This window comes from Amborella trichopoda, chromosome 1, assembly GCF_054954075.1.
Source record: "Amborella trichopoda isolate Santa Cruz 75 chromosome 1, AtrichopodaSantaCruz75HAP2 v2.0, whole genome shotgun sequence".
Lineage (NCBI taxonomy): Eukaryota > Viridiplantae > Streptophyta > Magnoliopsida > Amborellales > Amborellaceae > Amborella > Amborella trichopoda.
In genome coordinates this window covers 1,653,618-1,725,706 of record NC_142336.1, presented here as the reverse complement: position 1 = coordinate 1,725,706, position 72,089 = coordinate 1,653,618, and the positions used below count along the sequence as shown (strand labels likewise).

The window sequence follows — 72,089 nt, the reverse complement described above, 5'->3', positions numbered from 1 at the left end:
ATGTCCTTTCCCTTTAAAATATATACCGAATTAAGTATAAATACGTATATTTGATTTAGCAAAACATAAATCAATTTTATGAATCCAGATTGCAAAAAATGAAACATGGCAAAAGTTTTAAGGCTGATCCCCTGATCTTCGAGTTACGTTGCGAATCGATGCCTCCAAACCTAGTGAGAGCTTCATCAGGCAAGCAATTTGGTTTCGAGATTTTCGGATGAATACTAAATCTAAATGACGAATAATAAATCTAAATTTCAGATCTGTCAAGTCCTTTTTTTATGTGTGCGATCAATCCTATGCTTGGTTGCATCAAGAACACCAAACTAAGCTTAGTGATCAAAATTCATTGAAGATTGAACATCAATTGCAAATAAATTGCAATCATTCAAAATTGTGCAAAAACTTGACTCATTTTTTTGATCTCAAGAATTTGTTAAATCTAGTTTTTTATTCTCAAATCTAAGGCTTCTAAAAGATATATCTGGTCAAAATCTAACTGAAGAATGAATTTCGGCGTAAATACTAAGGTCGAAGGCTCCAATTAAAAATACAAAGGAAAAATATGGGTGAATTACCCCCTCCCCCTACTTTTCTTTTGTTACGTGACTTGTATAATACTTGGGCAAGTACTGTACCGAGTCACTGTATTTGGGTGGATCTATACTATTAGCCTGAGATTGGACTCGGCATCTTACCGAGTCCAAGTCAAGTTTGATGAGTTTTATAACACTATCTCAAAGAATGATTCTAAGACCAGATTGAGCTGGCCGGTTCGGAAAAACCAGTGACATGTTGGCTCGTAAGGTCTTGACTACCCAGTAGGTCCAGTGAACTGGTACTGAACGGGTTGACCGTCCGAACCGGCATCTAGATTGACCGGTTCACTGGTCCCGGAGAGAATTAGGTCGTCCTAATGGGATTAAAAATACTAAAAATAAAGGTAAACCAAGATATGTGCTTTTTGTGGGTTTCTTCATCCTTTAAAGTAGTCTTGGCTTATTTTGGTGTCTTTTATTGGCAAAGGTTTTGGTTTAAAAAGGAGGATTTCAAATTTAAGAGAAAAGGAGCTACTTTGGGGATACTTACTCTCTCTCCCTCCCTCTCTCTCTCTATTTACCCAAAAACAGTAATTTATTGTGCAAAAATCTGGTTAGTTTTGTGGGGAATTTTGGCTATCAGTCCCCCCTTCTTCAAGCCCAATCTACGTTTCTCATTTTTTTAATTGTTTTTATATTTGGAAAAATAGAAAATTTTAAAAATTGTGGGGTCTTACAAGAAATGATTTTTTTTTTTTCAAAACAATGCAACTGATTGTTTCTTGTATTCGTGGCTGCTTTTGTTTTAATAAGTTTAATGTTGATTTTGGTAGTTTTTATGCATTCTTTTCTATAAAAAAAAGTAGGTTTTTGATACTATTTTCGGTTAACACATCATCAATTTAACCAAGGAAAATATTGAAGGACAAAAATTGTTCCATATCATAGATGTTGGGTATTCTTTTTAATGAAAAATTGACTTAATTTATACCTTTTTTTGTTTCTCTAATGTTCAAATGCAAGTAGGCAATAAATGATTTTAAATAATTATGATTATGTTAATAGATGATTTTTTTCTTGGTAATTTAATACCTTTAATCACTATTCATACTCATTAAATGGTTTTGGAGAATACTAGGGGGTTTTTCAAATGTTTTTTTATTTTATTATTCTTTATGGGCTTTTGTTTGTGTGTTTCCTTCTTGATGTAGAACACATGAGGGAGAACTTAGGTGTGGTTCCAATATGTGATACGATGAGAGAAAGTAGATTTAGGTGGGCTGGCCATGTGCAGCCAAACCTAGTGTAACACATGTTAGGTGTGAGTTGGTTTAAGTGGAAGGCTAAAAAAAGGTAAGGTGTAAGTTAAAAAGGATTGGAAGTAGTGAGAAAAAATATGGGGACACATGGCCTCACTGAGGGTATGGTCCTTGATAAAGCTGAATAACCAACCAAGATTCATATAGTCGACCCCAAATAACTGGAAAAAGGCTCTGATGATGATGATGATGATGACGATGTTTCCTATTGATGTGGGGTTGAGAAATTGTCATTCTTGTGAAGTGTGCTTGGTGATTGGGTGCAGGATTTGTCAAGGTTTCATAAAACGCTAGGCGGCCCTTAGGTGGCTTGCCTAGCGCCCAACGCCTAGCGCTTAGGCGGGCACCCAGAACTTCGAGCGCCTGATGGCACAAATTCTTAGGACCACTTTAGAGATTGAGTGTTTCTGCTTTGTTTTCGTTGTGTGGGTTCAAAAATAAAGCCCATAATATTTTTATACAAACTTGGGGGTCAAAGTGATCCTCATTACTATTTTGGGGGAATTTAAAAATGGAAATATACCTTATATCCCTGGGCACCCGCCTTTGCGCCCACTCAAGTACAACCGCCCGTGTAGGGCAGCTAGGGTTGAGGCGCATGGTTTTTTTTTATTCCGGCCACCTAAGCGGACGCTTAGGCGTTGGACGGACCATTTTTTGAAACCTTGGGAGGAGTATTGTGTAGGATATTTGTAATAATTTTTAATTTTCTTTTTTCATAAGTTTCTCTATTTTTTCTTCTTTTTTTCCTCTTATTTTTCCAAATTTTCCATTTTTTAATTTATTCAATTGATCTGACCGGTGTTCCCATCCAGCCTGACCGGTTAGCCCGGATCGGTGAGGATACCGGTTTGGCGACTGTTTGGTCTTAACAACATTGGTTTGAATAAAGTAGTCCATACCCTTCCTCCAATATTCCGTCGGTAATGTTCTTGAGATATTTCTAATATTCTCAACTGGTACGTGGACTATGCTTCATTGTGTATCATGTTGTTGTGTTCTTGCAACTATGTTGGTTGATAACAAATTCTATACTTCAATGCTTCTGTCCTCTTCATTTTTGCGCAGGATGGTATTATGCTGTTTACCAGTTCAACTGCTGAATTCATCAGGGTCAGAAATTTCTTGAGATCACAAAATTCTTCATTCTGTTTGCTTGGAGAGTAAGTTTCTTTTCCTTTGTACGAATATTTCTCGTCTTTCGAACTTGAGCTCAAAATATGGTTTGAAGTATGATTTCACTGAGAATGAACTCAGCTCTTGTTCATGGAGAGGTGGTCTGTTTTCCTCATGTGGCTTTTCACTTGGAACTGCTATGATGAATTGGCCTGCTATGAAATGAGAACGTCTAATTATTTATACCAGTACAAATAGAGAGGGGTATGGTTTGAATTTCCATCTGGGATAATTTTTTATTTTTATTTTTTCATATTTTTAGTTCAAAATATTACCTTTTCCCATGCTCCAGTGTGAGTGGTACCTGCGCTTAGTTGAATAAAATTAGAGTGACTTTCTTCAGTGCCATAGATTGGAGAGAAGGAAATGGAAATGGTGCGGATTACTATCTTTGGTTCTACTGGGAAGAGCAGTCATGACTCTTTTAAGTTGTAAAAGAGTCATGACTACTTTTACCAGTAGAACCAAGATTTTTGGAGGTTCATGATAGCTCTACAATCTTTTTGTCTTTAAATCTTGGGGTGTTATTTTATCTTCCTTTTTTTGTTTAGACTCCATCCTCAAAAGGCAAAATTTGGGTCCTAAAAACTGCTATAGATTTTTATCAGTGATGGTATTCTTCGAGTCGAGAGCATATATAGTCTTTTGATTTTTTAAACACGGAATTATAAGTTGTATATTTTGAAAGAATACTTCAACAGGTGCATAAAATACGTAGTGTATACAGCAGGTGCCAAAATACGTAGTGTATACTTTATACATATATGCAAAAGAGCTTCAATGCATGTTGAATTTAATGGTGTGGTTTTTATAAGGTTGCAACATTAAACAATTCATATAAGATGCACCTTCAAATTTTATCATAATATATAATTTTGACATAAAATGTTCTTTGGATTATCTCAAAATCTATTTTAAAAAATGGTTAAAATCATGTAGATCTATAAATATATGAAAATCTTGAAAATGGATGGTATAGATAATATGTCGCAAGATGTACTATTTTTCAGACTTCAAAATCTTTTTAATTTTCATAGTCATATGTCTCAATGTCGAGATGATCACATGGTTTTTTAACATCAAAACAACCTTTTTCAATAGATTTTTGAGGTGCATCCGCAATTCTACATGTTAAGGTCGGAACGTTATATAAACTTTTTCCTAAATTTAAGTCTGCAATGACACTAATTTGTTGAAAACTGTGAGAAAAGGATTGTTTATTAGATCTCTCAGGATTAATGTTTAAATATGGTGTGAGATATAGGACGAGATGAGTATCTTCTTGTTAATAAAGTTTCTTCCTCCTGATGGGCGTTACAGAAAAAAAAATTGAACTAAACCGCAGTCATTGGCGTTACAAGGCATTTTCCCGTTGGACGAAGCTATCACACATACCATGCTTTCAACCACAGTTTTAAATATCAGATCGGCGGGGTGGATCATTCGCCCATTGCTCGTATTGATTTTATTTGGATCGGTCCGAATTGATAATTAAAAAATAAAAATAAAATAAAATAAAATAAAAAACTATGGTTTATAACATGGAGATTTTAGAGGACTTAATAAAATATGGGCAAGCTTTCTATGCTTTGCTTACTGCATAAAACTTATATTCTTCCCTTTATCCAACTGTTCATTTTGAATGGAGGGTTAAGAATGCTCCAATCCAGGTTACGTCTCTACACTATGTTATTTTTATTTTTATTTATAAAATATTTTGACACCAAATTTCGTGTGTCCAATCCTCTATTAATCTTACCCTAGTAAAAATATATATAAAAAAATATTTCCAATAAAATAAAATAACCAAAATACCCCTGGAAGATTTAGTGGGTATTTTGATCATTGTATTTTATCGAAAAATTATTTTTAATATTTTTTATAGATGTGCCCCAAACAAAAGATGGCTCGTACCAAATTTCATATTCATACAATTTGTATAAAAAAATTAAAAATAAAATACTTTGAGATGAACGATTTAAGATCAAACTGTGTGTGACTCTCTTGCTCAAAATTGGACGGCTAGATGGTAGGAGAAACATAGATCTTTTATGTTGTATGAGAAATATAGAAATCGTTCTCATAAAATATTAGCTAAGACTAACGAAAAGGAAAATATTTTTTTTCAAAGAAGGCTTTTATGGGGATTCGGGTGGGGCGCGTATTATTCTAGAGCTAGTTCAGTCTTGATTAATTCTCATCATATCAACCATCTAGATGGGAAATCTTTGAATTTTAAAACAAGGGAAACGTTTCTATACTTTCCTAACAATATAAAAGATCTATCCTCCTCCTATCATCCAGCCGTACAATTTTGATCAAGAGAGCCACTCACTGTTTGATCTTAAATCCGACGTCTCAAAGTATTTTATTTTTAATCTTTTAAATATAAATAGTATAAATTTAAAATTTGGTATATGCCATTTTCTCATTGGGGAGCACTTATAAATAATAATAATAATAATAATTTTTTTAAAAAATAATAACCAAAGTATCCCTTGAAACTTTTAGGGGGTATTTTGGTGATTTAATTTATTGAAAATATAGTTTTATATTTTCATTTGTACAAGTTCAATAGAAGAATGTACGTCCAAAATTTGGTGTCAAAATAATTTGTGAAAAAAAATTAAAAATAAAATAGTATAGAGATGTGACGTTGTGATTGAGGCCATCTTAGTCCTCTATTTAGAACAAATGGTTGGATAAGAGGGAGTATATAAATTTTATGTTGTAGGGGAAGCATAAAAAGCTTACCTAATGCTTTCAACTATTACCACGTGGGAACTTTTCTAGTCTATAATACGTAATTGTTCTTGCTGGTCCCCCACTCTTTCAATAATAAAGAATGACCCCAACAATATATAGGTTATATGTAGACCCACTGACCCACTTCTTAGCCGTTCGATTCAGATCGAACGGCTATATTTGTGCATGCCACAATGTTATGTAAACATTATTTTATTTTTCTTTTCCTTTTTACAAAATATTTTTGGATGAAATTTTAAGCCTCCCGTCATGAGACCAAACAACATAGCACTTAACTCAGCCATGTTTGCACTACAATTCACGACCCCCAATAGCAACAAAGAACACTCTTCTAAATCCTTTAAAACACTCCAACCCCCCGTTGGTCCAAGGTTTCCTTATGAATTGCCATCAAAATTCAATTTGATACAACCACTACTACGCCTTATCTATCTTCCCACATTTGTATCAACTCTAGAGGATTGCTACATTATAGCTGAGAGATTTAGAACAACATCCACATTCGATGCCCCATATCCCTCCTCAGTGATTGAAACCAGGACCAAGCGGCATGTATGACCTTTTCTTCAATCACGTCGATACATGATTCTCTACCTGCAAATGTTCTCCTATTTCTCTCTAGCTATACTTCCCAAAGAATTTTACTTTTTCTTGGCAGATATGGACACGAGAGATTACCTAAAATGTCTTCATCGCCACATGGAAGTGTCAACTGCATACCGCACTTACTAACAACCCATCTCCAAAACTGATTTGTAAGTTCACAATGAACAAAGACATGATTTCCCATCTCCTCATCTTTTTTTATCATACGTCAATCAAGATTTTACACCTCTTTCGCATATTATATCTTGTTAAATTTAAATTAAAATAAAAAAAAAAGAAAAAAAAAGAAAAAAAAAGAAAAGAAAAAAGAGCTTGTGTGGAATCTTCCACTTCCAGGTTTTACTCAAACCCCTATTAGACCACCAGACATGATCATGGAACAATAATCTATATGCAGGCTTGATAAGAAAATCCCATTACTCTCTTCTTCAAATCAATTCATCATCTTCTTGCCTTGATACATACACCTTCCAATTCTACAAGTAATTCTGCCAGCTGCGCAATGATCAAATCTGGCATTCTATTATATTTTCTCTGGATATTCCAACTCATCTGTGACTATTCTCTTCCACATACCACATTCACCATTGCCTGGGATTGGACACTTGAGAAAAAAATATTCAAAAAATCTGATCTTCAACAGTCTATCACCCAACCATTTGTTTGACCAAAAGTTCATCTTGACCCTATTTCCCATCACCCATCCACTATAATTCACCAAGATACCTCTACAACTAAGAATGCCCTTCTACATCTGTTCATGGTTTTCATCCCCCCAACTAATTACTTGAAAGTACTGATCAATACCATAGTTAGAGTTACCACAGTTATCCAAAGTTGTTCAGAATCATCCATCTTGGGTGTATAAACTCTGTCCCAATTCACCAGATGATATATTTTTTCCCCTTCCAAAATACACCATAAGAAGTTTCTCATCAATTTTTTGGTCACATTGACTATACACCCCGGCATAAGAAGTAAAGACATCTGATATGTGAGCAAATTTGCCAATGGGGAATTAATAAGGGCCACCCGACCATCAGAAGATAAAACTTTAGATTCCCACATATCCAACTTCATATGATACCCCTTGATAATGGGATCCCAAACACTCCTAGGCAATTTGGAACATGAAATTGGAAGCCCAAATATTTAATTGGAAGGACTCCATATTGCAGCCCATCTGCTCAACAAATAAAAAGACCATCTCTCATGCCCTCCCAACCCCTATAGACGAGGTTTTATGAAAAGTTACTTTTAACTCCAAAACAGGTTCACAACACTTCATAAGATATGCAACATTGTTTACCTCCCTCGAAGTTGTCCTACAATAATTAATGTATCATCTGCATATTACAAATTAATGTGTCATCTGCATCTTCGCTTTTGAAATTCACTCTCCTAACCAAACAACGCCATCAATTAACTTCATTTTTTCCATTGCTACACTGTTAGCAAAAAGAGCATCACAATAGCAACTGAGAAACTCTCTTTCTAGCAGTAAAACTAAATTAACCCAAAATCCTCTCTTTCTTGAAGTAAAACTAAAGTAACCCAAAATTCTATAGAAATACCAGCGCTCACAAGCTATGTATTTCTCTCTTGAAGTAAAACTAAAGGAACCCAAAATCCTATAGAAATATCACCGCTAGCAAGCTATGTATTTCTCTCTTGGAGACCCATTCTTTTTTTTTGATATCCATTACTATAACCCTTTAAAGGATGACACCAAAAAGGATGAGTATTATGTTTCCTTGACCCCATTTTATAAAGATCGGTCTAACTTGTTTCTTGCTCTTTAAGAAAACCCCTTTATCCTTATTTTTATTATAATACCCTCAATCTTTTGAAAAAAATATAGATGCGGTGATTTTGACGGCCATCAATCCTAATATAAATGAGTTGTATAAAAGTAAAAAAAAAAAATCATCCAAACCATCACCATCATCATCACACCATCAGATCTTTTTTCTAATGAATTGGTGTTGGCTACACGAATCTTGATTTGCGATTATGCACTTTTAAATGACATACACCCAGTAAGGTCACTAGCCCTCATATATTTTTTCACTACTTCCAGCCATGTCTTTTTGAATCTATCATTGCCTTTTTGGAGCCTTTAACTTGAATTGATTTGCAACCTCTAATAGATATTGTACTAGGTCTACACTGCATATGATCAACTCACTAAGGTCTAATTTCCCTTATCTCGATCCCTACTAGTGTCACACTTAAATTCTCAAATTTATATCCCTTCTTGTCTTGCCACTCATCCATCTCAACATCCCCATCTTAGCTACATGTGTTGTTTCTTGATCCCGAACATTCCACACCATAAAGTAAAGTTGGTTTTCATTGAAATCATACTCACATCAATTTTGATATATCAACGAAACAAACATTAATGTGATGCTCATTGGCATATAAAAATGCATTATTGAGCATGTCTAAACGTATTACATTTTTAAGTACCAAGTTATTTCACCAGGCCGTGGCTTATGAAGATGCACCTCAAATCTTTCCTAAAACACAGTTCCACTACCAAAAAGCTTGAGAATTGGTCATGTCCACCTCGATGATCATAGGCTTGAAAGATTACATTTTAAGTTGTAGAAATGGAAAATTTTAGAATATATTTTTTCGGTTGTGTGTTTCAAGTCTTCATATATCCGCTTCAAATTCTATGAAACAAGTGAAAATAAAGGATTTCCTTAGAAATGCATCTTCTCAAAAGTTCAAGTAAATCCACAACCCTAGAAAAGCTACATCCCTTCTTAAGTGCTCATGGACCTGCTAGCCCTCAACATGGTACTTATAAAAGTTGTGAGTTAAGGCCCCTTGAGAGAGAGAATGAGAGCGTGTATTTAAGAAAAAGTGTTACATGAGTCGGGGGGTGCATTTCTACATTTGCGTCTCCAATGCATAAACCATCCAACATAGGGATAGATGTATTTAAGAAAAAGTGTTACGTGTGTTGGGGGTGCATTTTTACATTTGTATAAACCATCCAATCTAGACATGGATGTAAATACTGGCCCCTCCAAAAAAAAATGATTTGAATAATTTATTAAAAAGTATTGTTTGTGGTTTTTAATATTTTAGAAAAAAACTTGTATAAAATTACAATCTTAAAATATAGAATTACAGATACAACGAAAAAGTGCATTGAAAAATATTGTTTTAATGTTGAAAAACCCTCATATTGATCATCTCGACATCGAGATGTATGAATATGGAAAAAAAAAGAAAAAAAAAAGATTTTGAGTATCATAAATAGTGCATTGTGCAGCACATTATTTAGACTGTCCATTTTCAATGTTTTCATAGTTTTATAGATCAACTTGATTTTAACCATTTTTGGAATTTAAAATTTTATAATTAGATATGAAAATAGAATTTTTGATAATCCGAATGATTTTTTACACCAAAATTATATGTTATGATAAAATTTAGAGGTGCACCTTATTTGGATTGATTAAGGTTGCAACTCTATAGAAACCACACCCATTTTTATATATATCTACATATATATAGAAAATAATTTATATAAGGTTGCAACTTTGAAATGGAAGATTGTTGAATTTGGTGCTATCCAAAATCACCCACATATCAAAATCCCATATTTTGTGGGATTAATTAAGATATTTTCATATTATGGGATTGAAGTATTCTCATCCTTCGTGGAATTGATATTGATATTGATAAGATTCCTAATTATATATATGGGATGAAAGTGCAGAGAATTCGTATGCCCTATTTGCGTCATCATATGGGAATGGTGGTTCCTCTAGAGAGAGAGGGAGAAAGAACCTCCTTCGCATAAGATGTGATTTCTTCCTAGAGACCTTTGGACATCTTTGGGGCTCCGAAGATTGAGATGCTTGTTTATGGTAGAGAACCGGTTCCCCTGGAGACTTTGGGTTGTTTTCCCTTTTAGTGAGATAAAGTCTCGTTTATTCTTAAAGTTGTTCTCTTCCTAAACAATGGCATATGGAATAGAGATGAGATTGGTAGTGGTGCCGTTTGGGAGAACAGGTTTGAAGGGGTTTGCTCCACTTGGGGTTTTATGTCGAGGTTTGTTCCAAAATCTTTGATGTATTTTCATTAGAATAGTGGATTTCACCGTGCCGTACCCGTGGATGTAACCCTCTTGGGTGAACTACGTAAATATTTGTGTTCTTACGGTATGTATTTCATATTTTATTCCACTTACTTTATTTGTCAATTAATATTTATGGGATTGATTAAGATATTCTCATATTATAGAATTGAGATATTCCCATTTTTCGTGGGATTGATATTGATATTGATATTGATAAGATTCTTAATTATATCGGTGGGATGAAAATGCAGAGAATTCGTGTACCATATTTGGGTCACCATATAGGAGTGGTGGTTCCTCTAAAGAGAGAGGGATGAAGAACCTCATAAGATGTGATTTCCTCCTAGAGACCTTTAGACAGAAACATTGTGATGTGCCTCTTTTGGGCTCTGGAATGAGAAGCTTGTTTCTGATAGAGAAGCGGTTCTTAAAGAAAATTTGGGTTATTTTCCCTTTTAGTGAGATAAAGTCTCGTTTGCTTTCAGAGTTGTTATCTTCCTAGAAAGTGGAATATGGAATAGAGATGAGATTGACAGTGGTGTAGGAGAGCAGGTTTGAAGGGGTTTGCTCGACTTGGCTTTTATGTCGAGGTTTGTTCCAGAATCTTTAACGTAACTTTCATTGGAATAGTGGATTTCACCGTGCCGTGCCCGTGGATGTAGCCCTCTTGGGTGAACTACATAAATATTTTTGTTCTTATGGTATGTGTTTCTTATTTTATTTCTCATACTTTATTTGTCAAGTATTAACCCATAGAGTTTAAAGCTTTTGTGCGCACAACAAGTGGTATCAGAGCACAACAAGTGGTATCAAAGCACAATAGAAGATTACATATGCAACTCAAAAATCCATTGCAAAATGTTGTTTTAATGTTGAAAAACTCTTTAATTGTTCATCTAGATATGGAGATTTATGAATATTAAGAAAAAAAAAATAATCCAAAAAATTGTGTCTTGCAACACATTATTTAGGCCGTCCATTTTCATAATTTTCATATATTTATAGGTCTATTTGATTTTAACCAATTTTGAAGTTTAAAATTTTATAATTAGATAAAAATCGATTTAAAAAATAATACTAAGAAATTTTTTACACCAAAATTATATGTTATGATCAAATTTGAAGGTGCATCTTAATTGGATTGTTTAAAGTCGCAACCTTATAGAAACCTTATATAAATATTGTTTACTTCAATAAGGATCCTTCATCTTTCATACCATGGATCATTTGGTATGTGCTTTATCGTAAGACGATTGGGGCATCATCACTCATCAAGTATACAATAGCCCTAAGATGAGGGAATCCCCAAACTATTTTCTCTCTCATCAACTCTCTCTCCCCCAAACTATTTTCTCTCTCATCAACTCTCTCTCCCCCAAACTAATTTTCTCTCTCATCAACTCTTTTTCCCCCAAACTAATATTCTCTCTCATCAACTCTTTTTCCCCACAACTATTTCTCACGCTCTCATCAACTCTTCTTCCCCAAGCTATTTTTCTCTCATCAACCTTCTAGAAAACTATTTTCTCTCAAATCAAACACTATTTCCACAAAACTAATTTTCCTCTCTCATCAACTCTTTTTAACCACGAAGCTAATTTTCTCTCTCATCAACTCTGTTACCACAGCTAATTTTCTCTCTCATCAACTCATTTTAGAGTTTTCCCCACTTTTTTTGACAAATTACCCCAATGCATTGTTAGATCCTTCTTCATTTTCTCCTCACATTTTCCATTTGCCTTTCGACAGTCCATTGCACCTCCGTTCTTTTTCGTATTTCTCTCTCTAAACCCCCTTTTCTCTCTCTTTCTCTCTCAATACGCATCCCTCTTTTGAAATCCACCCAAATACCGCTCTCAATAAATACCCAAAATTAACCATCGAAACCGATCCATCGTCAAGGTAGAATCGCCTTTCTATTTCTTCTGCACCGATAGGATAGGAAGATAAAAGTGAGGCCATTTCTCTTCTTTAGAAAGTTAGTTTGGTTTTTTACTCTTTTCATGGTGGTTTCTCTTTTTGGGTTATTTTTTTTTAATGGGGTTTTATTTGCTTGTTTTGTTATCTTACTGATTAGGGCAGTTTTTTTTGCACCATTGCGGTTTCACTGTGCATGTTATTCTGCATATCGTTGCTCTGGTTGATGCGACGGAGATCACTTTATACGGATAGCACCCATTCCATATATATATATATCTTATTAGTTGATAGAATAGCGTGCGTGAGCCTGATAGCCCAGATTGAACGTGAAAATCAATAGTAATATTGTAAAAAATACTGTCCTAATCAATTGGCAAATAAAACCCCACTAAAAAAATAGCACAAAAAGAGAAACCACCATAAAAAAGATAAAAAACCAACTTTCCAAAAAAGAAAAATGGCCTCCCCTTTATCTTCCCGTCGATGCTGAAGAAATAGAAAGATGATGCTTTGATAATGGATCGGTTTCGATGGTTAATTTTGGGTATTTCTAAAAAGCCCTATTTGGGTGGATTTCAAAAGAGGGATGCGAATTGAGGTAGGGAAATTGATAGAAACAAAGACATAAGCCAAACATAGATATTAATTTGGAGAAACTTGGGGTGTCTTTCTCACTCTAGGCTAAGGTTTCAAAAGATTGAGTTTTTTTTTCTCTTGCAAATTCTGAAATCTCGTGGAATAACCCTTTTAAGGTCCTAAGCACCTCTTAGATATTATAAATTGATATTTAACTATAAATTAATATTTAACTATATTAAATGTCTATACAATAATTAAAATATCTTAAAAAATCTTAGCTTTAACACAAAAATTGTCATGATAATTTTACCCCTATGATCAATAACATATAAATAGTACCTATGAATAGTGCCTATGCATAAAAAATAAAAAATCCTAGAATCTCTAAAAAAACTTAAAAATCCTAAAACTAAAATCAAAATATACATTATTTGAAATTGAATAAAAATTAAAAGTAATAATAATTTTGTTTTGCATTATTGTCCCCTAGTTGGAGAAAACTTGTACTCGAGTTTTGACATGTGCTAAGATGAATTTAGAATCAAAACCACCTTTCTAAAACTTCTTTTTTGTTGGCTCAAATATAGTTCCTCTTAACAAGAAATCCCAAGAAACAAATCTTGGTATATATAATAAGGAATTGATACAAACTTACTAAATGTGGCAATCCCTAAACTTGCATTAAAAATTATGTAGAGAACTTCAAACTCAATTTTTTGGTCTTTGGAGGTTTTTTGACATCTATTTTATTGCTCTCTGAAAGCAGGGCTACAATTTACAGTTTATAAATCGACCACACTTCCATTATACTATTCTGATTCCAATACCCTAGAGCTCTTGAATGCTCCACCTCTTTGATATCCTTGAGATCTTCAAAGCCCATGATTTTGGTGAGTCCTCATGTCACATTCTCTTCATATTCTTCACAAGCAAAATCCTCCTATAAAACGTCTTCATCTTCATCATGATCTTTATCATAGATTGAATCTCTTAAGAAATCTTGTTGTTCATTTGAGCATATATCGAACATTGGGAGCAAGTCTCAATGTAACCTTTTGATTTTTTTATACAACTTGCATCAAAATTAAAAATGTCATTCTTTAAATTGAAAACTTTATAGTAATATTCGTCATGTTTAGGTCTTATATCACTTTCCTCTTCACTTTAGTCTTCACACGGATCATAGAAGTGAAAAGGGTACATGACATCTTCTAGGGTAAAAAGACCAATATCTTACGTATGATAGATACTTGCAAACTGCTGTGTCAGCTATTGAACTTGTCATTTATGTTTCTCAATTTCTATATCTCTGGCATCAGGAAGTGGAATTGCGAAAACCCCCTTCCACGGTCCTTCTTGTTGTTAGGGACTCGCCAAAATCATAAACCTAGACAGATAATTAACAAAATATGGCTAAAAACAATAAGATCTAGGCTGATTTGATAAAACGTGGCCCAAATTAGCAAAACCTAAGCTTGGCTGTAGTTTTACGACTTTATTGTTGAAAAAAACTGATCTTTGAAACTAAATGCAGGTATAGGAAAACTAATACAAATGATCAACAAAAAAACTAGCCAAACACAAGCAATAACTACGAGAAACCTTTGGTTTCCTCCTCACCCCAAGCTAAGGTTCAAAAAGCTTAAGCTTTTATTTCTCTTTTAATTTATGAAAACTACGTGAAACGGCATCCGCAAGACCCTATACACCTCTTATATATTATAATTTAATATTCAACGATATTAAATGTCTATAGACGCAAAAAGTCCTAGTTTAATGATTATTTTATCCCTGTAAACACTATTATATGAACAATACCTATGAATAGTATTTGTGAATATTAACCAATGAATAATATATAATAATAATAATAATAATAACATAATGTATACATTTATTATATTTAGCGTTATTATGGAATTACCGTGAAGGTTCTATAATTTTATGGACACCCATTTTTTCACGATCATATGAGGATGGAGAACAACCACTCTTTTTTTTTGTATTTTTTTTGGGTAAGTAAAAAAGTACAAAAGAAAAAAATACAGAGAAAAAATAAAAAAATAAAAAAAAGAAAAGAAAAAAAAGCCATGCTATCTTGCAAGAATTGTTGTTTTACTTTGATTTCTTTCACATTTTTCTTATATCATCTGCTGTTTAATGTATTTGAATGCACTTTGTGTTCTTTTAGGATTTTAGCATTTAAGGATTAGTTATTTGTATTTTTTATAATAACTGAGTGTAACTTAGACAATGCACTCTAATATGTGTTGAGAAACTGAAAATGGTAATCATTGTGCGGTTCATTTGTTGTTGCTTGTCTTAGTGAATATATACCATGAAAAGAAACGCTTGATTTTTAGTTTATTATGGAATTTGGATTTGCTATATTTTATTATCAAGTTTTGTATATTTAATGTTGTGATTAACTTGGTGTACATATGGGATTCCAGTTATCATGGATTGTACCCATCCAGATGGAAGTCCTAAAGGCCCGAGTTTGTTGCAGCTGCACAAGATTCCTTCTTCCTATTATATTTGGCAAGGACAAATATATGAATATATTCATCTTCTTTGTCTGTTAGTTCGTCATTTTTTTTATTAATTGTGGTCGTTTTAAATATCATACATGAAGTACATATATCTGTATTGTGACCACATGTGGCCTATTTGTTGTACTTCAAGAGAGACTGGAAATGAGAATTGATGAGAAAACCCATCAATTGGACAATTGGGATCTAACTAACAATTTGACCAAGTGAAGATGTCTGAATTAGGTACTCTATCTACTCTCCGGCTAGGTCAAATGGATTATTCCTTAGCCACAATCAACGCAGAGAAGTGGTGATCTAAAACCAATTTGCCACATTTTAATATACAAATTGGTGATATGACACCTACGCTCTTTCACGCTTACGAGATCCTAAGTCTGGTTGTGGATGGAGAGTCCGTTACCTGTCGTCCAATTACATACAACTGTGAGTATATACAAAACCAATTGGATCAAGTAACCGTGATGCTAAGTTGACTGTTATCAAGCACTCATGGTGATAGGCTAAATTTTACAAAATGGCATATGAAGCAAACCTAGAGAACGTTGGTGTCACCATTTTCTCAGATGCATCATATGCATCAATACCAACCTGGTATTTGCAATTCTTTGAAAATATTGAACAAACAAATAGATATGCTTGAGATGCTACAACCCTCACTTAGTTGTATCGTTCCCTCAAAAATGCTGCTACTTTTTATGTGTAGATATTTTAATGGCTCAACCACTCTTATGCAAGTAAATCATATTATCTATATTGATTTGATTGTTATGGAATTCTCACTTCTTGTATAAGCATAATGGTTTAGACTAGTTACCAAATAGTATTATAACTTATCATATCTTGATATAATGCAATGCTGGTACTATGAGCATATTATGCATATGAAACTCATACCACATAATATCCCTCCAAAGTGGTCTAGAGCAAACGATAGGTGCCTCCAAATAAATATTATGGCAATCCACACATCCTGATTTCTGCAATCCGCATATTGATGGTGAATTACAAGGTGCTTGTGGTGTAATGTTGGAAATGGAGCAATGTAAATCAGTGCTTAAGGTGCTTATATTTACAGAATTGGAAATGTTGGTATTGATATAATGGAAATGGAAATGTTGCTATATTTAAGGTGCTTATATTTACAGAAATGGAAATGCTGGTATCGATATAATGTTGGTGCTATATTTCAAACGCACATTGAATTGTAGAGAAGATCTAAAAAATGAGTCTAAAAATTCAGGATGCCTTCGCTCCACATCAATTTTGGAACCACCTTTATATAACACTGTACAAAAATGGTGCACGATAAAATCATTTGTGCCCACCTACAGCTTCACAATCACATACAAAATAGGGCAAAACAAAACCAAAGCTCACCCATAGCTAATAGCTTCACAATCATATACTACATGGGGCACAAGAAAACCAGAATTGGAGACCACCAATAACTTACCATTAGAGCCATATCCGAAATGAGGCGTAAGAGAGTTCTTACAAACAGTCTTGAACTTGTTCGTTTGATGCCCTCTCCAATTCCCAAAGGAAACCCCAGTAGTCATTTAACTTGTGGTCATCAGGGCGAACATCCTTCCACATCCCCGTGCAAAATATCGCATATGCATCAGCTGCATACCTAGCCAACGAAACAAGAACCAAAACAAGAAGGAAAACTTCACTCTAATTGCTACACACTTTTTTCTTGCACTCTGTTCTCTTGTTTAAATTGATAGGTAAACAGGCGAGCCTCCTTTTCTTTCTTTTTTCATTGTTTTATCTTACCAGTTAGATTCCTCAAAGAATTTTCTATCATTGTCATACGCACACAAGAGAGAGATCTGTGCAAACACTCACACACACACACACACACATCATAAAAGAGAGCAACCTATACATTGAAGAGATTGGAGAGCGAATGAACAACTTCTAAGGGAACTCCCACCAATTGTATTGCTAGTTCCACCACCATCAGGTCTTCACATTATCAGGATGAGAGGATCAAAAGAAGCGGGATGTGTGAGATCCAACAGTTCTGGGAGGAACATTCACAATACCTTGTAAGAGGCCTTCCAATCTGATCATACACATATGTTGGAGATGTGTATGTGTCAATTGTATATAAGGAGACAAGCATCATACCAACAATATGATACATGTCATCGTGACTTCCAATATCAACAAGAACAGGTAGAGATGAACTGATCTTCTAGTTGTGTAGATAACAGCAGACTTGAGCGGAAAACAAGAAAAAACAAAAAAAATCTCCATTTCACCAAGCGACTATGAATCAAACCCTATACTCTTATGAAACAAAGGTCCAAATTTTCTTCGCTAATTGAAAAGGTCCAAATTTACTAAGAGATTATTACTAACGGAAATCTGAACTGCACAAATTAAACTGACTTAATAGTGTAGTATACATCTAGAACCCTCCATAGGCTGAAAAGAAAAGAATAGCCATCAAGAACACTTTTGTTCCCTAATCATTCAAAAAGAAAAAAGAGTCTACTTACTTGCCAATGCCATAAAGCTGGGTGACATGTGTCCAGTGATCATCCAAATATTCTCGAGAGAAGCGTTGAAGTATCTCAGCTCGTTTCCTTTGAAGACCTAGGGAATGTGTCACCCTGGTTATTTCCTCAGTAGCAATCTCGGTGGTTGCCTTTGCATCAGGACATAGCTTGAGAAAATCAGAAAGAACCTCTCTTGCCTAAACAATAAGCCAAGCAAACCATGTTGAAAACTGAAGTCTCTTTAATTCCATTTCACTAAAATCAGATAAATTCTTTCCTTTTAATCAAATTGTACCCCAACATTCCTGAAAATATTTCATAGACACAAGTAAGAGTACATATGCAATAACCACAGAGTGAATGGTTTTTAAGTACTAAGAAAATTGATTTGCTGCATAATACAGAAGGAATGTATATGTGCACATAAAAACACGCAACCATAGGAACCATGTTATGACCTACATGGTTTACAAAATACAAGCCCTTATTGCACCGCACTTCGACCAACTGATGCACAAATTTTCCTGTCAAAGCAGACACTGTGCAAAGAGACTGTTCATGTCAGCTGCCCATTGCTAGCAATGGTGGTTAAGGAGACCATTAGTTATTGTTTTAAACTTTTGAACTACAATGTGTCTCAGTAGGCCTATATATATATATATATATATATATATATATAGGAAAAACCTAAAAACAACTATAGGCGAAATGCTACAGTGTTTCGCCATCGCAATAGACGACGCGCCGTCCGTTGCGATTCCGTGTGATTTTTTGATCGTGTTGAACCTAGCATGTGACGGTACTGCCATGAACATGCTAGGTCCGTGGTGGTTGAAAAACGTACACCGTCAGATTTTTTTTAGAATATGATGAGCCTATGGGTGAAAATACTATTCATTTTTGCCCATAGGCGTTGTGGAGTCTCTTCCTATATATATATGGGCTTGTCTAGAGTTAATAACCCCTCAAAATACAAAGGTTCAAGTTAGAAGGGGTTGTGATGGGTGTATTTATCAAAACACTCATTACTTTTTTGTTAAAAAATTATTTAAATAGGTAACTTTACTATTAAGCAATGGCAAATTTGAAATTTTCACAAAAGTACAATGGCAGTTTGAAAGTTAGTATCTTGAAACTTTATTTGTAGAGTGCTCTTGTCTTTCATTTAAAATTTCAATTTTACCCCTTATGGAGATGACAAAAGTACCCTTTGTCTTGTAGTAATATTTACAAAATTGCCCCACAAAAGAAACTTTTTTTAAAAAATAGACTACAAAATTAATAAATCCACCCTTCACAACTCTCTACATCTTCAACCTTTGTAATTTGAAGGGTTCTGAAGTTTAGAATATCCATATATATATATATATATATATATATATAGGAAAATGCTGAGATTAGCCCACTAGCTCATATGAACATATAAGTTCATATGAGCCCAATAGCCCAGATTGAATCTAGGTTGATGTGACGTTCACGACCTCATTTTTTATTTAAATTTTAAGTTTTTTTCTACAAATCCAAATAACTTGAAATTTTAAACGTGTTCTTCAAAAATAGGATAATCTAATAAAAATACCAAAAATTGTTTTACAAGAAATAAATTGGCCAAAATGCCCCTAAAACGTTTCGGGGGTATTTTGGTCAATTTATTTATTACGAATTATTTTTAAAATATTTTTATTAGATGTGCCTTGATGAGAAGAATGGCTGCCTAAAATTTCAAGTTATTTGGATTTGTATAAAAATAATTAAAATTCAAACACAAATTGAGGTCGTGATAGTCAGAACGGCCCAGATTCAATCTAGGCCATTGGGCTCATATGTTCATATGAACTAGTGAGCTAATCTCAACATTTTCCATATATATATATATATTGAAAAAGTTTATATAAGGTCGCAACCTTAAAATGTAGAACAACGGATGCACCTCAAAAATCCATCCGAAAAGGTTATTTTAATGTTGAAAAACCTTGTGATTGATCATCTCAACATCGAGATGTATGACTATGAAAAATTAAAAGATTTTGAATCTCAAAAATAGTGCATCTTACAACATAGTATCTGTACCGTCCATTTTTAAGATTTTCACATGTTTATAGATCTACTTGATTTTAACCATTTTTTAAATTTAAAATTTTATAATTAGATATTAAAATATATTTTGAGATAATCTTAAGAACATTTTACATCAAAATTATATATTATGATAAAACTTGAATGTCCACCTTAGTTGGATTGTTTAAGGTTGCAAGCTTATGGAAACCACACCCTATATATATATATATATATATATATATATATATATATATATATATATATATATATATATATATATATATATGAAAAAGTCTTCCCAACACCTATAGGCGAAAATGAATAGTGATTTCGCCTACCCTCATCACCGTCCAAATTTCATCGTGCGGTCACGATTGTCCAGTACTATTTTATTTTTTATTTTATTTTTCTACAAATCATAATGACCTGAAATTTGGAGGGTATGTACATCTTACTGAGGCACATCTAATAAAAATATAAAACAATTATCCGTAAAAAAAATTGACCACAATACCCTTGAAACCTTTCAGGGGTATTTTGGTCAATTTTTTCATGTAAAATATTTTTCCAATATTTTTCGAAGATTTCCCTATTTTTTATGAATATATGTTTCAAATTTCAGGTCATTTCTATTTGTAAAAAAAAAAAATGAAAAATGAAACACTACTGGACAATTGTAACTGCGCGATGAACTTTGGACGGTGATGAGGGTAGGTGAAATCACTGTTCATTTTCGCCTGTAGGCGTTGTGTAGTGTTTTCCTATATATATATATATATATATATAGGTTGCAAGAAGCTTATATGATACGTAAGGCATACCTCAAAGATACAGTAGAACAAAATGTTCCAAAGTTGGAAAATTTTCCAAATGATCATCTTGACCTTGAGATGTATGAATAAAAGAAAAAAAGAATTTCAAGTCCTTAAAATAGTACATATTGCAACAAGCTATTTGGACTGTATTTTTTTTGAAAGGTTAACGTTTGTATTGAGTAAGGAAAGTGTGTGAGTAACAAAAAATAGGCTGCCCAAAACTCAGGAGCTCTATACAAATCATCTGGGAGGTGGCCAGATCCAAAAAAATGCTATACAACCATGTACAAACAGAAATCAAAAGGAAAAGGCACATGAGGAGTGAAAGCAAAAGGTTCCCTAGTCTTCTACCTGAATAGCTCATTCCTTAGTGAGTGAGTCGGCTGCGGAATTCGCCTCGCACCAAATATGAACCCATGAGATGTGCAAAGGCCTACTTAAATCGAAAATTTCTTCAAAAATGTGTGCTAGTCTCCACGAGGCCCAAGTGATGAAGTTTTGGAATCTCCTTCCACTATCAAGATTGGGCTCCATAGGGGATTGAAATTCCTGAGACCTTCCAAAAGCACAAGAGCTACCGCCAAGGTGGCATCAGCTTGGTAGATGGATTTGGAGAAATGTGGGAGCATCCTTCGTGGTCTCTGAAGATACCCCTAATGCTGGCTAGTCCCGGGTAGCTTGGAGAGCTACCCTCAAAATTGAGTTTAGATTGACCTGGTTCCAGAGGTCTCCATAAGGAAGTGCAAGGGTGGCAGGTAGGCCACATGAAGAGTAGGGCCTCATAGTTTCGATGAAGTCCAAGAAGGAAAGGTGCTTGAGGTGGCTATAATTCTTTCCCCAAAAGATCACCATGGTTCCAATGCCGTCCCTCAAGACTTGTAGGGGAGCCTTTTGACCCGGAAGAGCCTATGGTTTCTCTCATTCCACAGCAACAGACGCCTTCCAAAGCAAGATGCCTGATTTGGCCCAAGGGAGATGTTGCAAAAGGTCGAAAGGTGGGGGACCGACCTACGGGTCACCCAGGACCAGTTGAATAGTTGGAGGTCTCCCCACAGTTCCCAGGCTAGGCTACAGTGGATGAAAAGATGCTGGTTGATGTCATACTGCACTGTGCTGTGCACGTCATACACCAGTTAGGAATGGGCATTGGGCAGTCCCCTTCGTTGTTGTTGGTCGACAATCAGAGCTGTCCCCGAGAGAGCTACCCAAATTGACCACATGAAGTTTTTAGTGGGATGAAAGAGAGCCATTCTTTCGCAACTATAGAGGCGGGTGAGGCTGAAATGGTCTGCGGTGACTTAAGGTTTTGGTAAAAGGAGGAGACATCAGAAGTGCCTGAAGAGAAAGGGGATCAAATAACCACCCTCTAGTGACTTGGGCATATGCCCCTTAGGGTTTACTCTAGGCTCAAAGCAACTCAAAACCCTAACTAGAAGAGAGAAACAAGTGAGAGAGACAATGGCGCATACTTGCCAACGGGAGAGAGAGAGAGAGGCCAATCCAATCTCACAAGTGTAGAGAATACACCCTCATAGAGAATGTCATAGAGATGAGGCTAGGGCTTTGCCATGATTATGAGACTTAATCTTGAAGACCTGTGGGGTGATGAGATCTTAGCTTTTCATTTTTTAGATCAGCCATCATGATTACAGGAATGAGCTAGAACCATTATCTATCAATCTCCATAACTCTAAAAAGGCCGTAACCTGGTGCTGGTTCCTCCTAAGCAGGATCCCGGGAGGGGTGGATTGGAAATGGCCCTAACCTTTGGCTTATGCACAAAGTGGTCGATATCAGGACTCGAACCCGTGCTCTTGCATTGGCTATCCGAGCCTTTTACCGTCACACCAAGTGACGGCCCCTAGTTTTCATAATCCTATCCCCATTAAATATTTGTGAAAAGAAAAGACTATGTCTTTACAAATCTAATTTCAATTAATCTCTACGCCTTCCTATTTTAATCAATCAACCTTATTCCATAAAATGTCCATTTCATTTTCAAAACACGTAGGTGGCTTCCATCACAAGCCACACACTAAAAAGAAAGAAGGGAATATATGCGGTGTCCCACACATAGTGAGCTATGTGGGCCCCACGCCCCTCTACCTAATGGGTCCCCACACCCCAAAAAGAATTTTAGATAAATAAAAAGAATTTTAGAAAACCAATAAATATTTTTCTCTCTTTGAATTAAATAAATCCAGAAAATTAATTTTTCCTTATTTAAAATATTTTTCACTAAAATAAAATATCCTGAGAGATCTAAAAACACATTTTAATTATCTAAAATATAATTAAAACATAAAGAAATATATTTAACATATTTAAGAAGATTTAATGGGAATTGGATCCAAAGAATTAAGAATATCACATATATACCGAGGACTCCATCCCTTCTAGAAACCACATCTCATTGTCATCTTCTCAAACTGATCCAATAGTTCCCATGACCCATAGTCCTTCGCGGGGGTTCATGCTTGGACAATCAAAGTCAGCCAATAAATGAAGGAGACACGATCCTAACCCATGGATTACAAGTTCCTCCTTGATGACAAGTCCAAGCCCCATTCTAGCACAATACCTCATGGGTCATTCCAACACAATCCAATGTTGCAGGGAGATATCTCTTCGGCACATGTACACAACACACACCCTCTCCTGGAGTTCTGCTTCCAGTACAACTATCTAGTGTACTTGTCATGTGATGGTAATGATGAAGATTTGGCCCTTGTCCTCTCTGGCCAACAGGTTTTTAAATATCAACCAGAGCCATAGCCTGTTAAAACTCAGGTGAGTCACAACATCTGCGATGCCTCATAGTCCACCTTGGACCATGCCACACCGTCCATCCAGACTACGCTCCCACTGGAGTTATCACATCACTATAGTCATAATTTTACAGGCTCTCATAAGGCCTTTAAATGGCCACATAACCCCAACATAAAGCTTCTCCATGATGGGCACTGGATTCCATGATCGAAAACCAACAACTTCACCTCTTGATTCTCCTTGGAGTTTTTCATATTTTTCGTCATTGAAGATCAATTCATCCACGAAATTTGGTTATATCTTCACCTGAAAAATCCTCTGCCACATTCTCCATATAATCAACTTCGCTTGTACTCTTCATGAAATTCAAATCCTCGTACATGTCAAAGATTGGTGGTCAGTCCTAATCCAGTAACATGCTGATTTTGTAAACAATTTGACAAGAACAAAGTCTTCCCATCCATGCATATAGCGAGATTCCTTTCCCTTGGTTATGAGGTGACTTAAAATCTGTAGAACCTGACCATCACTGCAATCGGATTCCTATCCACTATTGTCATGAATGACTCAACATCCAGAGGGTTGGATACACATCATCCATCATCTCCTCGAACTTCATTCGATTTGAACATTTTTTATGTACCCCATACACCAGTTCATCAATCCTCCTCAAATCGTTTAATTCCTCCTACATAATGTACCCACTAACTTGACCACAACCACCTCGACCTCCTCTAGAAACCATCGCCATGACTTGCACCTGTTCTAGGGCACTTTGGGATATTAGCCTATTTTGAACCAACTAACGCAGTGGAGGTTTTAGAGAAATAAATCAAAGAACTAAAATTTTTGAAAATAATGATAGAGCTTACAGGCTAAGCTTCTTAGATCTATGCTTTAACCAAGATTCTCAAAACAAATAACATTCAAATATGCAAGAAAAACCCTAATAAAAACCTTACTTATAATTAAAGACCTCGCTTAGAACCCAAGATAGTTTAATTACAATTGAGATAGAAGTCATAATTCAAACAAAATTTGTATTGATATTGTTACCCCTATTAAAAGAAGTTATACCACAAGGACTAACTGCTTTTCCACGCAGCCCCTAAAATCCTAAAAAAAATAAAAAAAAATCCTTAAAATCTTTAAAAAAAAACTCAAGATGAACACTAAAATCCAAAAAGTACATTGCTAAAACTTAATAGAAAATATTCAAAAAATGAGAAACATCATGTCCTGCATCAGGGATCATCTTGGAAAGCTTCAGGTGAAATTAGCCATTTCTAGGAAGGGTCAAATGAGGAAGTCCATAACTTAGCAAGAGATAGAGTGCCTTAGCTTGAATTAGTCGTGATTCTATTTTGAACACTTCCGTTTGTTTTTTTTTTCAAGCATGACTCTATTTTGAACTCTGATGGTAGATCTGATGGTAGAGTTAGCTGTAGATAGGCTGAATTTTGCAAATGGAGAGTATTCACACTTATGTTTGAGGGATATTAGAGAGAGGTTACACACTTGTACATACACCTACCTGCCCAATCACCAGTATGTATGCACGCACTCATAGCATAGAAGAAGGGGGGGGGGGGTGGGCGTAGAAGGAGAGAGAGTGGAATCGAAAGTACCTAAGGCTTCAAGAATACTATGCTCTCAACGATATAGAATCCAAAGAGTAACCTAGACAAATGAAACAGAGCAAAACTTAATATTATAAGATACTCAGCAGTTTTCCCTGATAAAAGCCAAACTTACATACAAATAAGCCATAACTTAATGTTCCAGAAAATAATAAAAGATCACATGTCATTTTCACAATAAAAAAGCAATCCAATATGATGGAGGAATCTTATATTCATGCCATAAATCACTCAAAGAAGAAAGGAGCTTCAGATTTTTCAAGAAAAATTCAATCTCAATTTCAAGCCCGGTGAATCATTTTATTACTGACATCTATTGAAGAACTCTAGGTAATAAAACGTTAAACAAAAAGACCTGAAGGAAGTAATTAAGATAATAATGTACGATGAACACTGGATATTATCTAAGACTAGCATTAGTTACTTTTAGTTTAAAGCACCTCCAATGTATTGCAGATTCGTTCATGAAGAAAGCCAACCTCTTGCATTATCATGAATTCAGAATTTTATTTAGAAGAGCTGTCCACCATACATCTAAACAAAAGGCATGAAAATCAAAATTGCAAAAAGGTTCTTTGAACGCATAAGGATCAATCAACAAGTACACAAAAGGCGTACCACAGGCATAAAACCAACTAGATTTAGATTTGAATGTTCTCATAGCCCTTAATCTCATTCTGTCTATGTTCTAACCAATTCAGCACTTTGAGTATACAGTGATCATCTCCTCTACAATATCTGGGCAATTCCGTGTTTCTTTTTTATCTACTTTCCCAGAAGTCATTTCAATTCATTTTCATAAGAAGTTCCATAACGTGGTTTGCAATGTTCGTGAATCACTAAATGTTGGACTGAGTCTGATAAAATTAGCTAAGGCACCTGCTTCTGATATACAGCGATTAGGAAATAAAACAAAACACATGCGCAAATATAATAGAGAGAAGGAAATTGGCAAATGCACCCACTTCAAATAGGGATGAAAGACATCCTCACTAGTCAATGTGATTCATTTGTAGAATGAAGCACCATTCAATCTCGTATTCCTTTGTCAATCATGTTTACCAGCATAGTCTTCAAGGGTCCATCTAAAAATCTCTTTTTTTGATAAACATGCTCAAATACTATTGAGAATCCTAGTCTTTTTACCAATGGCCAGAATAACAGATACATGGTATGAAGAATTTGTTTTGGTCACCATGGCCACCATGGTTGCTATCAAAATTAAGACTAATCTGGTATCACCATGGTTGCTATCAAACGTGATACTCTCAAACAGGATTATTTTAAGCCACGAGGAGCCTCTGGGATGAAGAGCCCAAAATTAAGAGACAGTTCGAGGAATGTGAAAAGTTGAGCTTTCAACTTATCTTGAACTAAGCCAAAAATAAATACTTAATCTCTAGAGTTTATTTACATCCATGGGAATAATAGAGTGTGGTCCCTTGCATTTTGAGAATACTGGTCTGGTCTGTTGCGTCACCTAGGTATTTCTCTATCCCTTCTTATTTTGAATTTCAAATGGTTGTAAGTGATTTCCCCCCACTAACTTAATTTGGAGCGCACATGGTCCTAGAGCTCTTTACTTCGATTGGTCAGCGGTGATTGACAAGGCTCTTACATTTGATCACCTCCAGCATTAAGGTCTCCACTTCACCATCCAAGTTACATGTGAAAGCACAGAAACCATCTTGTTATTCCATGCTGGTTCACTAGGGAGTTCTAAAGCTATTTGTTAGGACCAATGGTTTAAAAGACGGATCGGTGACCCGAATCGGGCTTCCAAAAAACCGATCCGGATCGGCGAATCGGCGATCCGGATCGGGAATCGGGTGAATCGGTCAGAATAAAGCTTAAAAAAAATCCGAAAAAATTATTAAAATTCATTATAAATATTGTTTTTTAGGAATTCAATAAGAAATGAGGGTACTCCATTAAGAATTTTCATGTTTTTGAATGAATATGCGAATATTGATATGTTTTTTCCCTGCATGAACCGCCATTCAGCATTTAATTTACATCACACAAAAGGATAAACGTATAATTATCATGGAATAAGTATATCAACATACATGGACTACAATAGAGCATAAAATTAGTAACATATGATCTAAAAATAAAATGATAGACGACGTTATTGTTCTTCTTGGTCACGCTGGTGCCATTGATTGAATTCGTTTAACAATTCATTGATTCGATCTAAAAACGAATCATCGATATTAGCAGGCGTCTAACTATTCCCAAATCCCTGAGTGTTAGTGTTTTGTTGTGTTCCCAATCTAAAATCCCCGAAGATTGTCCATCCTTCATGCCTGCACTGTCGTGCTCATCCCTACACTGTTGCTGATGGGACTCGATATGTGAATAATATGGCTGGGTTAGGGTGGCCTCAGAATCATCATCTCTCTCATTTTCTCTTTGAATAATATGGATTAAAAAAAAAATAACAAATTTTCAAAAAAATCGATCATGGATTAAAAAAAAAAATCACAAATTTTCGAAAAAATCGATCATGGATTAAAAAAAAAAATCACAAATTTTCAAAAAATTCTATCATGGATTACAAAAACAAATTCGATCATGGATTAAAAAAAAAAAATCACAAATTTTCAAAAAATTCTATCATGGATTACAAAAAATTCGATCATGGATTACATAAAATTCGATCATGGATTACATAAAATTCGATCATGGATTACAAAAAAAAACAAAAAATTCAATCGTGGATTACAAAAAAAGAAAAAAACAATTCGATCATGGATTACAAAAAATTCAATCATGGATTACAAAAAACTCTATCTGGGTTACAAAAAAAGCAAAAAACAAAAAATTCGATCATGGATTACAAAAAAAAAAAAAACATTTTGATCATGGATTACAAGAAAAAAACAAACATTTCAATCATGGATTAGCAAAATTCGATCATGGATTACAAAAAATTCTATTATGGGTTACAAAAAAAAAAAAAAAAACAAAAAATTCGAATAGGGATTACAAAAAAAAAAAAACAATTCGATCATGGATTACAAAAAAATCGTTCAAGTATTACAAAAAAATCTATCATGGATTACAAAAAACAATAAAAAAAAAAAAAAAAAAAAATTCCGTACAGGACTCGCTGATTCACTGTTCGGACTCGCGATTCCTGAGTCGAACCGGGCGAGTCCGGTTCGACTCAGCGTTTTTTTAAACACTGGTTAGGACATATCTTTATCCCCCGCTAGTTCGCTAGGGAGGTCTAAAGCTATTTTATATGCCTTTTTTAGGTAATATGTGATACCAACCATTGTATGTCGTGCGTGATACCACAACTCTCCAATCAGAAAGCCATGATTTAACAACTCCCATCGCCCACTTGGAAAGAGCGATATTTCAGGGAAACCATTGCAAACAACTCAATGTTAAACGAGGTTTAGGTTTTGGAATGGAAATCATGAGCCGGCTGGCCACCATTGCCAAGAACAAGACCCTTTCTAGCTAACTAGGAACTAAAGTGACTTCGACACTCCAAAAAACTACATCTATCCTCTCAAGAACCTCGACCACCCATGGAACAATCCACGCTCAACGCTAGATACCATCAATAACCTTATCCTCATCCCATGAACTATAGTGCAAAACAAAACACCAAACAAATCCTGCATTGCCCTATACCAATAGAAGTAACAAACCTCAAACACCCATACCAAATCCTAAATCAAAACTTGAGCAAACCACCAAATACCTCCTAACCAACAGAATAAGTCATACTGAAAACCAAAATATAGTAACCACATCACATGGTCTAACCAGCATTCTGGAAAATAGATCCCTTGTGTTAGAGAGATGCACTCCAGTTGGAACTTTCACACTCAAGACATGATGATGGCTAATTGGCAATGAAGAAACTGTGAAGATGCTACGCATTAATAAGGCTTCATCTGCCAAGAGTGCCAAACACTATACGCAGGGCGCATCATCACAAAAAACCCGATAGGAACAAAAAGATATCTCCATAGCTTTAACACTATAGGCGGCTCCAGCCATGGTGAAAAGTAGAATAGGAACAGAGGTAGAAGGCGCCATTTTCAGCAGACGCCCCATTGTAAAAGGCGGTGGCAAACATGAGCTTGTTGACCACTATAACAATTTAAATTCGCTCAGTAAGTCGGTCAGTCAATCAATCCATCGATCAATCTGTTTGGGATGAGACAAGACTCAAGCGAGGTGTTCAACGATCGTGATAGAAGAATGTGGGGATCGCTCAATCCATAGGTCAGTAATTCCACTTCTATGTCAGTCTGAGTGTCATATAGAGTCATACGATCACTCGAGAATACATCCATAGGACAAGTGAGTTGGCTTGCTTCTTTCCTTTGCCGAGGGTGTAAGCAAGCGCAGCTCCATTAGTGAAGGTAGTCAGTTGCGAGACTACCGAGCATAAGGAGCGTCCCGAAATGATATTTCTACTACCTAGTATCGTCATGATATCAGCCAATTTCATTCTTTTAACTACTAGAGGAAGAATTTGCAAATTGATAAGACCAGGTGGACGAATTTTCCATCTCCAGGGAAAAACACTATTGTCTCTCGTCAGAAAAATCCCTAATTTCCCTTTTGGAGCTTCGACTCTCACATAGAGTTCTTGTTTCGGCATGCCTTGTACCACTGATCCATCAGCCTTGTTTTATAGACCCAACGTCTGCCAATAGCCTGTTTATCAGGCGGAAACTGAACCAGATCCCATGTCTCATTCAAGGGCGAGAAGCTCGCATGGCCACCAACAAGGCTGGACTGGGCATCCCTCATGGTAAGTCAGAATCAGCCGAGTGAAGTGAAAGGAGGCTGAGCACAGTCATTATCATCATTAAAGCCTTATCCCAGCTATTTGGGGTTGGCTGACATTTTATTAGTAACACTACTAATTTGATGTGTGTAATTCGATTTTCTTCCATGGACTTCTTGTTTTTACTTTGGTCATTTTGAATTTAATTCAATGATAAATGCTTTGGTGTTTTTATGTTTGTTAAAGTGATTCTTCTTTCAATTTTTGTAAGGTTGCTTCTTTCTTGCGTAGTTATCGTTACAGTTTATTATCACACTCCAAAATATTTTCAGTACCCTAAAAGATAGTGGGTAAGGCTGGCCCACTTAGTTAAATGAGAAAAATCAAACATCACAATATCTTCAAGTTCATCCACATTAATGTGAGCCATCCCTTTTGCCGAAAAGGGCACAAGCAAATCCGCAATAAAAAATAAAGTTTTCCATACAAGCACCATTCAGTTTATAAGCAGATTGAACAACCATCAGTAAATAAACACACAAATCTATGAAATCCAAAAACTAACAAATAATTGTCAACAAGCTCAAAGATACCAACCAATTAACTGAAGTATTGCAAGCAAGGTACTAAGAGTTACAATAAATAGTTTATAGAGCACTAGAGAATGACAATAAATAGCTTATAGATAGATAGATGGTTCACCTGATTTCCGCTCGTTTTATTCAGAAACATACAAATAACCAAGACTTTCCACGGATCATTGTAATATTTCTCCTGCATGAGGCCGAATGGTGATGGCGGGGGAACCCAATTGTTATCAGCGGACTTGCGTTTATATGCCTCTTTAAGCATCTCGGCCCTTGAGAGAACTACTGACTTCTTTTGTTTTTGCTCCGACTTCTTGATAGCTAACTTCTTTTGTTTTGGCTTTGAATTCTTGACCTTTGGTTCAAAGTACCTAGAAACTACAACACCGTTCGTCTTCACTATGTAACTTTTCGACATTAATGGCAGTAACACCTTATCATTCATTACTCCATCATCATTCCCTTTTTCACTACTTTTTTTCGCTTTAATATCCCTTCCATCTCTCTTCCTCATCTTTGGAGGAACCCTAGCAGCCTTCACCTCTTTCCCTAAGTTTCCGATCTTCCGTGAACTTTTTTTCTTTGTTTGAGAAGAAACCCTCTGTTCCATATCCACACTGCAATCTACCTTTTTTGGTTCAAAGTAACTAGAAACTACAACACCGTTCGTCTTCACTATGTAACTTTTCGACATTAATGGCAGTAACACCATATCATTCATTACTCCATCATCATTCTCTGTTTCACTCCTTTTTTTCTCTTTAATATCCCTTCCATCTCTCTTCCTCATATTTGGAGGAACCCTAGCAGCCTTCGCCTCTTCCCGTAAGTTTCCAATCTTCCATGAACTTTTTTTCTTCGTCTTAGAAGAAGCCATCTTTTCCATATCCACACCGCAATCTTCCTTTTGACGCAAATGTTGGAGAACTGCTGACTTCTTTTGTTTTGGTTCTGAGTGCTTGATATTTGGTTCAAAGTAAGGAGAAACTACCACCCCATTCTCCTTCAATACGTAACTTTTCCGTTTTGCTGGTAATAATCCCCCTTCATTCCTTTCTGTCTCATCATTCCCCTTCTCACTCCTTTCCCTCTCTTTAATCTTCCTTTCATCTCTCTTCCTCATAGCGGCCTTCCCCTCTTTGCCCAAGCTTCTGATCATCACCTCAGAAGAAACCCTCTTTCCCATATTCATATTACAATATTCCCCTAGACGCAGATGTGGGTTCTGCTTCTCGGAATACAGAGGGCAAACAGGGCAGCCAGCCTTCTCGGCCGCTGTGAAAACTGATAACTTATTTTCTGAACCCTTGGTTTTTAGTTCAAAGTAACGAGAAACTACCACCCCGTTCTCTTTCAATATGTAACTGTTCCTCATTGACGGCAATAAAACCCCACCATTCCTTTCTCTCTCATCATTACCCTTCTCACTCCTTTGTCTCTCTTCAATCTCCTTTTCATCCCTCTTCCTCCTCTTTCGATGAACCCTAGCAGGCCTCACCTCTTCGCCCAAGTTTCTGATCTTCTCTGAACCTCTTCCCTTCATCTCACAAGAAGCCCTCTCTTCTATTTTCACATTGCAATCTTCCCCTCGATGCAGATGGCAGTTTTTCTTCTAAAAATACAGAGAGCAAACAATAATTCATTCTTCCTTTCAACAATCTTCAATTCTCTCTCTGTCTCATTGTCCCTTCCATCATTTCCTGATACTGTTATCAGAGCCTAGAGCTTGCTCTTCTATCATCAGATAAACCCTAAATCGAGTTTTCTCTTCCACATTGGCTCATCTCTATACAACACCGTGAGTTAAATTCCTTTATTTCTCTTCAAAGTTGCAGGACGAGTTTGATTAACACTCTTGTGTTTCTTTATGGTTCTTGCTAAAATTTGGCACTGAGAAAGCTCGAAATTGCCCTGCAAAGTGCAGGTTTTTAATAACATTGTGTAAATAATGAGGTTCTTTCCCTCCATCCAACATAACACTAAACCGGCAAGGAAAAAGTTTACATAGGGCCGACGCTCTAAACAATCAAATTAGAACCTATCTCAAAAATTTACTAGAAGAGGTCGTTTTGATGCCCAAGTATCTTTAGATTGATTATCTCGACATCAAGATACATGGAGATAAGAAAAAATGGATTTCAAGTTTAAAAATAATGTATTTTATAACATATTTTTGGATCGATAATTTTCAAGATTTTCAACATTTCATTCAATCTACGTTATTTTTGAAGGTTTAAATTTTATAAAATAAGATGAAAATATATTTTAAAGCTATTACAAAGGTTTTCAATATTGAAACCAACATTTCTCAACGCTACTTGAAAGTGCATTTTACTTTGATTGTTTAGAACCTCGACTCTATACAAAAGGCACCCATATCTATTTGTTAAATAACTAAAATATTTTTGTTCTTGGCTGCAAATATCCTAGCACAATATTTACATGTTGGGTGAATTTATTTAAGGAAGGAAAAAGTTTATATAGAACCAAGGTTCTAAACAATCAAATTAGAGCCCACATCAAAAATTTCACTAGAAGAGGTTGTTTTTATGCTCAAGTATCTTTAAGTTGATCATCTCGACATCAAGGCGGATGGACATGAGAAAAAAAAAGATTTCTAGTTTTAAAAATAGTGTATCTTATAATGCATTTTTGGACCGTCAATTTTCAAGATTTTTAAGTTTTCATATATATGCTCGATCTACACTATTTTTGAAGCTTTAAATTTTATAATTAAAGATGAAAATGTATTTTAAGGCTATCACAAAGGTTTTTAATATTGAAACCAACATTTCTCAATACTACTTGAAGGTGCACTTTACTTTGATTGTTTAGAACCTCGGTTCTATACAAACCGTACCCATATCTATTTGTTAAATAACTAAAATATTTTTGTTCTCGAAGGCTGCCTATGAGTGAAATTTTGATAATAACAAAATCAAGTTTTGTTTCTTATTTTTATAAATATTGATAGTATTAGGGGGGGTTGACGTTTTTTTTTAGTATCCAAGCACAATATTTACATGTTGGGTGAATCTATGTAAGAAAGGAAATAGTTTATATAGAGGCGAGGCTCTAAACAATCAAACTAGGGCCTACCTAAAAAATTTCACTAGAATATGTTGTTTTGATGCTTTAGTATCATCAAATTGATCATCTTGACGTAAAGATGCATGGACATTAGAAAAAATATATATCTATCAAAGTTTTGGAAATAGTGCCCGTCAATTTTTAAGATTTTTAAGTTTTTATAGATCTACACTATTTTTTAAGCTTTAAATTTTATAATTAAAGTTGAAATTTTACTTTGAAGGTATCGTAAAGATTTTCAGTAATGAAACCACATCTCTCGACACTATTTGAAGGTACGTTTTACTTTGATTGTTTAGATTTATTTAGAGCCTAAGCACTATACAAACTACACCCTTTAAAAAATATATATTTAAAAGACCTTTAACATTTTAATGGCACCTAAATTGCACTCATTATAAACAGAAACCAAACGATAACAACTACGGTAACAATTTATTCGTACTTTCAATTTAAAGTGGTTAATGAACAAATGAAAAAATAATTGGACAAGTGAAATTCAATTCAACTACGGCAGCATGTAATTTCGCACCTGGTTAGTAATTAACAAGAGGTACATAATTACCTTAATAGATGATCAATTGAGGTATGGACGCACTTACTTTCTTCAGTTTAAAAGTGAAGCTCTAGGAAAGTTTATGGAAAATAAGGATGAGTTTGAAAATCAAGTTGGAACCAAAATTAAGAACTTTAGGTCAAATGGGGGTAATGATTATAGATCTGGCAAGTTGGTCTTGCCCATGGGACGAGACTGAGTAATACAATGTACTAGTAAATCAATTTAAAATTAAAAGTAAATCAATTATTCAATTCAATATTTACCCAAAAAAATATCCACTTCAAAGATAAATAACAACTATCAACACAAAGATAAAATATTGTGTTAATTCAGTCAAATTTAATCAATAGTTTAACTAGGGCAGGAGTACGAAATGTACCAATCTCGACGAGACAGAGAGCAAATACGTTAAAGTTCGTGGGTTTGAGAGAGAGGCTGTCAGAGGATGAGTGATAGAGTAGGAGAGAGAAACAAACTTCGTGGGAACCCTAAAAAAAAAGGAATGCTAGTTGTATAATGTTGTTTCACAATTGTTTTAGCATGAAAGTTTTCGGATAATAAAGAAATGACAACATTTATTTTTAGGTTTTTGAAGAACCGAAATTTTATTACTTTTTTATTTTTAAAAAACTGGAAAAGTTGATTTTTTGATTTTTCAAAAACCAAAAAGGATAGTTCCGCCTTTTAAAAAAATGTTATGATCATGAAAAAATGGGTATACATATAATAACAAAAACTTCATGGTATATAACGGATATACACGTTATTTTCTCAAAAAAAATTTAAAAACTCTTAAACTAAAATCAAAATATCTATCATTTAAAATTGAATAAAAATTAAAAATAAGAATAATTTTATATTATGTTTCTACCGTGCTCATTTTCCTATTACTCATTAGAAGTTAGCGAAGGCAGGATTTGTGATTTTAGCCCCTCATCAAATCCAAACTAGACATTAGTATTTGGTATTTGTGACACCAAAATTTTCCAAAGCTCAATATTTAAAAGATAATAACATTTGAAAATACTATTTACGGGCTCTATACCTACCACCAAATGTTTAGTGATTAATACTGAGTTCTCTTGTACACATAAGATATATCAATTATTTAAGAAAATGTATATAATAAGACTATTTACATTTCGTATAAGGAGATTATAATCATTATTGATTGATAGATGTGGAATGGGTAGTTTAAGATATGTCATTGACTAGGCATAAAGTCCAAAATAAATTTTCTCAAATATTGTGATAAATTTCAATATATCATATTTTACAATTGATAGCTAAGAATGATTGTGACCTCTTTATGCCAAAAGTGAATCATCTTATAACATATTGTCCCATTTTAAAAGTGAGATATTTGAATATTGAAATACTAATATGTATAATAATGTTTTTGAGCTCCAAACCTCGTATGGAAAACATATTTATTATTTTCCCCTTAAATATCTTTTCCTTTTAGCGGGTGAACAAATTTGGGAAGTACCCCTCCAACATTATTTAACCACTTGCAATGCATGCTTTGAATAGTTACTTTAAAAGTTGTTGGCCTAACTTAGAATCGCCTGAGTTTGATTGAGATCAAGAGGTGCATATGTTCGACTTGGAATGTCTTGGAATTGTTTTGATTATTTGGGGGATTTTATTTTAGAAAAGTTTATATAAAGTTGACACCTTAAAATGTAGAATTAAGGTGCACCTCTAAAATACTTCAAAAATGGCTCGTTTGATGTTGGAAAAACATCTAATTGATTATCTCGGTATTTAGATGTATAGATATGGAGAAAAAAAAGAGATTCAAAGTCCTAAAAATAGTACATATTGCAACAAATTATTTGGACCGTCTATTTTCAAGATTTTCATATGTTTATGGATCGGCTTGATTTGAACTATTTTTAGAGTTTTAAATTTTATAATTAGAGGTAAAAATAGATTCTCACCCTATCCTAGGAATTTTCGGCACTAAAATTACATCTCATGACAAAGCTTTGAGGTACACCTTAATTTGATTACTCAAGGTTGAAACCTCACACAAACCACACATTTTTCTTTTCCTATGGAAATTTAATGAAGAAAAAAGTTTATATAAGGTGTCAACCTTGTATTATAGAAATAATTTACATTTAAAAAATCTATTGAAAATTGCTCTGGCCCTAGAAAACCCTCCAACGGATTGTCTCAACTTCGAATAATCTGTACTATTTTTGAAACTTTAAATTTTATAATTAGCAATGAAACTAAATCTGATGTTATGAGAGAGCTTTTGAGCACTTGTTACTACATCTTTTACCACGGATTAGAGAAGTGCCTTACTTTTAATTGTTTAACACATTCTTCAATAAATCACACCTAGGAGTTAATCCATTGATTGTCTCTCCATATCTTTCGACCTACTTTCAAGCAACCCATCATTCTTGTCAAATTTTACAAAGCTCATTAAATGCTGCATTGTTGTACGTTTTGAAATTTATTAAATGGTATATTGTTAAATGTTTCAACTTTTAAGTGTGATTTGGTATATCTTTTTTATTTCTTTGTTAATTATAACTTGATCTTACTTGGAACCGCTTGAGTCAAGCTGGGTAAATCAGAATGGAACCATGGCTATTAAAGGGTAGATTCGTATTTCTTATCACTATTTTGAGGAATTTAAGATCTCCTTAGATGGTTTAGGGCCCAATTCTTAACTTTCTATCCCTACTTTGAGAGATTTGAGGTAAGTTATAAATCTTTTGGAGATTACGAACGAAAGATTATCTCTTATTATTGTTCGCTAACTATGCAAAAGGTTTTCGACTATACTAGGGTTTTTGGCTATGAAGGTTTATGCGTTGCTCAGCCATGGTGTTTAGATTTGTTGATCTGTCGATGGAAGGCTCTGGCCATGAGGAAGCACTTCCCATGGATGGGAAGCCAACGGATCCTCAAATGACAAACTCGTCTCCTCCAAAGAGATTCGGTGCTAAGAAATTGGTGGTTAGTTATGGAGGTGAGGCTAGTTTTCACGTCATTACCATGCCCGCACATGACGGACACGCAACTTGGGTTCAAGATTGGTGGAGTTATAGATGTTGTTGGCGGAGAGGATGGGTTTAAGCTTTTAGATGGTAATAGATCCATGGCTGGCCGAGATGATCGGGGTGGATCTGCTGCTCTTATTGATGATGATCTGCTACAATTGCTTCATGGTAATAATTTGATGGCTATTTTAGGATCCATGTTGTGTGGCGAAGATGGTGGTGAGTCTCACGAAGCTGTTCTTGCTGTGGAGGGTTGGTTGCAACGTTCTTGATTTGCAGCAAAAACAATGCTCTAGCTCTTTAGACGGTGCTGGTTAGGTGTCTCGATCTCACCCTCCGGATCTAAGTGATCTAGTGGTGTGTCTCGGGATTTGAGATCGCTCTCTCGAAAGGCAGGTATACCAACCAATGAGAGAGGAATTTTGGGTGGGTTCGCGACTTATTCGAGCTGGCTTGCGTGGACGCCTTCTTATATCACGAAGAAACCCCTCCAGCTACTTGAGCTGGTTCGGCATCGCCTCTTTTAACCTGTAATCCTCTTGTTTTTCTGCACAACACTTCTATGGTTAATTTGTAAGACAAGTGGGTTGAAGGACCCACCCTCGTCTTAGGGTGATGCACGTTTACGTGAGAAGGCAATGAAGCGCCAGGCTAGATGAAAGATAGAAAGGGGGAGAGAACTTGACGGAGGGGCGAGAATAGCATAATGGCCAGAAGTCACCGACTCGGAGTGGCAGCAAGACGAGCATGTTACACAGGACCAACACGGCGGCAATACTACTCAAAACCGAGTTCGGTGCAACGATGCCAAGCTAAATCGACCCTCAGTCAAGCACGAGGAGAAATAGGTGAAGAGAAGAAGGCGAGGCGGCAAAGAAGGGGGAGGTCCGAACGTCAACAAGCATCGCCGGTGGGCAACACGAGGAACGACATATCCCTTGCGGATGGCGCTGACCCTTGACAAGGCACTCGACGATGGTTTCTCCTAGGTCGCACGACGATAGGCGTGGGATGTAGGGGAGAACGACGATGGGCACTGGATGAATGAAGGAAGCTCGTAAACGACGATGGGTGTTGCCAAGACGTCTAGCGGACGGTGATAGGTATCACCTTCTATGCTAGGCATGCAACAGAGGAAGGCTCCCGCAAGTGGCAACGAGCTTCGCCGTCTGGGTTTTTCACCGAGATGTCACAGTTACGTCTGTGGGCAGCGATGGGGAGCGCCGTCTACAGACTTCACTGGGAGAAAGCAACAGACGAGGAGAAGGGGAAGGGGGCTCGTGCATGGCGCTGCCATCACCCTTCGCGACTTGTGAGACAAAGGGAGAGGCAAGCACGGCACTGCCACTACCGTGCACAACCTCTTCAAGGAACTCAGACGAAGAAGAGGGAGAAGAGAGGGGAGAGGAGAAAGAGAAGAAGAAAAGAAAAAAAAAGAGAGAGAAGGTTTACCTCAATCCTAGGCGTACCAGTCAGAAGTTTCTCTCACTTCACTCTCTCTCTCAAGCATAACACCACAATGGTAAGAAAGAGAAACTTGTATTAAGTGAAAACTCTCTCTTGTGTGTGTAGGTCTTTTGTATCCTCTCTCTCTCTATATCCCTCTGCGTACAACAATGGTACGTATATATAGAACTGTGCCCCATACATGGGTAGATGATAAAAAGTAACCCTAATTCCTGAAAATTAAGATTAAATTATTTAAAAGAAATTATAAAATAGGGTACGAAATGACAGATTTGCCCCTTCCTAACAACTTGTGAAATTTCAGAATAGTCCATGTGTTGCCCTAGGACTTGCATGTTCTTCCACGACTGTTCCAGGGTCATTCCGATGTCCAGTTGATCGTAAGATGATTGTTTTCTTGTAGGACTCGGCATGGCGATCGATTTGATACCAACTTCGAGCCATGAATCTTGTTTTTAGTGCACGATCATGTGACTTGAATTTTGAGCAGATCTTGAAACTTTGGATCGATAGTGTGTTCGTCCCTCGATGTTTTTCTGTGTTTTCTTCGCTGAATCACATCAAGCATGTCGCTATGATCACGGGGCACCAAACGTAGCTCGATTCCGTGTCCGAACAAAAGTTTTGCAACGTTGAAAGTTTGACCGGAAGCAAGGATTATGGAGACAGAATTTGTAGTCTGTTCGTCGGCTTCGTGTGCAGAATCCGACCATTCATCATGTACGGGGTTCAGGTCATAGATGGCCTGAGACCTTACACCAGTAATGAAACTGGCCTTACGTCGATTGGGCTCGCGAGAGGTGTGATTTGGTCGCTCAAGCGAGGCACGATGCTGCTGAATTTCCTGCACATTCTTCACGGATCAACAACTTCTCTCTAGCTTTTCTTCGCACTCGGGAATCGTCATGGGGCGTGCCATATATCGAATCGCTCGCCTTGACTAGACGAACATGCTCACCAAATTTGAGTGCAATCCGACATGAGGCGATTGAGATATGAGCATCGAAAGTCACTGGTCTTGATTGTTCCTTTAATGGTATAGTGTTGCAGGGTGGCCGCACAAGAATAGCGTGTGACTCCCCCTGTTTCACTCTTTCATCTATAACTTCTTCTTGGAATATCTGTTTGGAATGAAACTTGACCCTTAGGGGTTTTAAACCATGCAGGATCCAATGGAGATGGTCCCACAATAATTTGTGACGCTGAAAATGTAGCTCTAGTTATAGGGGTCCATTTCACGGTGCAAGAGGCCGATTTTGCTGGAGCTGTTTTTCAATCTATACTGTCTTAGACATGTCGAAATGTGATGAAACTTGGCAGAAGACTTTTAAGAAACCTCATGTAGATCTTGGCCAATTCTGGGGCTGTTTCGTGGCTGTCGAAATTTCCACTACTTGCTAAGCCTTTATTAAGCGGGGGCCCATGTTGATGAAAAATACCTTCCAATAGGTGTTACTGCTAATAAAGAGGTGTGCTTGAATAATAAACCAATGGAGTTTGCTTATGCTGCTAAGGTGTTGATGCACTTTGGTCGAAGGTGCTGATGCACCTTCAAAGATGCTTCATTGCCTTATTCAATAGATATCCTGATGCGTGTGAGCTATCTTTGGGCCAGGGTATGGGTGATCATGATGAAAGTTTTGATGCTCATAATGATCTTTCTTTGGGTGCTGATGCTCAGCTTTCTAAGTTTGCTACTGTGAATGAATTTTTGCGTGATAGTCATACAAACTTGACACATGAGAATGGTGGTGAAAAAAGTATAAAGGTCAATGATAAATCTCTTAGTCGGATGGCTATCTATATTGAGGAATTTGGTGTGATTCCATCCAAGAAAGTGCTACGTTTAGAGAGCAAAACTCCGGATCATCTATGGCTGAAAATTATGATGAAACTCATGTTAATGAGGCTATATCATTGGGTACTCATGTTCTTATGCATGGGCTTTCTGAAGGTGTTGTTGCGAATATGATTTCCTCGTCCTATGTTGGTGACAATGTAACTGGCCACAAAGGTACTGGGTTTTTGTTAGGTGAATCCTCTAAGAGTTCTGTTGGCAAGGAGGTTAGGGAGGACACTGGTCTTCTTGATGTTCCTCTATCATATAGTGCAGCGACGAAAGACAAAGGTAAGGCTTTAAATATTGTCTTTTAATAATTAAAGCCCTTCCATTGGAGATAAGGAGGAGTTCCCCCCTATGTCTGGTTCTAAGGCAAAGGAAGGGACTCTCATGATTCGGACTAATGGTGGTTATACTATTATGAATAGTACTTCTTTTGAGGTTATTGCTGCTAAAGGTAAGGAGCTTGATGTAACTGCTGCTAAGGGCAAAAAGATGACGATATCCTATGATCATGGGGATTTTAATGGAAAGAATATGGATCTTAAATCTATTTCTGATATTCATCATAATGCAAAAGACATAAGGAGCCATGGGGGTGAGGAATTCCCATCGTTGCTATCAAATCCCAAGGTGAATGCGATGAACAATGATGCAAGCAGTAGCTGTTAGAACTCTGATAAGTCCAATGACTTATTGTTTGGTGCTAAAGGGATTCAGAATGGAGTTTATTATTGTTTGGTGCTAAAGGGATTCAGAAAGAGTTGGTAGACTCATGTCTCAGGAGATGGGATAATTGTTGACTGAGGTATTTCTTGGGGCGCAGACCTGAGTGGATGTACATGAAGGGTATGTTGCAAAAGATGTGGAGACTGAAGTATGAACTAGAAATCTTCGCGAATGACGGGTTTCTTATCTTTTGGTTTCATTCAAAAGAGGAGATGGAAAAAGCACGTACTGGCGAACCTTGGTTTGTCAATAAAAATGCCTTGTGTTACAAGAATGGGATCCTTCTATCCATCTATCTAGGCATACTCACCAAACAGTACCAGTCTGAAACAAGCTTTCAAAATTACCCTTGGTTTTTTGGGTGCCCGAAATATTATTTCGAATTGTGTCAAGTGTGGGTAAGCCCCATATTTTTGGACAAACCCACAAAAACTGTGGCAATGGATTTGGATAGCTCTTGTTTAAATGAGGTATGGTTCGACATTAATGTAAAGGAGTATTGCCATAAGATCACTTATGAGTTCATTCCATCAATTTGTTTCAAATGTCTTCAGGTAGGACATAAAGTTGAATTATGCATATCCACCTTTGCTCCAAAGGATTCATCGAAGCTTAAAGGTGTAATCAATAACAATGGTAATTCGGTGGTTGTGTTGCCTACGGGTGAGGAAGGTTGTAAAGTTCATTAAATGGCGTAAACAATTTCTTTACAAGAAAAGAGATGGTTAGTAAACCAAATACCTTTCAAGCTTTGATTGAAGTTGAGAAAGATATTTACATTGCTGCTCAAATGCAGTCGGGATGTGCTTAAAACTCAAATTACAACAGAAGATGTTACTGTTACTGCTCAAGAGCAGCCAATTGGGCCTAACGGCCAAATTACAGCAGGTGGTTCTAATGCTGCTGACCACCATCCACATGATGAAGGGCCCAAAGAAGTTGTTGTTCATGACGCTCACAATCAAACTCATGTTGGGGACATCAATAGAACTGATTTGGAAGTCGTTGATTTTCCTAAAAAACTCAATATGAGTCAAAAGACAAACTTTTTTCCCATAGATGAACATGAACCTAATGGTGGGGTTGGGGTTGATGTGGGTCATCCACCCAAGTTGAATCCTATTGATAGAAAGGATCTTACTATTAACAACAATGGGGCTATTGCTGTCGTTCAGATGAGTCGTCTTCCCGTATTGGATTGTGTAGGGTTAGAGGGAGAAAGTTCTTCTTTTGATGAATCAAGTGTGAGTGTGCTTCAAGATGATGACACTATTGTGCTTCAAAATGGTGATGTTGCTTCAACAATGGATATGGCACTATTAGGGGCGTTGCCTTCTGATGGGGATGTTGAAGAGGTCCTCTCATGCCTTCTTCAACAATTCCTAAGCATATTTTTGGCAAGCCATAAAATTAATAGTTTATATACATCGGTTGTAGCATGGAATATCCGTAGCCTTCAAGGTCGTGGTAGGGTATATGATTTTGGAGCTCTTAAAAATCAACACAATGTGAGATTATTATTTCTACTTGAGACAAAATTGCATGTGGATTTGACTAATGTGTGGTCAAGGAAATTGGGTTCTTATAATAATGTTGTTGCTAACAATGTTGATGGTAGATCAAGAATTTTGCTTCTTTAGAACCCATCTATTTATTCAATCAATATTCTTAGTGTCAATGATCAGATGATTACTATTGAGGCCACTCGTTTATGTAATGGTTATATGCCAATTATTTTTGGGGTATATGCTTTTAACTCTGTCTCTCAAAGGGCTTTACTTTGGGATCATATTAGATGTTTGGGGGCTGCTACTACAATATCTTGGTTGGTATTAGGAGATTTCAATTCCCTATTGGATAGTTCAGAAAGGATGAGTGGTAGTGACTATTTACCACAAGATTCAGGCGATTTTGCACAAGTTATGTCAGATTGTGGGTTAACTAACCTTGGGATAACAAGGGGTTGATTCTCTTGGTCTAACAGTCAGCTTACAAGGAGATGTGTTAGAAGAAAATTGGACGTGCTATGGCAACTACAGATTGGGTATTGGTGTATCCATAGTCAAAAGTAGAGCTGCTTCCAAAGGGGAACTCTGACCATTGCCTGCTGCTAGTATCCATATCAGATTTGGGTCCAATTGCGCAAAAACCCTTTAAATACTTCTTGACTTGGGAAAATTCTCCTAGTTTTATTGATATAATTTCAGCATCTTGGCAAGACATAATGGGGGGTACACCTATGTTCCTCTTTGTTACAAAGCTGAAAAGAGTTAAGGGAGATTTGCGAGCTTGGAATAAGAAAGTATTTGGTCATGTGAGTGATGTTATTTCGAAAGTTGGGCACAAGCTATTTATTCTATATGATAGTTTCCAATGAAAATTTAATGTTAGAAGAGAAGGAGTGTACTGAAAAATAACAGCAGCTATTGGGCCATGCAGAGAGAATATGGAGGTAAAAGTTGAGGAAAAAATAGTTGAAGGACGAGATTTGAATACAAGGTTCTTCCATTTGTCTACTATAATTAGGAAATAAGTGATCGTATTATCTCCTTAAAAGATCAAAATGGAATTTCTTTGGCTTCTGATATGCTTTTTCAAAGATCTTCTAGCTTAGGAAAATGATGTTGATACTCATATGGTTAAACAATTTTTGCCACCATCTCTACTTAGCACTCATCAGCAGAGAAAGTTAGTTGATGATGTTTCTATAGAACAGATAAAGGATTGTATATGGGGAATGAAATATGACAGTGATCCGGGCCTTGATGGTTTCTTGGTGGAATTATATAAGTTTGGATGTGAGGTGCTCAAGAATGATCTTTTTTTTGCTCTTAATGATTTCTTTAAGAAATGTAAATTTCTTAAACAAATCAGTTCCACCTTTTTTTTTTTTTTTTTTTTCTGATTCCTAAGGTTGCCACTCCTACTATTATGAAATATCTTTGCCCAATTGGTTTATGCAATGAGCTGTATAAAATAATTAATAAAATCATATCTAATCACCTACGGGTAGAAATGATCTGATTGACCCTAGACAAGCTGCCTTCCTGAAAGGAAGACTTATTACATATAACATCATCATGGCAAATGAATTCATATCTATCTGCAATAAGTATTCTAATAGGCAAAAAATGTACTTGCAATTGGATTGGAGCAGTGCATATGATGAAATATCTTGGTCATTTGTTATTGCTTGTATGAATGCTTTGTGATTTCCAAATACTTTTATATCTTGGGTTCGTTTATGCATATCCACCCCTTCCTTTTTTGTGTTGTGTAATGGTTCTCCTAAGAGTTATTTTAAGGGGAAAAGAGGTCTGAGACAATGGGATCCTTTATCTCCTTATCTTTTTCTACTGGTGATGGATTTCTTGAGTAGACAATTGGATTGTGCTATCGAGCAAGGTATAATTACTAGGGTTTTTCCTTTGGGTTGTGATTATGGAATATCACATTTTCTTTATGAAGATAATGCTATGATTTTTGTAATACTTCAATTAATATTGTTGTTGTTATGAAATCAGTTCTCTCTATTTTTGAAGCAACTACAGGACAAGCACTTAATATTACAAAAAGCAAAACCTTATTTTTTTGGGTCTCGGAAGGCAATAAATCTTTGTTTATGAAGGAACTTGGTCTTGGTGAAGGGTCCCTTCCAATCTGTTACCTAGGGCTACGTTTGTTTCATGGTCATTTGAAGCACAGTCAATATCATGCTGTGGTTGGAAAAGTTATTCGAAGGATAGGTTCTTAGTAGGCTTTGACTTTATCTTATGCAGAGCATCTCTAGTTGTTGAAATCAGCTCTATGCGCTTCTTCTATATTCTGGATTCTATCATTTATTTTACCAAAGAGAACCTATAATATGATTGAACGGTTGCAGATAAACTTTTTATGGGCAGGCCTGGCTAGAAAGAAGGGGGTTCATCTAGTTAAATAGAACACAATCTGTCTACCTCAAGTAGAAGGGGGTCTAGGGATGCATGATATAGTCGTTTTCAATATTGCAAGGATGATGAAAGTGGCATGGAGAAAATTAACAGATCCTTCATCCTTATTTGCTCGATTTTTAAGCATCATTATTTCAAGAAATCTTCCATATGGGAGACGAAATACAAAAGATACTCATCTTATGCTTGGAAGGGTATTCGGCTTGGGTTATCTCATTTGATGTTCGATGGGTTATCGGTGATGGTTGGCTTGTGGACTTCTGGGCAGACCCGTGGTTATCCAAAAAGTCAATATGAGACTCTTGTAGTATGACTGTTTATCAAGACCTTGAGGTTGCTATGCCAAAGGTTTCTGATCATATTAGAGGTGTTCCTCAATCTTGGCTTTTACCCATACCTACGTCAGGCTTTTTGACACAGATATGGAAGGAGGTTTAGAGCATTATCCTTCCACTGGAGCCACAAGGATTTTCTGGTGTGAATTAATTCTACAAGTGGTTTGCTCTTAACTAAAGGAGCTTGGAGTTTATTTGTAATAAGGGAACTTCTCAGCCGATATCCATAACCTTGTGGTCAGCAAAATGTTACCCCTGAGCGAAATGGTTTTCTTGGTTGGCCCTCCATCATTAATTACCTACTACTTCTCTCTTGCAACAATGTGGGATTGCTATGGCTCCTCTTGTGTACCCCTTTAGCAAAAATAGTGATGATAGTTCATGTAATCTATTATTTCTTTGTGACTTTTCTCATGCAATATGGAGGTTAATTGCCTGGCGATGAGGTAAGCCCGTCATCTCTAGGATTTCTGTTCCTATGACATTGAGAAAATGGTTATATCATTCATATTCAAATCAAATGGTTTCTTCAATGTTTGGACTGTTTATTCTTTACATCAATATGGTTCTTATGGGCAGAACACAAGCGAAGAGTTTTCCAGCATAAGTTGACCAGCAGGGAACAATTAGTCAGACATACAATTTTTCATGTTCGGGAGTTAGCTTATGCTAAATCCTGGAGATTTCATTTGTCAGAAGAGGCGATCATTGATAACTTACAGTTCAAATGGTACCAATAGAGGGATAAAATTACTATTCTAGTAGCATGGGCATTTCCTAGCCCTAATCACTTCAAGATAAACATTGATGGGGCTTCCTTGCATAACCTAGGTCAAGCAAGGGGGTAATGTTATTAGGAATTCTAGTGGTGCTTTTATTGCAGCATTTGCCAAACCTTTTGGAATCGCTTCTAATAATTATGCAGAATTTTCTACTTTGGAAGAAAGATTATTCCTAACTGATCAGCTACAATGCTACTCTATTCAGATTGAAAGTGACTCAGTATTGCTTATTAATGTTATTCATTAACGCTACCGACCTCCATGAAAGTTACATACGGTGGCAGTAAATTGTCGACAACATCTTTCTAAGCGTGGGTGGTCCATTCCCACATCTTTCCTGAAGCTAATATGGTGGTTTATTCTTGCAAAAGGGCTACATCTTATCAAGGACCTACTATTTGGCGTTCTCGTTTGCTAGATTTTATTTGCCTTGTTTTAACTCATGATTTGGCACATATGCCATATTCTAGGGTTTTACAGTAATGAGTTGTAAACTTTATATTTATTACTTATTAATGAAAAACGGGGGGTCTTCTCTCTCACTGACTTACCTAAAAAATCTCTTATTGTTGTTGCTGCATCTGAGTGGACAAGATAGTTGTGGCACTAAAAAACTTGCAAATCAATTATCTTCACTTCAAGGATCATAAATTTAAAGAAAAACAAGTTTTAAAAATAGTCAATACTATATATTCCAATCTTCACAAATTTACCAATTTCACTATTTTAAGAGCTTTAAATTCTATGATGAAAGGTTTAAATAGATTTAGGATGCAGTTTCAATAAAGCCTAAGCTCTATGAAAACAAAGTAAAGCCTCAACTCGATTCCTCATACTGATAGCAATTTGGGCTTAAAAACCTCCATGATAATCAATTTTCAACATCGATTATGAAATTCGAATCTCAAAAAATGGTACAAATCTTGTAGATCTATGAATACTTATTTTTAGACTGAAGTAGACAGTTCCAATAATGCGTTACCATACACACTATTTTAGGGCTTGAAATCTAATGTTCTTTTACAGCCATTATAATCATGGCCGAAATGATCGATTTGAACGTTTTCCAATACCATAACTAATTCAATGAGTTAGGTGAGGCTTTACTTATTTTGATAGGGCTGCAACCCTATCAAGTTTTTTTGTGCTACATATACTTATCCCAAAGGAATTTTTAGGGTATGGCTTTAGCAATTCTTGTAAAGCTGCAGCCTTAGAAAAGCAACAAAAAGCTTATCACAAAACCCTAAAGTTAATTGAGATTTGAGAACCTTGAGAATTTACATAATTGCACAAAAAGAAAAGGTCATTTTACTTTCTAGTGGTCATTGTCTCTTCTCTATCTCTCTCCATTCATCTGATTTTACATTTAATGATTATGATCTCATTATATAAAAAGTGTGTATGTGTGTGTATATATATAAGTGCGGTTTGTATAGATCATAGGCTCTAAATAATCAAATTAGAGCCTACCTTCAAATAGTGTTCAGAAATGTGGTTTTACTATTGAAAATATTTGTGATAGTCTTAAAATACATTTTTATATTTATTTATAAAGTTCAAAGCTTCAAAAATAGGGTAGATCTACAGATCTATGAAAACTTGAAAATTGACGGTCTAAAAATGCATTATAAAATACTCTATTTTCAGAACTTGAAATCTATTTTTTTTATGTCCATACATCTTGATGTCGAGATGATAAATTTGAAGATATTGGGCATCAAAACAACCTCTTCTAGTAAACTTTTGGAGGTAGGCTCAAATTTGATTGTTTGGAGCCTCGGCTCTATATAAACTTTTCCATATATATATATATATATATATATATATATATATATATATATATATATATATATATATATATATAAGCATTTTTCAATTATAGATAGAAAATGGTTATATGAGGTGTCAACCTTATACTTTTTTGTGTGTAAGCCATATTTCAAAACCTATCAGAAAAGGTTGTTCAGATGCTAAAAACCATCAAATTGATCATCTCAACCTTGAGATGATTGGATATGGAAAAAAAGAAGATTTTAGTCCTAAAAATAGTACATATTGTAATGCATTCATTGGACTGTCCCCTTTAAAAATTTTAATTGTTTATAAATACTTAATCTTCATCATTTTTGGAGCTTTAAATTTTATAATTATGGGTGACAATAGTTTTTAATGTCTTCACTAGGCTTTGTGGCCCTAAACATGCATCTTGCGGCATAGTTTTAAGTTGCACCTTACTTTGACACGGACAAACTCACCCATTATAAATAGGGTGAGGTTTGTAGGGGTGCCCACCTTATACAAGTGCGGCACATCTCTAAATTATGCCAGTAAATATAGTTCCGGTGTCGAGAACCTCACAATGGCATCAAAATTCATATTCAACCTTAATTATGAAATTCAAAATTTGAAAAAGCAGTGCATCAAGGTCAATAAAACTTGTCCTATTTTTAGGATTTGAAATTCTTTCGTGGAGTTTTTAGGACTTAAAATTCTTTTATAGTGTCCATATAACTTGCCACAAGATGCATTACTTTTAGGAGTTGGTATTCTTTTTGGGAAATGTTTATACAGAGGCTCTAGCAATCAAATTGGAGCGTACCACAAAAATTTCACTAGAGGAGGTTGTTTTGATGCCCAAATATTATCAAATTGATCATCTCGACATCAAGATGCATGGACATGAGAAAAAATGGATTTCAAATTTTGGAATAATGCATTTTTTTACCTTCAATTTTCAAGATTTTCAAGTTTTCATATATATGTCGATCTAAACTAATTTTTTAAGCTTTAAACTTTATAAATAAAGATGAAAATATTTTAAGGCTATCACAAAGATTTTCTATATTGAAACTAGATTTCTTGATCCTATTTGAAGGTAAGCTCTAATTTGATTGTTTAGAGCTAAGGCCCTATACAAACCGCACCTTTCTTTTTTCTTTGTACATACATAGCTTGAAGTCAACCTGAAGGTTTTCCTAAACAGCTATTTTCTATTGGATTTTTGCGGTGCACCTTATTTCCATGATACAAGGTTGGATCTTTATATAAACTTTTTTTTTAACATGCATTCTCTCTCTCGAATTTTGGTCATTGTTCTCTCTCTTTAAATTTGGTCATTGTCTTCTCTCTCTAAAAATTTGGTCATTATCCGCTCTCTCTAAAAATTTGGTCATTGTCCTCTCTCTCTCTCTAAAAATTTGGTCATTGTCCTCTCTCTCTCTCTAAAAATTTGGTCATTGTCATCTCTCTCTCTCTAAAAATTTTTCACCTTGCCACTTTCCTATTTATTCCAACGAATATAAATATGTTCACACACACAATCTCTATCTCTATTTTGTCAGGTTCTCTCTCTCTTCTCTCTCTGTGCACTTCCCTATTTATTCCAACACATATAAATGTGTTCACAAGTGTTCAGCTGTAAAGGGTCCAGTTGCCACAGATAATGAATGCCACTAGCCTTTAAACCAACGGTCAAGCTCTACGCTCCCAGTACCATCAAAGAGATCCCACCCGTCCAGTGAACCCCCTCTCTCTTTATTCCTCATCGATATTTTCAGGTATGGCAGACAATTATTAGATCATAGATGAGGCACACCTAACTTTTGTGTGATAGTACTAGCAACCCTCTCTCTCTCTCTCTCTCTCTCTAAAAGGCACAGGCTACAACCCCTCTCTCTCTCTCTAAAAGGCACACACCAAGGCCACAACCCTCTCTTTCTCTCTCTAAAAGGCACACACCATGGCCACAACCCCGTCTCTCTCTCTCTAAAAGGCACACACCAAGGCCACAACCCTCTCTTTCTCTCTCTAAAAGGCACACACCATGGCCACAACCCCCTCTCTCTCTCTCTCTAAACCCCCTCTCTCTAAAAGGCACACACCAAGGCCACAACCCCTCTCTCTCTCTCTAAAGGCACACAGAGACGAAGGACATAACCTCTCTCTCTCTCTCTATAAAGGCACACAGAGACGAAGGACATAACCTCTCTCTCTCTAAGTACACATAAGGCATCTCGCTCTCTCTCTCTGGGCAAAAACGGAGTCATCTCTCTCTCTCTAGAGGCGCACAAAGGCCATAAGCTCTTTCTTTTCCCCGCCTTTACTGCACCGACTTTACTGCACCGACTTTCCGGCAAGTCCTGCAGTTTCTGGCAAGTTTTCTGGTCATGGATAAGAGGAAGTTTGTTTTCCCGGCAATGGCCATGGCCATCATGGCCTGTTTTTCCGGTGTCCTCGGACAAGTAGCTCCTTCTGGTTCACCGGACTGCACCTCCTCTCTCCAAAACCTGGTTAACTGTCTGAGCTATGTGTTGAACGCGACGAACGTTACAACTCCGGAGAGCGGGTGTTGCCCTGCATTGAGCGATTTCGTTTCTTCGACGCCAATATGTCTGTGTCAGATTGTCGAAGCGAACAACACATATGGCTTGGCGATCAACAGGACGAGGGTGTTGATGCTGCCGTCTGCTTGCAAGGTTTCGACGCCGCCGTTGAGCACTTGCGCCGGTTCGTCCTTCCCTCTCTCTATGTGTGTGTGTGCTGGATCTTAGCTTCTCTTTCTCATGGCTGCTATGGCCATAACTTCTTTCTCTCGATCTCCATTTCTTAGTTCTCTCTCTCTCTCTCTGGCCGAGTCCTTTAGGGCGTGTTTGATTTCCAGAAGACACCGTTTTGAAACCGTGTCATCTTGGAGAATTTTCATGTTTGATTTAAAAAAGACACGGTTTCTTTGTCTTCCAATACTGTAGAACTTCTTTGATTAGGTATCAGGGAAGTTTTACAGTAACAATCTTTTAACATATGTTTGATTTATGGAAGACACTGTTTTGAAACCATATCTTCTAAATACTATAGCACTTCTTTGTTTTCATAACAAGAAAGTTTTACAGTAAAATAGATATATTCCGGTATCCACTTTTTATATTTAAAGATAAAAAAATGGATACCGCCATATCTACTTCTTTAGAACATGTATTTTTCAAAACTGCTTCTTCCAAAAAATCAAACATGCCGTTAGTTTCACTAAGCAGATAAACCTAAGCTCCTAACTTACTTCCTCTTTCTCTCTCTACTTTTTTTCTCCAATGGATTTCTAAGTCCCTAACCCCTCTCTTTCTAACTCTCTCTCTCTCTTCTAAGTTTTTTTCAAGTAGAAAATCAGCACTGAGCAGCTAAGCTTTCTCTTTCTCTTTTTTTTTTCTGTGTTTTCCCTTTTTTTTGTTTCATTTTTTTTCCTTTTCCCCAATCCTTTCGACTTCCATTTTATGTTATTTTTCTTATATGATATGAAAATGAAAAGTTTTGTGTGTGATTGCAGTTGTGGGCATCCCTGTGCCTGGTCCTATCGCTCTTATTCCCGCAGCGGCCGCCCCAACAAATCCCATCACCAGTAAAATCAATCTCTCTCTTTCTCTCAGATTAGATTTGAATCTTAAGCCAACAAGAAATACTTTTTCCAATTCTATTTGGAAAGTTGCACTCTATTTCTATACCAATTATCTCACGATTGACTAGGTAAGAATCTAAGTAAAAATTTAACAAGGGCTAGTTTCTAGTAACCGGCAAACCGGCTGGTTTTGAGTAACCGGCTTAAATGGAAAAATGTGTTAAAAAGATGAGAAAATATGAAGAGTTCTAAAAAAATATGAAAAGTATATTTAAAACATGATTAAACAAAGTATATCGAAATGAAATTAAAAATTAATAAAAAATGGATTTTAAAAAATCAATGTGTCCAAGGGTATTTTTAAATTTTTTTACAAAATATGGAAAAATAGAAAAAAAATGATTTACCGTTAAAACACTTTCCAATCTTTCCTAAAATGATTTAAAACGTCAAAAAAAAAACCCATTACAAATAAATCTCTTGTTTTTTATAATTTTATATAATTTTTTTTGAAGTTATCTAAAATGCCTACCAAATTTATCAAAAACAGCCAAAACTGGAACTAGGACAGTGCCCGATTCTAATCTAATTGGCCGGTTCCAACCAGTCGATTCCAAGTTGAACCGGCCGGTTCCGGTTTTGAGTTGAACTGGCTGAGTTTGCTAACACCGGTGAGAATCAAATGGTCTCTCTCAAAAATTAGAGAGAGCGAGAGAACATTAGCTAACTTCAAGCTATATTAGGGTTTGTTAGGGTAGAGAGAGAGAGAGAACATTAGCAACTTCAAGCTATATTAGGGTTTGTTAGGATATATATATATATATATTATATATATATATATATATATATATATAGAGAGAGAGAGAGAGAGAGAGAGAGAGAGAGAGAGAGAAAGAGAAAAGAGGGGGGGGTGTTAAAAAGTTTTCCCTAAAACTTTATAGTGATTTGAATGTAGTTGGAGAAGCATGTTTGTACCATAAGTGCTTTATGCTATCCTTGACTGATTGCAAGTCTAGTGCTACTTTTCTTGACAGGCCTCTGTATATGCTTTTGTCATAGAGAGAGAGAGATCCTAATCTGTGTTGCAACATACAACACACATACTGGAGAACCAGATGCTTACTTCTCATATCACATAACACAAACACACACACAATAGAGAGAGACACACACACTAGAGAGAGAGAGAGAGAGAGAGAGAGCAAGCTAGAGAAAGAGAGGCTCTAATTCCTCTTGCTCAACCCGAGTCCAGGAGGAAGAGCTCCAACCCCAACTTCGATGGCATCGGAACCATCGCCGCAAACGGGATCCCCGGCACCAGAAACACGATCCCTGGCACCAGAAACGGGATCACCGGCACCAGAAACACGATCCCTGGCACCGGAAACGGGATCCCCAGCGCCGCAATCAGAGAGTTCCAACATGCCTCCAGCCTCCTCTTCTACAGAAAGTGTTCCCCCACCAGCAGCTGCACCACCTGAAAACAATAAGGCAGAAGTGGCTTCTCCATCACTAGCTAAGTTTATTAGCTTAGTGGGATCTGTGGCCTTGGCTTTTGCCCTAAGTTGAGTTTCAGTTTGATTAGTGGAGCTCTTCATGTGATTTGGAGAGCCATAAATTTAAATTTAAATTGGTTTTGTAGTGGTAATTTGATAGAGAGAAGTTTAATAGCTTCTAACCATTCATTCTATATGCTTTGTACTAAAAACTTGCCAATGTGGGTAAAATGACTTTGAATAAGATTTTACGCCATTGTAGTTTTCAATTTTCATGATATTGGAAAAAATTATATTTCCTTGTTAGTTGTTGGGTGTTGGTCTTTTTTCTTTATGTTATTTTGGATTTCTTTGTTGGAAAAGGTTAACATAAAAATGGCTCGTATCTCGCTTGACTTGCAATTGAACATTTCGACCCCAAGAATTATGAACATGCTCAAATAGATTTGGAAAAAGTTTATATAAGGGAGAGGCCTTAAACAATCATATTAAGGTGTACCTTAAATATTCGTTTCGGTGCTAAAATATCTTAAAATCAATTATCTTGATCTTAAGTTATATGGACATGAGAAAAATAGATTTCTACTGTTGGAAATAATGCGTATTGTAATGTATTATCAAGACCGTCAATTTTCAAGATTTTCAAATGTTCATAGATTTATTCAATTTATATTATTTTTTAATCTTTAAATTTTATAATTAAAAATAAAAATATGTTTTCAAGCAATCATAAATATTTATAATATTAAAATAATTTATTTTGGTACTATTTGAATGTGCGCTTTATTTTGATTGTTTTGATTGTTTAGGGCCTCGATCGTATACAAACCCGCACCATTTTATTTATGTTCTTTTGGATTGCTTTGTTGGAAAAGGTTATCATAGCTCGTATCTCCCTGGATTGTAATTGATCATCTCGACTTCACGAATTATGGACATGATTTAATATATTTTAATCCTTAAAAATAGTGCATTTTTGTATTATTATTATCCTTTTTAAGTCTTTACAGGATCTACACACTTATTTAAGAGCTTCCAAAAGTCAGTCATGAGAGGAAATCATATTCATGGTCATGTCTAGGGCTGGCAATGAGCTGCGCCATCATTTGCCCTAGAAGGGTTCAAACTAGGCAAGCCATGCCCTTGTCCTTTGGCCGAGTGGACCGGTTCGAGTTTTTATGGACCGGGCCGGAGTACACGGCCCGTTGCCGAACCTGCCTCGGCATTACCACAACTACAATACTTATTTGGTTTTCTTTTGTGGTGGTTATGTAGTACCATGTGGAGCATTAAATAGAGGAAGGTGCTTTCCCAACAATTTTTATAAGTGCCATTAAATTCTGACCAACCAAAATAGTTGGATTTGGGGTTTGTATATATTGTTCTATTTATTGTGAGGGTCACATAGGACCCTCGGTAAAATTTGGCTCCAAATTATAAGGTAAAATATATTTATTTATTTAAAAGGAGAAGTTTTTATAAGGTGTCAATCTTATACTATAGAAGTACGGTGCTCCTCGAAATTCATCCGAAATTGTTGTCCTGGTGCCAAAAATCTTTATGATGGCTAAAAATATATAATCATCCCTAATTAAGAAATTTAAAGCTTTGAAAATGTTGCAGATCAAGCATATCTAGAAGCACTTGAAAATTTTGAAAATGGACGATCTAGATAATGTGTAACAAGATACATTATTCTTAGAAGAGTGTGGTTTGGACAACGTTGCAACTTTAAATAATCAAAGTAAGGTGCACCACCAAATTTTATCATAAGATGTAATTTTGGTATGAAAAATTCTTAGGATGGCCTGAGAATCCATAAATAGTTAAACTCAAGTAGAACTATAAATACATAAAAATCTTGAAAATTGATGGTCTAGATAATATATTGCAAGATGTATTATTTTTGGGACTCAAAATATTTTATTTTTTATATTCATACATCACGATGTCTAGATGATCAATTAAATAGTTTTCCAACTTCAGAACAACTTTATTATGATGGATTTTTTAGATGCACCTTAATTCTACATTTACTATTGTAGCCTTCTATAAACTTTTTCCTGTTTAGAAGATGAAATCCATTTTTCCTTCCATAACTATACATATAGGTGCAGAGATGATCAATTGTGGGGTTTTTTTTATGTTAGACAACCTTTTTTAGTGGATTCTTGAGATGCACCTTACATATATAAGGTTGACACATTATATAAAACAAAAATTTATTCAAAGGGATTATATACTATGAGACCATTTATTTTTGGTACAAGGAGTCACACTTATTTTTAGCCATTGAATGTGAAACATGAAAGTGTGGAATGAAATCGATAAATTCTATTTTGGACTTTGTGCCCAAACACTGACACATCCTCAACCATATGATCTCAAATATAACGGTCAAATGATTATTGTGACCTCCTTATATCAAAAGTAGATGGTCTCATTGTATGCAATTCTTTAAAGGTTAAACTTTTAGGTATGGTCTGCATAAGGTTGCAACCTTAAACAATCAAATTAAAGTGCACTTCCAAAATTCAAAAATTCTTGAGATGGTACGAGAATCTATTTTTATCTCTAATTACAAAATTTTAAACTCCAAAAAATAGTTCAAATCAAGCAGATATATTAATGCATGAAAATTTTGAAAATTGACGGTCTAGATAATGTGTTATGGAATGTACTATTTTTAAGATTTGAAATCTCTTATTTTGCCCATATCAATACATTTTGATATTGAGATAATCAAGTAGATATTTTTCCAACATTCAAATAACCTTTTTTGAAGGATTACAGAGATGCACCTCAATTCTACATTCTAAGGTGTCCATCTTATAGGAATCTTTCCTAAACTTTTTGGATGAATTATAGCAGAGAAATTAATTTGAAAGATTGGCTGTAGAATGGTAAATGTGATCCCATATGGAGTGTATGAGTACCCTCTGCCCTTTAATTAAAAAAAAAAGGTAATTCCCTTTGAAATTCAAAGGTATCCAGTGATATATTATGGAATTGTATACAATGACGACATTTACTTTTGATATTGTTTGTAACCATCAGATGTGAAATATGATAACTTGGGTGTATCACAAATATCAAAAACTTTTCTTCTCCTTTTTTTTTTTTAAAAAAAAACTTCGAGTTTGGTCAATAGAATAAATGCAGCCACCCAATTTCAAATCCAATAGTCAAGATTAATTGTGGCTACCTTGTACCAAAAGTCAATAGTCTCTTTGTATATTTTTCGATATATTATTGTATTATTATTTGTTTTTTGCTTTCTTGAATGATTAGGTACCACGGAAGTGAAAGTTGGAATATGTGATCAAACACGGTGTATATAAATTAAAAATTTTCTTATTTTCTTATTCTTACACCGGCAAGACTACTCACAATGTCCAATTACAAACAAATAACTCTTGAAACAAAATAAATAAAAGAAAAGAAACATGGTTCTCACTTGCTACCACTATTGAATACAAGTCTTTAAATCAAAACCTTAACTTATTGCTTTATGAGAAGAGAAGATCAAATCACAAATAAAGATTTCAAGAAATAAAATTGTCGGAGATTACCTCAACCGAGCTTAGTACACCCCACACCGAGTCTCCTCTTTCTGATGGTGCTCAGGATATATGATCGGTCTCTTGATTCTCCTACATATGGGAAAACCCTTTCAATAGCATATGGATATCAATTTAGAACCAACTACCTAAGGCTTCAAGCCTTAGTGTTGCTCAACTTCCTTTCTCTTTATCTTTGGTGTTATGGATTTCAATCGAGAACCAACTACCTAAGACCTCAATGCCTTAATCTTGTTCAAATCCCTTTGACTTTATCTTTAGAGAGATAAGGGATAAATCAAAAAGAGAGGGAGAGATCTACTAGCAAGGGGATCCTCCCCTTTCTATCCAAAAATCAAACAAACCGCCACTAGCTAACCTTAGCTTGGGCAGGCCACCTAGAAATGAGAGAGAGATGACTTGGACATGTGAAGAGTCTCAGGTGTCTCTGAAGATACTCAGTGTCCATTAATCATATGAATATATAGATTTGTTTTTTTATAGACAAATTACAAATGACAATAATAGAAACTAAATCATAGATACCTAAACCATACTCAAACTTATAATAAAATACATATACTCTATCAACCTTTCCCATAAAATACTGATTACAATATATACTTTCTATATTAACCCAATACACAATATACATTTTCCTTTCACAGGGCATGTCCCCTTAGCTTGAGAGAGATTACTTGGCCATGTCCCCATTGGCTTGAGAGAGATTACTTAGGCGTGACTTGGGAGAGATCTTGAAGCCCTAGGTGGGGCGTGCCATCTATAGAAAGATTTTTGAGAGAGATAGGGATAAATCTTTAGAGAGAGAAGAGAGAATAGGTATAGAGATTTTATGAGGTTGGAGAGCCTCTTTAATAAATTTTTTATGTTTTGGGGTTTGCCTCAATTCGTAGGGTCAACCGTCGATCTAGGGACACTTGTGGGGTGAGAGATTTGAACCATCTATCTATTTAATCCGCCATCAAGATTCAAATAGATGAGCTAGAGCTTTATCCTCACTTTCCTAGATCTATTCTCATCAAATCTTTAAATAAAGAAAGTATATAATATTTCAAATATTCAACCTTATAATGTAAGTTGGCTATGCCTAAAATAAAAAGCAACAAACAAAAAGGATAACTATTACCCAATTTTGGAGAACAAGTTAATCCCTATAGAACTATCACCCAATCTTGGAAAACAAGTTAATCCCTATGGAACTATCACTCAATCTTGGAGAACAAGTTAATCCTCATGGAAGTATCACCCAATCTTGGAGAACAAGTTAATCCTTATAGGTACGGCGTGCCACCCTTTGGTGGCCACATAGGAGCCTCACCCAATCCCACATATTCTAAATTAGGCCCCTATATTTATGGAGGGTTTCATATATTTTTAGAAAATATTTTATTTTTTATTTAAAATTTATAAATCTTATATTTTGTTTAAAATATTGAAAAGTTAATTTATCTTAATTTATAAATCAAAATAACAAAAATAAAATATCAAAAGATTCATAAAAAATAAAATAAAAAATAAAATATTAATTAATTTTGATGGGAATCGAATTCATTAGATCTAGGAATTTATTAATATACAAGAGCACTCCACCTTCAACTGTGGACCACGATCCACCTAGCTTTCTCAAACTGACCCAGTCTATGACCCACAATCCACTCTAGCGGCTTATGATTGGATCAGCAAAGTTAGCCGATAGACTAGGGGATGTAATCTCAACTTATGGATTTCAAGTTCTCCCTTAGAGACAAAAAAAAATCATGCTCCCCCCAGACCATAATACAACTATGACTCTGGTGCATAGGGGTAATCTCTAGCACATGTGCATGTTTCACCTTCATTGGCGAATCTCAATATGATTATCTATGTATGTGCTGTGTGATGATATAACGATGAGATTTTTATCCATGTCTTTAAAGGCTATTCATCACACACAAGGGCCACACAGTCCCTCGACTCTCATTTAGACAATACTCTGATCTCATTAAGGGCTAACCCACTAAACCTTTATTGGTAGATACTTATACCCAGATATCTTGGGTTTTTCCAAACTCGGCTAGCCTAGCAGATCGAGCCTAATTCAAGTATCGGCAAATCGCATTATCTCAACATCCACCTCTCTTAATGCTATTTGTAGTGATGTTAATCAAAGTCGGATCAGATTGGCGACTAAATAATTTTGAGGTATGGTCTATTCAAAATTGACATTATAATCACTTCAGTAGGACTAGATATTTGAAAAACTAAAAAATCGTAGAAAGAATAACAAATTATTAATTATATTTTAAAAAATGTAACATCGTTTAGCTAGCCCAAATGAAGGTTTTGATCAATTTTCATTCAAATATGATTTTTACTTTGTACTAGATGACCAATGCACAGGAAGGTGGTCTAACATTGTATTAGTGGATAAAATCATACCCTTTAAGTTTTCTTAAAAAGTATTCTTGACAATTTGCAACATCCTAGGCTCAATTCCTATCGAGGGTAGAGGCCCTCTCCCCCTCTCTGACTCACCAAAAAAATAAAAATAATAATAATTGTTATATTTGTCACATTGAATTGCTCACATTAGAGGTCCTTAGACTCCCCAAGAATTGTTGTCAAAATTGAAATCTAAATGGCCCTCTTATGTCATGGTTAACCATAATTCTTTGAGACTAAGGCACATTGTCATTACCAAAAGCCTTGAATATTTCCTATTGCTATAATTTCAAATCCGTTGAAGGTCCCAAGATTAAAGCATTCACTTATTTGCTATACATGGCACATTATGCTTTATTTGTCCACCCAAGAGTGGACTGGAATAGTATCCACCCTTCTACATTTTCGGGGCTTTATGGGCATTTGTTTCACCCTAAATTTGGTATACATATCATCTTGATTCCAATAAAGAAGATTGTGCAGAAAGATTTTAAGTTCTTGAAAAGGTAATTTAGCCAACCATGAAATGAATGACGATCATTTATCTAATAAGATTGTCTACAAAGAGATCATTTACCTTTTGTACAACGAAGTCACAATTATTCTCACTCATTGGATGTCAAATTGAATTGCTTGGGATAATTTAGGACGTTCGAGAAATTTTTTTGGAACTTTTGTTTACGATGAAAATCTGATAGATCTTCCGATGAAGATCTCTCGAATTTTAACACTTTAAACTAATTAAAAAGATGTAAATAAAGTGGTAGATGAAGTGAGACAGATCGAATTCAGATCTGATGCCAGATTTGCCAGGAAACGAGCAGATCTACTCTCAGATCTGTGGCAGAGCCAGCATGATCTAAATATTTAAAATACGATTTTTAAGACAAGTTAACAAATAAAAAATAAATAAAAGAAGTAAAACAGTAAAAAGAATAAAAAAAAGAGAGAGGAATAAATGATACCAAATCAGGCCGGATGGCTCGGGATTCCCAAGCCTTCGATGGCTTGCCCGTATCAAAACCGGTCCCCTTTGCATCTCTGATTATGGATGTTGACCAACAGATCTATGATGTAAAGGGTTAAATCTAAGGTTGTTGTGCTCTAATTTTAGTTTTGATCTAGGGTTTTTATGCCCTAGGTCTAGGTTTTCTCAATCCTCGGGGTTAGGACTTCAGGAGGCTAAGGTTTTCAATCTAGAGATTTTTCTAAAGCTGTCGGTCTTTATCGGGGTCTAGAGGAGAATTTCCTCAATTTTACAAAGGTTTTATGATATCTAGAGGTTGAATATGAATTATGAGATTTTCTCTAATTTTTTTGGGGTTTTTCCTAAATTTTTCAGATTTTTCTAAGGGTTTTTCCTATTTTTTGTATTTTGGGATAATTTTCTTAATTTCGAAAATTTCTAAGGCTTTTTTTGTCTATTTTTCTCTCTCCTTTTGGGTTAGGAAGAGGGGGTATTTATAAGATTCAATTGGTGATTTTTTCAAATTTTTTTGGATTTTTTCGAAAATTTTTGAATTTATCTTGAAGTTTTAACCTTATCTAATTAAAAAAAAGCATTTATTGCATCATCATATCCGTTGACTGTGTTATCAGACCGTGTCTGGGCCGGTCGAGCCCGTTACAGCCCGACCCCCGGCCTGACAGTTGGGTCTCACATGGACTAAATTGTCATTTATTATATTATTTTATCCATAGGTCCGACTCAGGCGATTCTTGGACCGTTGGAAAGCTCTTGGGCTCTACTTCAAATTGGGATAGGATTCAGGTAGTTTTGCAGTAATTAAATTGGGTCTACTAAGATAATGTTGTCTTAAAGGTTTAGAAAACTATAGAATTTGCCAGATTTAAAATAAGGTATCTACAGTTGCCCCTCTTTAACACTCCATGTTCTTCAAGGGACATGTGAGCGGCAAAAAAGTAGACCCTTTGGCATTCCCTGTCCTTCGTGGGGCAGGTGAACGTTAAAGATAAAGCAGACATTTTAATTTTTTCCAGAGGTCACGTGGTCAGGGGGCACACCAACTATCCCTACAAGTCATTGTGCTCACCGAGCTCACCTGCCTAGGGTATTTTTCCTTCTAGGGTTTTCAACATGAGATGTCGGTGAGTTACACAAGCATGAGACTCGAAATGGATTTTCTAGCCATGCCACTTAACTTCAGGATTTTTTGTAGTTTAAATTTAACCCTAGCACTTTCTTTGATTTCCTTAGGGTTTCTTAAGGCTGTCTATAGGAAAAGGCTTTCTATAGGAAGAGACTTGTCTAGCCAAATCCGAAGCGAGAGACTAGGCAGCAACACGATAATTATAGCAACGCGATAATCATCATATACAGGTGTCCAAGCTCCTTCATTTTTTTAAGTCTTTTTTAGAATTTTTGAAAGTAGGGGGAGATTTGAAATAGAACCCGGAGCAAGGACAGGTTACAAGTTTAACAAAAAAATTAAAGTTCTTGGAAAACATAAGACAAATAGTGAAAATTTTGAAAAGAGAAAGATATTTTGAAAAACAAGGTTGGTTAACAGTTTTAACTCCTGCAATCATAGAGCCCTCTAAGCAGTTTAGCATCGTGCAGCGATGGACCAGACACCCGACCATTTTACATCAATACGGGGATAGACGGAATCCATCGAACAAGGTGGTTGTGCCTTGGATACACCCGACCTTTTTGCATCATATGGGGCTAGACGATACCTGCTTCGGCTCTTTTACGTTGCAAGAGTTTGATGTTTTTTCATCAAATAGGGTGGTTATGCCTTGGATACACCTGACCTTTCACGTCATACGGGGGATAGACGGTACCTTCCTCGGCTCTTTTACGTCGTATGTGTTTCACATTTTTCCATTGAAATAGGGTGGTTGTGACCTGGATACATCCGACCTTTCACGTCATACGAGACTAGATGATACCTATCTCGGCTCTTTTACATCACACGAGTTTGATATTTTTTCATTGAACAGGGTAGTTGTGCCCTGGATACACCGACCTTTTACGTCATACGAGGCTAGACGGTTCCTGTCTCGGCTCTTTTACGTCGCATGAGTTTGACGTTTTTCTATTAAACATAGTGGTTGTACCCTGGAAACACCCGACCTTTCATGTCATACGAAGCTAAACGATCCCTGTCTCTGCTCTTTTGCGTCACATGAGTTTGACGTTTTCCTTTCTCGGCTCTTTAACGTCGCACGAGTTTGACGTTTTTCCTATCTCGGCTTTTTAACGTCGCACAAGTTTAACGTTTTTTTTTCCTGTCTCGACTCTTTTATGTCGCACGAGTCTAACGTTTATCATGTCTCAACTCTTTAACATCGCACGAGTTTGACGCTTATCCTGTCTCGGCTCTTTTACGTTGTACAAGTATGACATTTATCCTGTATTGGCTCTTTAACATCGCACGAGTTTAATGCTTATCCTGTCTCGGCTCTTTTACGTCGCACAAGTTTAACGTTTATCCTGTTTCGGCTCTTTTACATCGCACAAGTTTGACATTTTTCAAATTGAACTTTAGGACATCGTACGCACACACAGGGATGAGCTTGCCTCATTTAGCCTCAGGGGATCCAGTCGAGAGAAAAACGCTCCCAGACTAGCCAATATCATCATTGGCGAGGTTCATGCATCTTCGATATGTGGTAGTTGATAGTTATACTCATACAACCATGGAGTGCCTGGCTAGTTTCAAACCTTCGTAACAGGTGTAGGAAATAGGCTTTGAGTGTTAGGCCTGATCGACTAACAGTTTAACCTCTTGTAGTGATGGAGGAAGTCCTTTCTAAAAGAGTTTTGGAAATGGAGGGTTTTAACAATCAGATTGAAAAGACGCTTTTAAAAGGGACGCGGTCCTTACAGTTTTGCCACCTGTGGCCCCTTTTGTGGTCATTTTCTTTATTATATTTTACCCAAAGATAATGAAATGATTTCCTTGTGGGATCGTGAGAACTCAAAAGTCTCGAAGTTGTTTTTTTACCTTTGGAGCTTTCATCCTGTGCTTCGCGAGTCCATGAAGAGTTCTCTAGATTCTTGTTGACTTTCCATCTTGGAGTGGTCCCGATGTTCTTTCAAGATTCGTCGAAGTCACTTCGGTTTTCCATTCATATCATGCTCTCAGATCTTTTTGAGTTGGTTCTGTTGGGAACCTGCAGGGTTTAAGATGAGCCTTCGTCCTTAGGGTATTGTTAGAACTTGCTAGTACTTGAGTGTTTTTTAATCAGAAACTCCTTTGAGATTTTTTTTTTTTTTTTTTTTAATGCCTTTTCAAGTTTTCACCACTCTTTTGAGCCCATTACGGGTAGTATTTTCTGAGATACATCGCATTAAATGTGTCGTTGAGCTCGCACCGCTCCTGATTCTTTATCTTGTAAGAATTGTCTGCGTGCACTCGGGTGACCACGAATGGCCCCTCCCAATTTGGTTTAAACTTGCCTAAAGGGTATGGGTTTGCAGGAGTGTGGAAGATTTTCTTGAGTACCATGTCCCCTTCCCTGAACTGTCGAGGAACAACTTTTCTTTGGTATGCCCCATCAATTCTACCTTGGTAAGCAACAATTTTTTGTGTTGCTCATAGTCGTCTTTCATCTAAATTAAATAGGGTAGCGATTCGTGCTTCGATCTTTTGTTCCTTATCTGAATATTTATGAATAAGCACTCAAAGAGATGGTATCTCAACTTCAATGGGTAATACTGCTTCCATACGATATACTAATGAGTACAGGGTCATGCCAGTATCAATCTTCTCAGTTGTTCGGTAGGCCCATAGCGCTTTATTTATCTTTTCGTGCCAATATTTGCCACCTTCTATTATTCTATCTATAATTCTGAGAAGTCTTTTGTTTGTAGCATTTGCTTGTCCATTTCCTTAAGGGTAGTAAGGTGTGGATAATTTCTGTGTTATCCCAAACTTTTTTCACACCTTAGAAACCTTTTCATTTTTTAGATTGGATCCATTGTCAGTAATGATTGACTCAGAAACACCGAACCTGAATACAATATTGTTCTTTATGAAATGGGCAACGTGTTGTCCCCTAATTTTGACAAATGATACGGCCTCTACCCATTTGGTGAAGTACTTTGTAGCCGTTAAAATAAAACGGTAGCCATTTGAGGCTTTCGGTTAGATCATTCCGATAATATCAAGACCGCACATGGTAAAGGGCCATACATGCGATGTTGAGTTGAGTGGTATGGACGGTACATGGATGAGGTCTCCATAAACCTGACATTTGGGACACCTCTTTACGAACTTCCAACAATCTTCAGCCATGGTGGTCCAGTAATAGCCTTGGCGCTTGATTTTTTGAGCTAAGGTGGCTGCATCAGAATGACCTCCTTCATTGTGCAACTCTGTCAGTACTTGGTCGATTTCTGTTGATCAAGACACCGTAGAATGATGTCATCGAAGGACTTTTTGAACAGGAGATCACCTCTTACTAAGAATCCCATAGAAAACCTTCGAAAGCTTCTTTATCCTTTTTGGTTGCTCCTTCAAGGTATAACTTATCTTTCAACAATGACAGAACATCGTGGAACCATGGTTTTGCCTTAGCTAGTGCATTTGAAGCCACGAGAGGAACTTCCCCATCGTTCTCATTTTCTAGCACTCTTTCTTCTTCGATCATTGGTGGGGAAGGATCATTTTTGTTCCTGATATAGAATGGCAGTGTGGTGATTTCTAGAGGAACATTGAAGCAAGGGTCGCATGGGTATCGACGAACCGATTATTTTCCCTAGTTACATGCTGAAAGGTGATTTTTTTGAAATATGGGATCATCTTTTTCACCTTTTCTTGATAGGGCCTAAGCTTTTCTTCTTTCACCTTCTAAATCCCTTGAACTTGGTTTATGGCGAGTAAGGAGTCACCAATCACTCGTAGTTGTTGGATTTTCATTCCCATGACATTCTCGATCCCCGCTATCAAGGCTTCATATTCAACAATGTTATTGGTGCATGGGAAATTCAATCTGATGGCTGTTGTCATTAAAATCTTCTCGGGTGCTCATAATATGACTCCTATACCTGACACGTATTCATCCTTGCACCATCAAAGTATAGCTCCCAAATTGATTCCTCAATTGTGAAGAGGTTCTCATCAAGGAGATCTGTGTTGACGAGAGTGTTATCTGACAGTGTGTGTTCAATAAGTGGTCAGCAATGGCTTATCCTTTGATTGATTTTTTAATAACATATTCTCGAACTCGCTCAATAACATTCTCCACTTCGCCAAATGTTCATTCAGGACTGGTCTCTCCAATAGGTACTTGAGTGAGTCTATTTTTGAGATGAGCTTGACTGAATGAGATAAAACATAGTGTCTTAACTTCTGCATGGCCCACACAAGCGTCAAGCAATGCTTCTCCACATCCGTGTATCTTGTCTCATAGTCCACCATAGTCTTGTTGATGTAGTATATCGTTTGTTCTTTTCAATGGTCATCATATTGTCTTAACATTGCCCCCATGGTCTTGTCTTCCACTGACATGTATAGGAACAGCAGTTTGTCTGGACTAAGAGGGCTAAGAATGGGAGGTTTGGTGAGGTACTCCTTGATTTAATCAAACGCTTCTTAGCACTCATTATCCCATATGAATGGGGTATCTTTCTTAAGTAGTCTATTAAATGGTGCACACTTGTCTGCTAGTTGTGAGATGAAACGTCTTCTGGCTTGTATGCGACATTGCAGCCCACAAATTTCTCTGATGTTTTAGGGAGAGGGCATTTCAGTGGTGGCTTGTATTTTGGACGGGTCCACCTCTATGCCTCTTTGGCTTACTATAAAGCCTAGTAATTTGTTGGAGTCAACCCCAAAGACACATTGTTGCGAATTGAGTTTGAGTTGATGTTTCTGGAGCCTTTTGAAAATGGTTCTCAGGTTGGTGAGATGACCAGGCCTGGTCTTCGACTTGACAAAAATGTCGTCGACATAGTCCTCCATGATAGTGTGCATTAAGTCATAGAAAATGCTAATCATTGCCCGCTGATAAGTTGTCCCTGTATTTTTTAGCTCGAAGGGCATGACTTTGTAGTAGTAAGTTCCCCATTGCGTTTTGAACGAAGTCTTGGTCTGGTCTTCTTCTGCTATGAAGATCTGGTTGTAACCTGAGAAGTTGTCCATGAATGACAACATCTCGTGCCCTGTAGTGTTTTTGACCAAGGCATCTATGTTTGGTAATGGAAAATTGTCCTTTGGGCATACCTTGTTGAAGTCTCTGTAATCAACAGACACTCGGATCCTCTCGTCTTTCTTGGGTATGACCACTATATTGGTCAACCATTCTGAGTAATCGACGGGGGTAATGAACTTCGCTTTGAGCAGCTAGTCGATTTCTTCTTTAATTTTGAGCTCAAAGTGGGTCTTCTGACGCCAGTGTTTCTACCTTATAGGCTTGGCCCCTTCATTGAATATTGATGATGTTGCACCAATGTGAGATTTAGCCCTAGCATATTATCGTATAACCAGGCGAAGACATCGCGATATTTGTTGAGAAATGAAATCATATTTTCCCGCTTCTCAGGAGATAGGGAGGTTCCAATCTTGGTTAACTTAGGGTCCTTCTCAGTTCCTAGGTTTATGTCGATCGTCTCTTCGATGATAGTCGTTGGGTCACCATCAAAGCTCTTCGTGAATTTCTCCACATGGGAAGTAAGTTCCTCAGGTTGAGGGATTTCTTTAGACTCTTGGCTCTTTTGATCTTCATCTTCGTCATCCAATTCGTCACCTTGGGTATTGTGCACCGTTATCGGGGTTATCTTAAGTGTTCACCTTTTTTGAAAATTCTTTTTCATTATTATCAATTTTATCATGTTTGGATTATTATCAATTTTATCCCTTATGGGACTCACAAGAGAAATGTTGGGGACTGGAGGCGCAGGGTGGCCTAAGGTGGTTAGATTGCCACCTTGCCCCTATCCATTTTTTGACACTTGGACTTGAAGGTGTCGCTGGTATGCTTTCAGCGATTCTCGAGATAGGGGAGTGATCGACCAATTTCGTTCCTGGGTTTGAATCGGTGGATGAGCACACTTGGCTGCGTTAGAGCCTATTGTGCATACCTTAAAATCCAGGTCAGCAAAAAGGTCTTCAATTCCCAGCTCTTGTGTGTGCTGAGATGTAGAAGAAGAGTTATTCCCCGTTGGGAATTCAATGATCACCTTAGGCCGTTTTGAAGGACAGGCATCAAGAGGATCGAAGCTTTGAATGCCTCTAGATACAAAGCCAGGATAGTTTGAAGGCCTTATCCGGCTTTGCAATAAGGTGAGAGAGCACTTGAAACCTCTTCGATCTCCATTTTCATTTTTGACTTCGAATGATTCAAAAGTTGCCTCCGTTATGCCTTGCCCTTGACTACCTAAGCCTTAGCCTGGTTGGAGAAGAGCATGTGCCAAGCTTCAAGGGACCTGAAACTGTATCGATGCTGACATTGGATAATGTCATTCATCGATGCAGAAGTTTGCAAAATTTGAGGAATAGGGTCGTCGGCCTCTAGGCGTAAGGTGACACAATCGGCTTGCTCAAAGGAAGCGAGCAGGATTTCTCAGAGCTCTACTTCTACAACTAGCTTCCCGTTATGTATACTATGTTTGAGAAAAATAGGGGGTTCGGCACATACCTTTGCAACGCCATTTTTAGTTAGAAATTTGAGGCATTGATGGAGTGTAAAGGCGATCATGAGGTTTTCATGTAGCCACGGTCTTCCTAACAGCATGTCGAAAGAAGGTTTTATGTCCAAGACATAAAACTTTATCACTTGGAAGGTAGGGCCGATCTTGAGTGTGAGAGGCGGTATGCCTTCTACTTGTCTTTTAGTTCCGTCGTATGCAGCTATCGTTAGTTGACATGTCTCGAAATCATCCGGGCTTTTGCTTATCTGCTTCATTGTTTTCATAGGGCATATGTTTAAGGATACCTCATTATCAACAAGCACTCTTCGTATCTCATATCCTTGCATTGAAGATGGTGATGTGCAGAGGTTGAACGTGAAATCTGTTCAAGCTGACTGGGATGTCATCATCTGTGAACGCGATTGGTGTTGGTGTCATCAGCTGGTTAATCATTCCGCACAACTCATTCGGCTGTGTGTTGCTCAGGATGTGTGTCTTGGCAAGGACCTTCTCAACCTGGGTTCTATGTGCTGGTGAATTGACGAGCAGCTCTAAGATGGAGATTTGAGCCTGGATTTTTTCGAGATGAGCTGGCAGATCGTAGGTGGTTGCAGATCCTTGAATTTCCTTGTTCGACTCGTGATCTACGACCCCCACTGGTTGTTTGGTTTTTTGTGTATTTTTCATTCTTTTATCAAGAGTATCGGCCATCAATTGAATGAGTTTGAATACTCGGCCTCTTCGGGTTAAGGAGTCAACCTTGCCAGCCTGAAGCTCGATAGGGTCAGCCCTAACAAGAGTAAATGGGAGACTTTGGGGTGTTGGCCCCATGTTTGGAAGATGACGCTTTTTCATTGGTCTTGATCATATCAATCTCTAGTGTGTCATATTCATCATATCGGTCTCATTTGGGAAGGTTATCGAGATTTGAAGATGAAGGGCTTCCTCTTAGGAGGTTCAAAAGATCTTCTTCAAGTTCTTCAAAGTGATGATCACAAGCCAATATGAATTGACTAGGATCCTCTTCTTCGTCTCCACACTCAATCATGTGAATAACAACATTATCTTTTGAAATGTCTTGAGCTTCCAGCTTTTCGGTCGTTGTGACCATATTTTTAGGGAGAGGATTTATGAATATACCCATATTTTGATTAGGCTATTCGACAGGTTGATTTCTAGGTGCAACAGTGATGTCCCCCCTATTGATTAACCCTTGAATCACCTATTTCAAATATATGCAGTTTTGAGTATCATGAGCATGGTTTTGGTACCATTTGCACCACCTGCTCTTATCTATGACTTGAAATGGTGGTTCAGATGGTGGCGGGAGATAAACTATATTCTTAGCCAAGATTAATTCCAACACTTTTTCTAATGGGTATTTGAGATGGGTGAAATTATCCTCTCGCCTTTTGTTATTATTTTGAGCGTTGGCTCTAGACTGACCCCTTTAGTTTTGATTCTGATTGTTATGTTGAGAAGCTGAATCGTGGGCCGATCTGTTAACGACGGTCTCATTGACCTGACCGAAAGCATTCCCCTTGTTTTTGTTCTTATTTTGGGGAGTTGTTAAAGGCTTGTTGTCGGGCTTGGTACTGAGGAGTGTCCCTCTGGTCCTTTCATGTCGCGCCACCCGCTCGATCATGGAGTCGAAAGAGTGGGGGATAAGACCTTGGCTGAAGAACGTCTTATACTCGAGAGCAGCATTCTCTAAGACTATGGAGAACTTGGCTGGGTCTGTAAGTGGACATTCTATGACCTGCATTGCCGTCTTGTGGAATCGACCGATGAAATCCTCAAAGGATTATCTTAGGTTTTGTTTTGTTGCATTGAGTTCACCCAAGGAGAAAGGTCTTGGTGTCGACCCGCGGTAGTGAGAGACGAATACATTAAACATTTCGTCTGGAGTGATGTGTGGTCGAGTGAACATTGTTCTCCGATACCAGTTTAAAGCCTCACTGGTCAATGTTTATGAAAAGATGGCCTTTAGTTGGTTAGGCATGTCTCGCAAAGCTCGAACGGAGAGGAGGTACGTGTTGACGTGAGTATCTGGATCGTTCTTCCCATTGAACTTGTTTCTAAATTCTTAGACGACAAATCCTAGGGGAAGGTCTTCCATGCCTCCAACGGTCTCATGAACATAGCCCTTTGGGGTAGAATTTCATGCATGCCCATTCTTACAAGCATATCCTGCATTGCTTTTAAGATGCTTTCTTATTGAGTATTTGGCATGGCAGTAGGCCTACTGTTTGGTGGGTTCCCAAGCGTAAACTGATAAGTTGAAACTTGGGGTATATGTTGGCCTGCATAGGCCTGAGATTGATGAGCCATAGTCACCAGGGAAGTTTGATACATTGGTGCCTGAGGGGCATACTGACCCATAGGTGTCGCCACCTGTTGCAAAAATTACACAGTTTGTTGGACCGGATGAACCAGAGGGATCGATTGAAGAATCGGCTGACTCGGTTGTACGCTTATCTCGCCTAAGGGCAGCGTGGACGCTTATCTCGCCTAAGGGTCGGTTTGAGTCCACACCTCTACTTCGTACAGTGTTCAGGACATCATGAGTTGTACTATGGTAGCTTGAGGTTGGGTTAGATCCCCTAGACCTAGGTGGGTCTTGTTTTTGAGATAGCTGCACCTCAAAGTTATCTCGGGTTGAGTTACGGGAATTGGCTTTAGATGTTGCATGAATTTCTTCCCTCACTCGACTTCTAATTTGGTTGCCTAAAATCCCCTGTAGGATGACGCCTGATCGGACTCCCTGACTATTCAAGATTTTTTGGGCGGAGCTGGCTTTTCGAGCCACACAAATCTTAGGATTAGGAGTGGATGCTTGGGACTCTGCCTCTAATTGAAGACTTGGGCGTTGGATAATGGATTGTCCTGAGATCTGTCGATAACTCTAAGGGATTGTAGCTACTGACCCCTAGGTTTGGGCAGGTTAAGCTTAGAGTCACCCGTGGAGCAGTCATCATGATCGCCTTGAGTGACTGACATGGTGATTGCTTTTGGCTAGGTTCTAAAATCTAGACTTACGTAAGATCTAAACTCGACGACTTAGGGAAAATCTCGCCTGACACTAGAGGCAAAAACCTTAGCTAAGACCTAGGTTAAGGCTAGACTAGAACCTAGACTCAATGGATTTTGGTTAAGACCCTGAACTATGGTAAGCCTAGTCTAGCTCTAGAGGCAACTCTTAAGCTTATACCTATGCTAGAACCTAGACTAAGATTTAGACTATATAGTGCACAAGTCTCGGCTTGGACCAAGAGTGGGTCTAGGTTTGGAGGAGTAAGCAACCCTAATGTATTTTTTTTTTACTTTTTTATCTTTAAAATTTTGATGAAACACAGTTAAACTAAGCATGGTGAAAATAGGGAAAATATGATTTCAGTCAAATTAACAAACTAAAATAAAAGCAAAAGAGCATAAACATAACAGATCTATCTGAAGAAAAATATTTTTTTATATATTTTTAAAAAGTTTATTTTAGGTCAAAAATTGGTCAGCAAGAAGCCAAAAGTCCCTGGAATGGTCATGTGGGGTCCCATAATTTTTCTGGGACACTTGCAGTTGGGCGACACGGGTGGTGTCGCCCACCCGTGTCGCCCAGGCGGCACTAGTGGTGTCACCCTTGCAAGGTGGAGGTGGGCGACACAACTGGTGTCGCCCAAACAAAAATTATTTTTATATATATATTTTTATCCTATTAATATTAATGAAATAAGACTACTTTAAACTTGGAAGGAGCAGGAAATAAAAATACTTATGATCAAAATAAATTAAAATAAAGTAAAACAAAAAAGCCCAGATTGAACTGAAAAATATTTTTTTTGGATTTTTAAAATTTTATTTTGATCTAAATGTTTTTGTGCAATCACAAAAGAGTCCCTAGAACAGATCCACAAAGTTCCAGAGGTTTCTGAGACCTTTGAATTTAGGCGACACTAGAAGTGTGGCCCAAAAAAAGCAGGGTTTCGGAGGACCGAAACCTTGGATTCTCGTCACAGCCGACTTTTGGGACCTTTTGTGACTGAAAATAGTGAATAAAAATTATATTTTGAAGCTTGGATCGAGCTTGAAATAACCCCACAGTGCACCAAACTATTTACGATGAAA

General features: G+C 36.6%; 2 protein-coding genes across 7 annotated transcripts; one reads left to right on the top strand and one right to left on the bottom strand.

The window, feature by feature from the left end:
• Positions 1 to 16,823: 16,823 nt before the first annotated feature.
• LOC18425223 (DNA glycosylase superfamily protein) lies at positions 16,824 to 32,759 on the bottom strand. 6 transcript variants are annotated; one of them, XR_967180.3, is made up of 4 exons: positions 30,819 to 32,759; positions 25,343 to 25,394; positions 18,073 to 18,269; positions 16,824 to 17,195 (listed from the first exon to the last, which is right to left on the bottom strand). XR_967180.3 is itself a non-coding variant. In XM_006829789.4 (3 exons), the coding sequence occupies exons 1-3, from the start codon at positions 32,244 to 32,246 to the stop codon at positions 17,054 to 17,056; spliced, it is 1,767 nt and encodes a 588-aa protein (XP_006829852.1). In that variant the 5' UTR covers positions 32,247 to 32,759; the 3' UTR covers positions 16,824 to 17,053. The 6 variants fall into 6 exon arrangements, 3 of the variants coding, with proteins under 3 accessions (XP_006829852.1, XP_020517612.1, XP_020517613.1); XR_016058635.1 differs by lacking the exon at positions 25,343 to 25,394 and adding an exon at positions 17,448 to 17,633; XR_016058747.1 differs by lacking the exon at positions 25,343 to 25,394 and having other exon boundaries at positions 18,073 to 18,377.
• A 17,890-nt stretch (positions 32,760 to 50,649) lies between these two features.
• Positions 50,650 to 53,669, top strand: LOC18425221 (non-specific lipid transfer protein GPI-anchored 2). Its single transcript, XM_011630972.3, has 3 exons — positions 50,650 to 50,987; positions 51,799 to 51,870; positions 53,120 to 53,669. Exons 1-3 carry the CDS (start codon positions 50,678 to 50,680, stop codon positions 53,434 to 53,436), a joined length of 699 nt encoding a protein of 232 aa, XP_011629274.2. The 5' UTR covers positions 50,650 to 50,677; the 3' UTR covers positions 53,437 to 53,669.
• The last annotated feature ends 18,420 nt before the right edge of the window (positions 53,670 to 72,089 follow it).

Coding starts and splice junctions, on each gene's coding strand:
- LOC18425223 (XM_006829789.4), bottom strand. CDS start 32,246: ATGAAGGGAAGAGGTTCAGAGAAGATCAGAAACTTGGGCGAAGAGGTG. Junction 18,270..30,818: donor ATAAAACGAGCGGAAATCAG/GTGAACCATCTA, acceptor CTTATTGTTTAG/GCAAGAGAGGTTCTTTCTGA. Junction 17,196..18,072: donor CAGCTTTATGGCATTGGCAA/GTAAGTAGACTC, acceptor TTCGTTGGCTAG/GTATGCAGCTGATGCATATG.
- LOC18425221 (XM_011630972.3), top strand. CDS start 50,678: ATGGCCATGGCCATCATGGCCTGTTTTTCCGGTGTCCTCGGACAAGTA. Junction 50,988..51,798: donor GCCGTTGAGCACTTGCGCCG/GTTCGTCCTTCC, acceptor GTGTGATTGCAG/TTGTGGGCATCCCTGTGCCT. Junction 51,871..53,119: donor CCCAACAAATCCCATCACCA/GTAAAATCAATC, acceptor ACCCGAGTCCAG/GAGGAAGAGCTCCAACCCCA.